This window comes from Aegilops tauschii, chromosome 1 (genome assembly GCF_002575655.3).
Source record: "Aegilops tauschii subsp. strangulata cultivar AL8/78 chromosome 1, Aet v6.0, whole genome shotgun sequence".
Lineage (NCBI taxonomy): Eukaryota > Viridiplantae > Streptophyta > Magnoliopsida > Poales > Poaceae > Aegilops > Aegilops tauschii.
Genome location: NC_053035.3, coordinates 137,552,275 through 137,624,363, shown reverse-complemented (window position 1 = coordinate 137,624,363; position 72,089 = coordinate 137,552,275). Strand labels below are relative to the sequence as shown.

Below are 72,089 nucleotides of genomic sequence, written 5' to 3'. Positions count from 1 at the left end.
GATCAAGTTACTACTGGACTTCGTAGGTCGAACAGAGCACATTCCGCACCAGAGTGGTATGGTAATCATGTCCTGGAAGTCGTGTTATTAGACCATGGCGAACCTACGAACTATGAAGAAGCTATGATGAGCCCAGATTCCGACAGATGGCTTGAGGCCATGAAATCTGAGATAGGATTGATGTATGAGAACAAAATGTGGACTTTGGTGGACTTGCCAGATGATTGGCAAGCCAAAGAGAATAAATAGATCTTCAAGAGGAAGACAGACGTTGATGGTAATATTACTGTCTACAAAGCTCGACTTGTCGCAAAAGGTTTTCAACAAGTTCAAGGGGTTGAGTGCGATGAGACTTTGTCGGGGGAAACGACACCTACGGGATCCCGGGGAATCCCTTTTTGCAACGGTTGGCGGGCGCGAAGCTGTGGAAAGAGCGGGTTTGAATGATCAACGCAGGGGGATTATCCAGGTTCGGGCCGCAAGTGATGCGTAATACCCTACTCCTGCTGGTTTATGTTTATCTGGTGTTCTTGGACTAGATACAAAGCGTGCAGGGTCCAAAAAGTCTGAATCCTATCTCAGTACGCCACGGGCCTCCTTTTATAGTCCAAAGGGGCTGCCACAGTGGCACACGGGAGGTGGAAAGTTGTACAGTAATCGAATCTATCTCCTGGCACCGTAGGACAAATGCATTTAATGCACTGCTGACGTGCCCTTCTTGCTTTATCGGGGACGGCAAGGAAGCTTGTCCCAGCTGTCGCCGCCTCGCCTGGCTTCGACGCGCGTCCAAGCTAATGAGGCGTGTAGTGCCATGCTGGCTAGCTGGCTGCTGAGTTGGTGCGGTGGCAGAGTTTTCACGAAGATCTGCATGCCACCACGCAGGTGCTTGCTGAGTTGGCCTAGAGGCCGCACGTCGCCACGCAGGTGCTCGCCTAGTTGGTGGGCTGGCGGCTGTGTGGGAAAGGCGGTGGAGTCGAGGCAGGTGTGGGCCTGGTTGTGGCCCCACGGATGTCTCCGCCAAGGGTCTTGCCGCGGCGTCGTGGGCGTCCCCGGCAAGGGTCTTGCGGGGGGTCCCGTGGGTATCCTCGGCAAGGATCTCGCCGAGGATCTACGCCTTCTTATTCTCATCTAGTCTTGTATGTCCTTGGTCTTCACAAAGATCTGCATGCCACCATGGAGGCACTTCCCAAGCCTTGGTTCCAATGTCGTTGAGGGCGTCGGAACTCTTAGGCTCAAGGTGTTGGGGAACGTAGTAATTTCAAAAAAATTCCTACGCACACGCAAGATCATCGTGATGCATAGCAACAAGAGGGGAGAGTGTTGTCCACGTACCCTCGTAGACCGAAATCGGAAGCGTTAGCACAACGCGGTTGATGTAGTCATACGTCTTCACGATCCGACCGATCCAAGTACCGAACGTTCGGCTCCTCCGAGTTCGGCACACGTTCAGCTCGATGACGTCCCGCGAACTCCGATCCAGCAGAGCTTCACGGGAGAGTTCCGTCAGCACGACGGCGTGATGACGGTGATGATGTTGCTACCGACGCAGGGCTTCGCCTAAGCACTGCTACGATATGAACGAAGTGGAATATGGTGGAGGGGGGCACCGCACACGGCTAGGAGAGATCAACAGATCAACTTGTGTCTAGAGGTGCCCCCCTACCCTCGTATATAAAGGAGCAAGGGGGAGAGGCGGCCGGCCAAGGAGGGCGCGCCAAGGGGGGAGTCCTACTCCCACCGGGAGTAGGACTCCTCCTTTCCTGGTAGGAGTAGGAGAAGGGAAGGAAGGGAGAGGGGAGGAGAAGGAAAAAGGGGGGCGCCGCCGCCCCTCCTTGTCCAATTCGGACTAGAGGGGGAGGGGGCGCGCGGCTGCCCTGGCCGCCCCTCCTCTTCTCCCACTAAGGCCCATTAGGCCCAATATACTCCCCGGGGGGTTCCGGTAACCCCCCGGTACTTCGGTAAATGTCTGAAACCTCCCGAAACACTTCCGGTGTCCGAACATAGTCGTCCAATATATCGATCTTTACGTCTCGACCATTTCGAGACTCCTCGTCATGTCCGTGATCATATCTGGGACTCGGAACTACCTTCGGTACATCAAAACACAAAAACTCATAATACCGATCGTCACCGAACTTTAAGCGTGCGGACCCTACGGGTTCGATAACTATGTAGACATGACCGAGACACGTCTCCGGTCAATAACCAATAGCGGAACCTGGATGCTCATATTGGTTCCCACATATTCTACGAAGATCTTTATCGGTCAAACCGCATAACAACATACGTTGTTCCCTTTGTCATCGGTATGTTACTTGCCCGAGATTCGATCATTGGTATGGCAATACCTAGTTCAATCTCGTTACCGGCAAGTCTCTTTACTCGTTACGTAATGTATCGTCTCGCAACTAACTCATTAGTCACATTGCTTGCAAGGATTATAGTGATGTGCATTACCGAGAGGGCCCAGAGATACCTCTCCAACAATCGGAGTGACAAATCCTAATCTCGAAATACGCCAACTCAACAAGTACCTTCGGAGACACCTGTAGAGCACCTTTATAATCACCCAGTTACATTGTGACGTTTGGTAGCACACAAAGTGTTCCTCCGGTAAATGGGAGTTGCATAATCTCATAGTCGTAGGAACATGTATAAGTCATGAAGAAACCAATAGCAACATACTAAACGATCAAGTGCTAAGCTAACGGAATGGGTCAAGTCAATCACATCATTCTCCTAATGATGTGACCCCGTTAATCAAATGACAACTCATGTCTATAGTTAGGAAACTTAACCATCTTTGATTAATGAGCTAGTCAAGTAGAGGCATACTAGTGACACTATGTTTGTCTATGTATTCACACATGTATTATGTTTCCGGTTAATACAATTCTAGCATGAATAATAAACATTTATCATGATATGAGGAAATAAATAATAACTTTATTATTGCCTCTAGGGCATATTTCCTTCAGTCTCCCACTTGCACTAGAGTCAATAATCTAGATTACACAGTAATGATTTTAACACCCATGGAGTTTTGGTGTTGATCATGTTTTGCTCGTGGAAGAGGCTTAGTTAACGGGTCTGCAATATTCAGATCAGTATGTATCTTGCAAATCTCTATGTCTCCCACCTGGACTTGATCCCGGATGGAATTCAAGCGTCTCTTGATGTGCTTGGTTCTCTTGTGAAATCTGGATTCCTTTGCCAAGGCAATTGCACCAGTATTGTCACAAAAGATTTTCATTGGTCCCGATGCACTAGGTATGACACCTAGATCGGATATGAACTCCTTCATCTAGACTCCTTCATTTGCTGCTTCCGAAGCAGCTATGTACTCCGCTTCACACGTAGATCCCGCCACGACGCTTTGTTTAGAACTGGACCAACTGACAGCTCCACCATTCAATGTAAACACGTATCCGGTTTGCGATTTAGAATCATCCAGATCAGTGTCAAAGCTTGCATCGACGTAACCATTTACGTCTAGCTCTTTGTCACCTCCATAAACGAGAAACATATCCTTAGTCCTTTTCAGGTATTTCAGGATGTTCTTGACCGCTGTCCAATGATCCACTCCTGGATTACTTTGGTACCTCCCTGCTAGGCTAATATCAAGACACACATCAGGTCTGGTACACAGCATTGCATACATGATAGAGCCTATGGCTGAAGCATAGGGAACATCTTTCATTTTCTCTCTATCTTCTGCAGTGGTCGGGCATTGAGTCTGACTCAACTTCACACCTTGTAACACAGGCAAGAACCCTTTCTTTGCTTGATCCATTTTGAACTTCTTCAAAACTTTGTCAAGGTATGTGCTTTGTGAAAGTCCTATCAAGCGTCTTGATCTATCTCTATAGATCTTGATGCCCAATATGTAAGCAGCTTCACCGAGGTCTTTCATTGAAAAACTCATATTCAAGTATCCTTTTATGCTATCCAGAAATTCTATATCATTTCCAATCAGCAATATGTCATCCACATATAATATCAGAAATGCTACAGAGCTCCCACTCACTTTCTTGTAAATACAGGCTTCTCCAAAAGTCTGTATAAAACCATATGCTTTGATCACACTATCAAAACGCTTATTCCAACTCTGAGAGGCTTGCACCAGCCATAAATGGATCGCTGGAGCTTGCACACTTTGTTAGCTCCCTTTGGATCGACAAAACCTTCTGGTTGCATCATATACAACTCTTCTTCCAGAAATCCATTCAGGAATGCAGTTTTGACATCCCTTTGCCAAATTTCATAATCATAAAATGCGGCTATTGCTAACATGATTCGGACAGACTTAAGCATTGCTACAGGTGAGAAAGTCTCATCGTAGTCAACTCCTTGAACTTGTCGAAAACCTTTTGCAACAAGTCGAGCTTTGTAGACAGTAACATTACCATCAGCGTCAGTCTTCTTCTTGAAGATCCATTTATTCTCTATGGCTTGCCGATCATCGGGAAAGTCAACCAAAGTCCACACTTTGTTCTCATACATGGATCCCATCTCAGATTTCATGGCCTCAAGCCATTTTGCGGAATCTGGGCTCACCATCGCTTCTTCATAGTTCGTAGGTTCGCCTTGGTCAAGTAAGATGACCTCCAGAATAGGATTACCTTACCACTCTGGTGCGGATCTTACTCTGGTTGACCTACGAGGTTCGGTAGTAACTTGATCTGAAGTTTCATGATCAATATCATTAGCTTCCTCACTAATTGGTGTAGGTGTCACAGGAACCGGTTTCTGTGATGAACTACTTTCCAATAAGGGAGCAGGTACAGTTACCTCGTCAAGTTCTACTTTCCTCCCACTCACTTCTTTCGAGAGAAACTCCTTCTGTAGAAAGGATCATTCTTAGCAACGAATGTCTTACCTTCGGATCTGTGATAGAAGGTGTACCCAACAGTTTCCTTTGGGTATCATATGAAGACACATTTCTCCGATTTGGGTTCGAGCTTATCAGGTTGAAGCTTTTTCACATAAGCATCGCAGCCCCAAACTTTAAGAAATGACAACTTTGGTTTCTTACCAAACCACAGTTCATAAGGCGTCGTCTCAACGGATTTCGATGGTGCCCTATTTAACATGAATGCAGCCGTCTCTAAAGCATAACCCCAAAACGATAGCGGTAAATCAGTAAGAGACATCATAGATCGTACCATATCTAGTAAAAGTACGATTGCGACGTTCGGACACACCATTATGTTGTGGTGTAACAGGTGGCGTGTGTTGCGAAACTATTCCGCATTGTTTCAAATGTAGACCAAACTCGTAACTCAAATATTCTCCTCCACGATCAGATCGTAGAAACTTTATTTTCTTTTTACGATGATTTTCCACTTCACTCTGAAATTCTTTGAACTTTTCAAATGTTTCAGACTTATGTTTCAATAAGTAGATATACCCATATCTGCTCAAATCATCTGTGAAGGTGAGAAAATAACGATACCCGTCGCGAGCCTCAATATTCATCGGACCACATACATCAGTATGTATGATTCCAGCAGATCTGTTGCTCGCTCCATTGTTCCGGAGAACGGCGTTTTAGTCATCTTGCCCATGAGGCATGGTTCGCAAGTACCAAGTGATTCATAATCAAGTGATTCAAAAAGTCCATCAGTATGGAGTTTCTTCATGCGCTTTACACCAATATGACCCAAACGGCAGTGCCACAAATAAGTTGCACTATCATTATCAACTCTGCATCTTTTGGCTTCAACATTATGAATATGTGTGTCACTAGTATCGAGATTTAACACAAATAGACCACTCTTCAAGGGTGCATGACCATAAAAGATATTTCTCATATAAATAGAACAACCATTATTCTCAGATTTAAATGAATAACCGTCTCGCATCAAACAAGATCCAGATATAATGTTCATGCTCAACGCTGGCACCAAATAACAATTATTTAGGTCTAAAACTAATCCCGAAGGTAGATGTAGAGGTAGCGTGCCGACGGCGATCACATCGACTTTGGAACCATTTCCCACGCGCATCGTAACCTCGTCCTTAGCCAGTCTTCGCTTAATCCGTAGTCCCTGTTTCGAGTTGCAAATATTAGCAATAGAACCAGTATCAAATACCCAGGTGCTACTGCGAGCTCTATTAAGGTACACATCAATAACATGTATATCATATATACCTTTGTTCACCTTGCCATCCTTCTTATCCTCCAAATACTTGGGGCAGTTGCGCTTCCAGTGACCAGTCTGCTTGCAGTAGAAGCACTCAGTCTCAGGCTTAGGTCCAGACTTGGGTTTCTTCTCTTGAGCAGCAACTTGTTTGCTGTTCTTCTTGAAGTTCCCCTTCTTCTTCCCTTTGCCCTTTTTCCTGAAACTGGTGGTCTTGTTGACCATCAACACTTGATGCTCCTTCTTGATTTCTACCTCCGCAACCTTTAGCATTGCGAAGAGCTCGGGAATTGTCTTATCCATCCCTTGCATATTATAGTTCATCATGAAGCTCTTGTAGCTTGGTGGCAGTGATTGAAGAAATCTGTCAATGACACTATCATCCGGAAGATTGACTCCCAGTTGAATCAAGTGATTGTTATACCCAGACATTTTGAGTATATGTTCACTGACAGAACTATTCTCCTCCATCTTACAGCTGTAGAATTTATTGGAGACTTCATATCTCTCAATCCGGGCATTTGCTTGAAATATTCAACTCCTGAAACATCTCATATGCTCCATGACGTTCAAAACGTCGTTGAAGTCCCGGCTCTAAGACGTAAAGCATGGCACACTGAACTATTGAGTAGTCATCAGCTTTGCTCTGCCAAACGTTCTTAACGTCGTCAGTTGCATCTGCAGCAGGCCTGGCACCCAGCGGTGCTTCCAGGACGTAATTCTTCTGTGCAGCAATGAGGATAATCCTCAATTTACAGACCCAGTCCGTGTAATTGCTACCATCATCTTTCAACTTTGCTTTCTCAAGGAACGCATTAAAATTCAACGGAACAACAGCACGGGCCATCTATCTACAACAACATAGACAAGCAAAATACTATCAGGTACTAAGTTCATGATAAATTTAAGTTCAATTAATCATATTACTTAAGAACTCCCACTTAGATAGACATCTCTCTAATCATCTAAGTGATCACGTGATCCAAACCAACTAAACCATAACCAATCATCACGTGAAATGGAGTAGTTTTCAATGGTGAAGATCACTATGTTGATCATATCTAGTATATGATTCATGCTCGACCTTTCGGTCTCAGTGTTCCGAGGCCATATCTGCAAATGCTAGGCTCGTCAAGTTTAACCCGAATATTCTGCGTGTGCAAAACTGGCTTGCACCCGTTGTAGATGAACATTGAGCTTATCACACCCGATCATCACGTGGTGTCTCGGCACGACGAACTTTGGCAACGGTGCATACTCAGGGAGAACACTTTTACCTTGAAATTTAGTGAGAGATCATCTTATAATGCTACCGTCAATCAAAGCAAAATAAGATGCATAAAGGATAAACATCACATGCAATCAATACAAGTGATATGATATGGCCATCATCATCTTGTGCTTGTGATCTCCATCTCCGAAGCACCGTCATGATCACCATCGTCACCGGCGCGACACCTTGATCTCCATCGTAGCATCGTTGTCGTCTCGCCAACTATTGCTTCTACGACTATCGCTACCGCTTAGTGATAAAGTAAAGCAATTACAGGGCGATTGCATTGCATACAATAAAGCGACAACCATATGGCTCCTGCCAGTTGCCGATAACTCGGTTATAAAACATGATCATCTCATACAATAAAATATAGCATCATGCCTTGACCATATCACATCACAACATGCCCTGCAAAAACAAGTTAGACGTACTCTACTTTGTTGTTGCAAGTTTTACGTGGCTGCTACGGGCTGAGCAAGAACCGTTCTTACCTACGCATCAAAACCACAACGATAGTTCATCAAGTTAGTGTTGTTTTAACCTTCTCAAGGACCGGGCGTAGTCACACTCGGCTCAACTAAAGTTGGAGAAACTGACACCCGCCAGCCACCTATGTGCAAAGCACGTCGGTAGAACCAGTCTCGCGTAAGCGTACGCGTAATGTCGGTCCGGGCCGCTTCATCCAACAATACCGCCGAACCAAAGTATGACATGCTGGTGAGCAGTATGACTTGTATCGCCCACAACTCACTTGTGTTCAACTCGTGCATATAACATCTACGCATAAACCTGGCTCTGATACCACTGTTGGGGAACATAGTAATTTCAAAAAAAATCCTACGCACACGCAAGATCATGGTGATGCATAGCAACGAGAGGGGAGAGTGTTGTCCACGTACCCTCGTAGACCAAAAGCGGAAGCGTTGGCACAACGCGGTTGATGTAGTCGTATGTCTTCACGATCCGACCGATCCAAGTACCGAACGTACGGCACCTCCGACTTCAGCACACGTTCAGCTCGATGACGTCCCGCGAACTCCGATCCAGCAGAGCTTCATGGGAGAGTTCCGTCAGCACGACGGCGTGATGATGTTGCTACCGACGCAGGGCTTCTCCTAAGCACTGCTACGATATGACCAAAGTGGAATATGGTGGACGGGGGCACCGCACACGGCTGGGAGAGATCAACAGATCAACTTGTGTCTAGAGGTGTCCCCTGCCCCTGTATATAAAGGAGCAAGGGAGAAGAGGCAGCCGGCCAAGGAGGGCGCGCCAAGGGGGGAGTTGTGACGCCCGGATAATCAAGCTACAGTAAAACTCTGCTAATGATGCCACGTCACCTCCGTTACTGTTTCCAATCCTTCGTTAGTTCAAAACCGATTCAAAAATCAATTCTAAATATGGCAAACAACAAAAGTTTTCAAACATTGAAACAAAAATGTTCGGAGTGAACCAAATATTGCACAGATAATTATGGTGGAGAAACCACACCTTTATAAAATGTTTAAATACTATGAGATGAATAAAACAGTAGCAAAAACAATTATATAAGTGTTATTAAATATAAACAAATATTAAACTAGTTTATTTAGTCACTAAAAACTTTTTACAACTCCGATTTAGGTGTGGGCTTTAAGTTATTATAAAACTATAACTATTAAAGAAATAAAATAAAACAGTAAAGGAAAATAAATAAAAGAAAACACAAACAAAAAAAACAAAACAAAATAAAGAAAAGAAGCCTGCCCCCCCACTAGGCCTCCCAGCCCAGCTAACCGGCCGGCCCAAACCGGCCCACCAGCCATCCCCTTATCCACTCCAGCCCCCCCCCACTCCCCACCGACAACCTCCACCTCCCCACTCGCCCTCCCCCTCGTCTCACTCCTCCTCTGCTCCCCCCCCCACCGGATCCAGATCGGATCGGAGCGTGGGGGGCCCGACCCCGCCGCCTCGTCCCTACGCCTCGTCGCCGGCCGGCGCCTCCTCGTCGCCTGCCCACAGCGCCTCCTCAAACCTCCTCCCCAACCGACGCCCCCCCAACCCGTCGCGCGCCATCGCCTCACCGGCCTCGCCGTCGGCGCCCGGACGCCGCCCCGATCCCGTCGCCCTCGACCCGAGCCGCCAGGACGCCGCCGGACTTCGCAGGCTCGCTTCCCCGACCTCCCCCTCACCGGACCACCTCACCCCCAGCCACGTCGGATCGACCTCGTCTCCCCTCTCTGCCCCGCCGGACTACATCGATCCGCTGCCCCTGTCGACCTCCGGTCACACGAGCTCGTCCTCCGCCCCTGTGAGCTCCTCCTCCCCCCTCGCTTATTCCCGAGCTCGGTTTCGAGCTCGAGCACTCCCGATGTCGCGCCCGTAGCTCCTCCGCCCAAGTAGTCGCTGTGCTCTGCCCCGCCGAGACCACGTCCTACCCGCGTCCCAGCCGCGCTCGTCGCGCGCTACGGCCGTCGCCCAACTCCACCCCGCCTTGGTGCCGCTCGCTCCGCCTCGGCTGCTATTGTCGCGCCCGCCTCGACTCCCCGCCGGCGCTCCCGCTCGGGTGAGGCCGCGCCTGGCGCTCGCGCCCATCGGGCGCCCATGGCCGCCCGCTAGCACGCCCGACCCGCAAAGCCCCTGTGCCACTGACCTAGGGGCCCCACGGCCCTGAACGTTTAAAAAAAAGAAATAAAGAAAATTATATAAAATAATAATAATAATAAATAATAAATAATAATAATAATAATAACTTAATTAATAAAAATTAATAAATAAATAAAAATAAAATAAAAATAAAAATAAAAGTAAAAGTAATTAATTAATTAGTTAATTAATTAGTTAATTAATTAGTTAATTAACCCTGTTTAGATTAATCTAATTTAATTAATTAGTTTAATTAATAGTTAATTAATTAGTTAACCCAAATTACCCTAATCAGTCTATGACATGTGGGACCCACGTGTCAGATGACTGCTGACGTCAGCATGATGTCATGCTGATGTCATCGCAACACTGTTTTGGATAAGGTTGAATTAAATAATTAATTAAAATTCAGAAAATGATTAAATCTTTAGAAAATCATATAAAATAATCCATAACCCGGATGGAAATACTTTGTACATGAAAGTTGCTCAGAACGACGAGACGAATCCGGATACGCAGCCTGTTCGTCCACCACACACCCCTAACCTATTGAACCTGCAACATTTCACCTTCGGTTCATCTGTCCGAAAACGTGAAACACCGGGGATATTTTCCCGGATGTTTCCCCCCTTCACCGGTATCACCTCATACCGTGTTAGAACACGTCTAGCTCTGCCTGTTGTCCTGTTATGCACTTGCTTGCTATGTATTTACTGTTTCTCCCCCCTCTTCTCTTCGGTAGACCCCGTGACGATGCTGATGCCCCTGTGGTCGACTACGTCACCGATGACCCCTCCTTCTTGTCTGAGCAACCAGGCAAGCCCCCCCCCCCTTGATCACCAGATATCGCCTACTCTACTCTCTACTACTTGCATTAGAGTAGTGTAGCATGTTACTGCTTTCGATTAATCCTATTCTGTTGCATAGCCTGTCATTGTTGCTACAGTTGTTTCCCTTACCTGCTACCCTACTGCTTAGTATAGGATGCTAGTTTTCCATCAGTGGCCCTACATCCTTGTCCGTCTGCTGTGCTATACTACCGGGCCGTGATCACCTGGGCGGTGATCACGGGTATATACTTATATACCATATACATGACACATGTGATGACTAAAGTCGGGTCGGCTCGAGGAGTACCCGCAAGTGGTTCTGATGAGGGGGCTGAAAGGACAGGTGGTTCCACCCCGGTAGAGGTGGGCCTGGGTTCCTGACGGCCCCCGACTGTTACCTTGTGGCGGAGCGACAGGGCAGGTTGAGACCGCCTAGGTGAGAGGTGGGCCTGGCCCTGGTCGGCGTTCGCGGATACTTAACACGCTTAACGAGATCTTGGTATTTGATCTGAGTCTGGCCATTTGGTCTATACGCACTAGCCATCTACGCGGGAGTAGTTATGGGTATCCCGGCGTCGTGGTATCAGCCGAAGCCTTCTTGACGTCAGCGACTGAGTGGCGCGCGCCGGATTGGACTGGAACGCCACTAGGCTAGGTCCGCTTCCGGCCGCGTACGCAACGTGCAGGTGTGCATAGGGCGATGGGCCCAGACCCCTGCGCGCATAGGGTTAGACCGGCGTGCCGACCTCTCTGTTGTGCTTAGGTGGGGCTGCGACGCGTTGATCTTACGAGGCCGGGCATGACCCAGAAAAGTGTGTCCGGCCAAATGGGATCGAGCGTGTTGGGTTATGTGGTGCACCCCTGCAGGGAAGTTTATCTATTCGAATAGCCGTGTCCCTCGGTAAAAGGACGACCCGGAGTTGTACCTTGACCTTATGACAACTAGAACTGGATACTTAATAAAACACCCCCTTCCAAGTGCCAGATATAACCCGGTGATCGCTCTCTAACAGGGCGACGAGGAGGGGATCGCCGGGTAGGATTATGCTATGCGATGCTACTTGGAGGACTTCAATCTACTCTCTTCTACATGCTGCAAGATGGAGATGACCAGAAGCGTAGTCTTCGACAGGACTAGCTATCCCCCTTTTAATTCTGGCATTCTGCAGTTCAGTCCACTGATATGCCCCTTTACACATATACCCATGCATATGTAGTGTAGCTCCTTGCTTGCGAGTACTTTGGATGAGTACTCACGGTTGCTTTTCTCCCTCTTTTCCCCTTTCTATACCTGATTGTCGCAACCAGATGCTGGAGTCCAGGAGCTAGAGATCCCGAGGATGATGCTACATGGAGTTCGGTTTCGAGGAGTAGTTAGGAGGTCCCAGGCAGGAGGCCTTGCCTTTTTGATCGTTGCTACTTTTGTGCTAGCCTTCTTAAGGCAAACTTGTTTAACTTATGTCTGTACTCAGATATTGTTGCTTCTGCTGACTCGTCTGTGATCGAGCACTTGTATTCGAGCCCTCGAGGCCCCTGGCTTGTATTATGATGCTTGTATGACTTATTTATGTTTTAGAGTTGTGTTGTGATATCTCCCCGTGAGTCCCTGATCTTGGTCGTACACATTTGCGTGCATGATTAGTGTACGGTCAAATCGGGGGTGTCACAAGTTGGTATCAGAGCCAACTGCCTGTAGGAATCCCCGTTTCCAACTCCTTGGCCGAAGTCGAGTCTAGTCATTGGAAAAACTTTTACTAACATGGCTGTGTGGCTTACGGGCCCACGTCGCCATTGGGTGGTACTAGGATCTTTTACTCCTCGACCTTTACTCTGGGACTCTGATCTCTCTTCTATTCGGGTTAAATGATTTTACTTAATCTAATATTAGGATCTCGTTATCACTTTCACCCGGAGAGCCCCTTATTACTGATGATCGTCTGTTGCACGTGAAGACCCTGAAGATACTCTCCGCTGATAACCCGAGAACTTGTGTTCATCGCTTTTGCAATTCCCTTTCATCGATAAACTCTTATGGATAACCATGTATACTCGCCATTCATACAATGTTTCCCAAATGATCTTGTTACTACAAGATACCCCGAAATTCTCTCTGTTGTTCCGAGAATCCTTTGAGCTTACTACCTTGCTGTTCTTTGCCACAGGAATACCACTATGGATAATTTCTAGCACTCACCGGATATTTGCTCATCCCCAGTTGATTCAAGTATTTCACAATAGTCTTCAAAATACTATTCGATCTTCCGAAAATCCTAAGGAGCCTATTGCTCTTGAAATTCTTGTTTGCTTGCATTATGGTTAATCCCATAAGTCTCGTAATCTTATTGGCATCTCTTGTCATTATCATTTTGAGTCCGTTGATTCAATTTGTTGCGAATGCTCGCAATCCGCAATCATATCCTATAATTCATTCTTCCGGCTCAGACGTCATTTAAAACGTGAGCTGGATCTCGACCTATCAAATTGCCATCGATTGTACCCCTAAGCCTACTCAACTTATCCATCCTTGATCAGAGCGTTGCTTCTGACCCCCTGATTTGGAAATCATAATTCTTGTGCTTTTGAACTTTGAGTTAGTCAGTTGTTTCTATAATCAGATCTCCTTGCATTCTTCTTCCTCTGGTTGAGTACCGATGCTCACATCAGATCCCTTGGGGACCATCGGTTCTTTTGTCGTATTTTATCTGACAGTGTCCTTCATATTGAATAGCCCTGTGAGCCTTTCCATGGGTATATAATGCATTTGGTAAATTGTATCATCTGTTTTTGAACAATGCTCTTCTTTTGAGCTTGTAATATTTACTCCGAAGTTTGTGGTATATGTTCCTAAGATGCCTTGATGGGTTGAACCTATGCCTTTCATAATATGTGTGAACTCGAAAATTTTCATGAGTCATACTCTTCTGGTATTTTGCCAGATAAAATTTCAACACTACAACTTCTTTGAAAAATGAGAAGTGAATGAAAGGTTATGCATTGGAGAAGTGGGAGTCGACCTTGAACTTTGCGTTCATGCCCATGGACACGGTGTAGATCTTATCATTAAAGCTTTTCTTAAATTAATTATTCCCTTGGTATAAGTTCGTCTTATATATGGGATCTGACATTTTGCAATCGTGGTTCCAACCATGTTCTCTTTTAAATACCATTTCTCGTGCAACCATCGATCTTTACGTTTCGACCATTTCAAGACTCCTCGTCATGTCCGTGATCATGTCCGGGACTCCGAACTACCTTCGGTACATCAAAACACAAAACTCATAATACCGATCGTCACCGAACTTTAAGCGTGCGGACCCTACGGGTTCGAGAATTATGTAGACATGACCGAGACACGTCTCCGGTCAATAACCAATAGCGGAACCTGGATGCTCATATTGGTTCCCACATATTCTACGAAGATCTTTATCGGTCAAACCGCATAACAACATACGTTGTTCCCTTTGTCATCGGTATGTTACTTGCCCGAGATTCGATCGTCGGTATCTCAATACCTAGTTCAATCTCGTTATTGGCAAGTCTCTTTACTCGTTATGTAATGTATCATCCCGCAACTAACTCATTAGTCACATTGCTTGCAAGGCTTATATTGATGTGCATTACCGAGAGGGCCCAGAGATACCTCTCCGACAATCAGAGTACAAATCCTAATCTCGAAATACGCCAACTCAACAAGTACCTTCGGAGACACCTGTAGAGCACCTTTATAATCACTCAGTTACGTTGTGACGTTTTCTAGCATTAAAAGTGTTCCTCCGGTAAACATGAGTTGCATAATCTCATAGTCATAGGAACATGTATAAGTCATGAAGAAAGCAATAGCAACATACTAAACGATCAAGTGCTAAGCTAACGGAATGGGTCAAGTCAATCACATCATTCTCCTAATGATGTGATCCCGTTAATAAAATGACAACTCATGTCTATGGTTAGGAAACTTAACCATCTTTGATTAACAAGCTAGTCAAGTAGAGGCATACTAGGGACACTATGTTTGTCTATGTATTCACACATGTATTATGTTTCCGGTTAATACAATTCTAGCATGAATAATAAACATTTATCATGATATGAGGAAATAAATAATAACTTTATTATTGCCTCCAGGGCATATTTCCTTCACAAGGGTGGTGAGCCCTTCTGGCGTTGGGCAAGTTGCCCCGGCAAGGTTCTTCCCGGGGCCGCAAAGGCCGCACCGGCAAGGACCTTGTCGGGGGAGTTTCACCTCGCCCCTAAGCTCTTCATGCTTCTGGTCTTGAGCATGGCTCTGGTAATCTTTGCTTCTTCTGCCCCGCCAAGCGTGGCCACGGGCGTGGGGCTGCGACTGCCCGCGCACAAGTAAAGGGGTACAAAAAGGGACCCCTACTTTTGTACACCGACAGGAGCCCCCGGGCCTGGGCCACATATAAGAGCGGGGCGTTATTGGGCCAGGCACAGAATGGTGCGCGGGCACGCGGCAGAGTTTTTACTGCAGTAACTCCCTCGCTCGTTGCGCTTCCCCACGACCCACGTTGAATGCGTGACGTGGGGGTCGTGCGTGGGGCGGTTGCGGCACGCATGTGTCCCATCGTGGTAAAGAGGCGGCTCACGCCTTCCCCATAAAAAGAGGAAAACGCAGGGGCGCGGCTCATTTACTAAGTGGACTCGAGTCGTGGCCTTCAAGGCGCCCGTGCCCCACGATCACGGGGTGGAAAACAGTCACTTCACTTGTCATCTCGATTTTGGCTTGCTCGCCACGTGTCCCCCATGCCTCAAAGATGGTAGGCGGTGGATGCGGGGGGGCACGGGCCTTAAATGGCAAGACAGGAAACCGGGTCGTCGCTGATTGGGGCAGCGGGTCGGTCTCGATTCCCTGCGCCCCTGGCGGCCGGATTGGTTAAGTGGGGCAACCGAGCCCCGGCCCCGCCCCTTTATAAGAAGGGGAGGGGGATGGCACCCCTCAATCCTTCATTATTCATCTCCTTCCACCTTGCCTCCTTCCTTCCTTTTGTTATGGCGAGAGGGCGCGCCGGCACTCCGATGGCGGCGACGAGGGTCTCTGCTCGACAGCGTGCTCCTCTTTCCCAAGAGATCGCAGTGGCGGAGCCGGCCGTGAGAGGAAGGGGGAGGGGCGAGGCCGAGGCCGCCGTGGCGTTCGGGGAAGGGGAGGACGGGGCGGCGCACCGGCCTCGCCTCCGCCAGCGGCCCCTCCCCCAATGGAGGGCCACGTCGGAGACCAGCTCCGCGAATTCGTCATTAGGCTGCACAGGCCAGTGCGCCGTCATCTTCGTCTTCCTACTCCGTTCGCTCGGGAGATGGAGGTCGACCCGCCACAGGCTTTGAGGCTGCATATGAGGGGCTGCGAGAATGGCAGCATGCGGGTCGACGTCGACTTCCCCGCCCCTCATGCTACCTCTTGAGCACTGCGTTGGTTTTCCCTTGAAGAGGAAAGGGTGATGCAGTAAAGTAGCGTAAGTATTTCCCTCAGTTTTTGAGAACCAAGGTATCAATCCAGTAGGAGATCACGCTCGAGTCCCATGCACCTACACAAAAAAATAAGAACCTCGCAACCAACGCGATAAAGGGGTTGTCAATCCCTTCACGGTCACTTACGAGAGTGAGATATGATAAGATAATATTTTTGGTATTTTTACGATAAAGATAAATAAAGATGCAAAGTAAAATAAACGGCAATAAAAATAGCTAAGTGTTGGAAGATTAATATGATGGAAAATAGACCCGGGGGCCATAGGTTTTCACTAGTGGCTTCTCTCAAGAGCATAAGTATTACGGTGGGTAAACGAATTACTGTCGAGCAATTGATAGAATTAAGCATAGTTATGATAATATCTAGGTATGATCATGTATATAGGCATCACTTCCGTGACAAGTAGACCGAAACGATTCTGCATCTACTACTATTACTCCACACATCGACCGCTATCCAGCATGCATCTAGAGTGTTAAGTTCATAAGAACAGAATAATGCTTTAAGTAAGATGACATGATGTAGAGGGATAAACTCATGCAATATGATATAAACCCCATCTTTTTATCCTCGATGGCAACAATACAATACGTGCCTTGATGCCCCTGCTGTCACTGGGAAAGGACACCGCAAGATTGAACCCAAAGCTAAGCACTTCTCCCATTGCAAGAAAGATCAATCTAGTAGGCCAAACCAAACTGATAATTCGAAGAGACTTGCAAAGATAACCAATCATACATAAAAGAATTCAGAGGAGATTCAAATATTGTTCATAGATAATCTTGATCATAAACCCACAATTCATCGGATCTCGACAAACACACCGCAAAAGAAGATTACATGGAATAGATCTCCAAGAAGATCGAGGAGAACTTTGTATTGAGATCCAAAGAGAGGGAAGAAGCCATCAAGCTAATAACTATGGACCCGAAGGTCTGAGGTAAACTACTCACACATCATCGGAGAGGCTATGATGTCGATGTAGAAGCCCTCCGTGATCAATGCCCCCTTTGGCGGAGCGCCGGAAAAGGCCCCAAGATGGCATTTCACGGGTACAGAAGGTTGCGGCGGTGGAAATAGGGTTTTGGCTCCGTATCTGATGTTTCCAGGGTATATGGGTATATATAGGAGGAAGAAGTACGTTGGTGGAGCAATGAGGGGCCCACGAGGGTGGAGGGCGCGCCTGGGGGAGGTGGGCGCGCCCCCCTACCTTGTGCCCTCCTTGTTGATTGCTTTACGTAGACTCCAAGTCCTCTAGATCACGTTTGTTCCGAAAATCACGTTCCCGAAGGTTTCATTCCATTTGGACTCCATTTGATATCCTTTTCCTTCGAAACACTAAAATGGGCAAAAAAACAGCAATTTGGGCTGGGCCTCCGGTTAATAGGTTAGTCCCAAAAATAATATAAAAGTGTATAATAAAGCCCATTAAACATCCAAAACAGAATATAATATAGCATGGAATAATAAAAAATTATAGATACGTTGGAGACGTATCACCTCACGTCATGTATCTTCGTCGTGGATGGAAGACCTTGCCCACAGCCTGTCGGAGGGGCTCGTTCTCCACTTCAAATTAATGGAGAACGGCCTGCTCTCCGTCAAGGTCTTTGGGCACTTGGGAACTCGCCTAAGGTGTTGCGTGGACATCTCCTCCGATGATGAAGACTCCTCCTCAAGCGGGAGTGACGAGGAGGACAGCGACAGCGACGACGAGGGTGCCAAGCCGGAGGATGCCGACTCCGACTCTGACTGACCACACCGCCCTCCTCCCTCGGCCATGCGCCTTGCCGAGGGTCTTCCTCGTCAAGCTCTCCATCGGCGCGTTCCCCGTCGCCTCCTTTTTGCCTTCACCTGCCGCACCTGGGAGGAAAGGGGCAAGAACTGGGATCACGGGGCACTTATCTTTTTTAGTTTTTTAAGCCTGCGGGCATTCGTGAGATTTAAACCTTGTAATCCCCTTGCCCATGTTTACATTCCGTACGAACTGTACTTGTTTGGAACGTATTAATGAAAAAGGGTGCTTGCCGGGTTCTTTGTGCGTGAGCGAGGCCCATGCCAAGGAATGAATCCTTGTTATTCCTAAGATAAACATTGTCGCCCGGCAACAGGCCTTGCCGTCCCCTCCCTTCATAGCACGACTGTACTCACGCTCTCGGCGGAGGCAGGGCGAAGTAGGATTAGGCCCTTCGTTTGCTCCCTTGTCACCGCAACTACAACCAAGTTCCGGCCCAGAGAATAGTTCTTGGGCATAGGAAAGGGGGAGCACGGTGGCCCAGGAATAAACGAGGCTTCATACATCCCAGTTCCATACGGAAATGCATAACAGGGGATAAAAGACTTATCTGAATCTGCAGCCCCCGGCAACCTTGGCTTGCCATGGTTGGATGCTTGAATCCGCAGCCCCCGGCAATGGCTTGCCGGGGTCGAGGATGTCGATCTGTCTCCCTGCCTTTAAATGGCTTGGCAGAAATGCCTGTGCAGCCTGCGAACCAAAGAAAGGACTGGAAAGGACGGAAAGACACACACCCGACCTCTATGCTAGGGGTTAGTTGCCGCTGAGCACTATCAACCCTACCAAAGAGAGAGACTCACCCTAGCATGCATGCTAAAACTTAGGGCGCCAGCGCTTCATTTATTTATGCTTAGGGTCTACGCTTGGCTCTGTACAAAGGGTTACATGCCTCATCGGCAAGGCTTGTACAAAAGGTAGTTTGCCGGGAGGCCCGGCAACCGCGCCTCATGGGTAAAACTTACGAAGATGTTCGATGTTCCAGGAGTTTCTCACTGGGATACCATCTTCCTCTTTCTTGTCGCAGCCCCGAGCGGGCCTCTCTTGTTGGTTATCTTTGCCGCGGCGACCCCCTTGGCCGCCACGCTTCTTGTCGGACCCATCGGCACCATCCTGACCCTTCTCCTTGTCCCGCCTTTCATATTCAGCCTTCTGCTTTTCTGCAAGCAGCTCAACAAGTCAGCAGTTCTGGAGGTCATGGCCCTTGCTGCGATGGATCTTGTAGTACTGCTTGTCGGAGCCTCCTGGCTTGCCGGCAGCCGCCAAGGCCAGGCAGGCGGCACACCCGGCAACCTCCTTGCCGGGGTCGTCAGCCTTGGCCTTTTTGGCGGCGCCGGGCTCGCTGGATCCCTCGACGGCAAGCACAGTCTTACCCTTACGCTTCCTATTGCGGCGCCGGCCCTTCTTCGTCGGGGCGGTGGTATCTTCGTCTGTGGAGTCGGTTTCCACACCGGCGTCTTTGCCGGGGTACTTCCTCCCCTCTTCAGCTCGGGCACATCTATTAGCCAGAACATAGAGTTCGGCCACATCCTTGACCTTGTTCATCGCCAACTCTTCATGCATCTTGCAGTTGCGCACATTCTGATGGAACACGCTGGTGACAGTGGCGGGATGGACATCTGGGATGTTGTACTACATCCGGCTGAACCTCTGTATGTACTTGCGCAGGTTTTCGCCTTCTTTCTGGGGGATGATAAGCAAATCGCTTGCATGGCCATGAGCTTGGTGGCCTCCAGTGAAGGCGCAGACAAACTCATGAATCCGACCAAGAAGAAATGGAATCTACTGGCAAGTGCATCAACCATGACATGACGTTGGGTTTGAGTGCCAACGAGAAGTAATTGGCATTGTCGTCGCGAGCTCCAGCAGCTTGCATCGCGATGGTGTAGATGCTGAGGAACTCCGACGGGTGGGTCTTGTCGTTGTACTTCTCGCCAACATCGGGCTTGAACGTGCGGTGGGAGGGCCACTGGAACTGCCGCAGCTCTCGGGTAAAGGCTGGACAACCCACCTCGTAAGGCAGGTCGCAGGGGCCTCCCGGCGCCAGGTGGTCCATAGTGGGCCCCGCATGCCGATCTGACTGATGGTGCGTCTCCCGTTGTCGTTCGATGGTAGTTCGAGCGTCTTCATGGGCCCGTTCCTGAAGGACTTGACATTGGTCGCAGCGGGTTCGCGGGTCGGACGACGCGGTGGAAACGTTGTCACTGACGTCGGCCCGATGGGCCGGTGGCTGCTGTCGCGGCCACGGGGGCAGAGTGCACCGTGGTCGCAGCGTCTCTGGTCCCCCCACCGCCGGCATGCACCGGCTCGACAGGACGCCGGTGTGAGGGTCCCGTTGGGAGCGGCTCATCTTTGTTGGCGAAGCTGACAAGGCTTCGGATGGTGGCCCTCCACTCGTCGAGCTTCTCCGCAGCAGGGGGAAGTCGAGGAGCAGTTGCACGTGTGCTAGCGCTTCGGTCGGCGTAGGCGGCGGTGAGAGCTGCGTAGACCGTGACGCGCTCTGACTTCTAACCGGGTTAGAAGGGGCTCTGTCACGGTCTCGCGGTCGAACGCCGCCTGCACTGGCTTCTGAGCGCGCGCGCCGTCCTGGTTCGTCCTACGAGTGGCGCACAGGGCTCTTTCTGCGGTGGTGCCCGAGGGCTCCGGCATCGCGGTGTTGCTCATCGCGCGCGGCCTGGGAAGGGCGCGGCGCGGGTGCCAGCTGGGGTGCCGTAGAAGCTGCCGCGCCGCCCGTGGGTAGCGCGGCCCCGCCCCCGGACCCAGCGGCGTGTGGCTCGTTGTCTCGGATTCGGACGACGTCGCTCGCCTGGCTCCGATCGCCAGAATGTCGTGGATGCTCGCGGGCCACGTCTCCGCCCCCATCCGTGGCCACCCGACCGCCTGCCCGGGCTAGCGCTGACGGGCCGGCCCCGGACGAGCCGATCGCTGTGATCCCCTTCCTCTTGGGGGCCATGGTGATGATGAAGTCGGTGTGCTAACCTTCAAACCGTATTTTCACAGCTTGCGCCCACTACCTGGCGCGCCAAGGATGTCGGGGGAAACGACACCTACGGGATCCCGGGGAATCCCTTTTTGCTACGGTTGGCGGGCGCGGGGCTGTGGAAAGAGCGGGTTTGAAAGATCAACGCAGGGGGATTATCCAGGTTCGGGCTGCAAGTGAGGCGTAATCCCCTACTCCTGTTGGTTTATGTTTATATGGTGTCCTTGGACTAGCTACAAAGCGTGCAGGGTCCAAAAAGTCCGAATCCTCTCTTAGTAGGCTGCGGGCCTCCTTTTATAGTCCAAAGGGGCTGCCACAGTGGCACACTGGAGGTGGAAAGTTGTACAGTAGTCGAGTCTATCTCCTGGTACCGTAGGACAAACGCATTTAATGCGCTGCCGATGTGCCCTTCTTGCTTTATCGGGGACAGCAAGGAAGCTCGTCCCAGCTGTCGCCGCCTCGCCTGGCTTCGACGCGCGTCCGAGCTGACGAGGCATGTAGTGCCAAGCTGGCTGGTTGGCTGCTGAGTTGGTGCGGTGGCAGAGTCTTCACGAAGATCTGCATGCCACCACACAGGTGCTTGCTGAGTTGGCCTAGAGGCCGCACGTCGCCATGCAGGTGCTCGCCTAGTTGGTGGGCTGGCGGCTGTGTGGGAAAGGTGGTGGAGTCTTGGCAGGTGTGGGCCTGGTTGTGGCCCCGCGGATGTCTCCGGCAAGGGTCTTGCCGCGGCGTCGTGGGCGTCCCCGGCAAGGGTCTTGCGGGGGGTCTCGTGGGTATCCTCGGCAAGGATCTTGCCGAGGATCTCCGTATTCTGATTCTCATATAGTCTTGTATGTTCTTGGTCTTCACAAAGATTTGCATGCCACCATGGAGGCGCTTCCCGAGCCTTGGTTCCAATGTGGTTGAGGGCGTCGGAACTCTTAGGCTCAAGGGTGGCAGCCCCGCTGGCATTGGGCAAGTTGCCCCGGCAAGGTTCTTGCTGGGGCCGCGAAGGCCGCCCCGGCAAGGACCTTGTCGGGGGAGTTTCACCTCGCCCCTCAGCTCTTCATGCTTCTGGTCTTGAGCACGGCTCTGGTAATCTTTGCTTCTTCTACCCCGCCAAGCGTGGCCACGGGCGTGGGGCTGCGACTGCCCGCGCACAAGTAAAGGGGTACAAAAAGGGACCCCTACTTTTGTACACCGACAGACTTTTTCTCCCGTAGCGATGCTTAAGTCCGTCCGAATCATGTAAGCAATTGCCGCATTTTATAATTATGAAATCTGGCAAATGGATGTCAAAACTGCATTCCTAATTAATGGATATCTTAAAGAGTTGTATATGAAGCAACTAAAATGTTTTGTCGATCCTAAAGGTGCTAACAAAGTGTGCAAGCTCCAGCGATCCATCTATGGACTGGTGCAAGCATCTCGGAGTTGGAATATACGCTTTGATGGGGTGATCAAAGCATATGGTTTTATACAGACTTACGATGAAGCATGTATTTACATGAAAGTGTGTGGGAGCTCTGTATCATTTCCGATATTATATGTGGATGACAAATTGCTGATTGGAAATGATATAGAATTTCTTGATAGCATAAAAGGATACTTGAATAAGAATTTTTCAGTGAGAAACCTCGGTGAAGCTTCTTACATATTAGGCATCAAGATCTATAGAGATAGATCAAGACGCTTGATAAGATTTTCAATGAGTACATGCCTTGACAAAATTTTGAAGGAGTTCAAAATGGACCAGTCAAAGAAGGAGTTCTAGCCTGTATTGTAAGGTGTGAAGTTGAGTAAGACTCAAAGCACGACCACGTCACAAGATAGAAAGAGAATGAAAGTCATTCCCTATGCCTTAGCCATAGGTTCTGTAAAGTATGCCATGCTGTGTACTAGACCTATTGTGTACCTTGCCATGAGTTTGGCAAGGGGTACAATAGTGATCCAGGAGTAGATCACTGGACAGCGGTCAAAGTTATCCTTAGTTACCTAAGAGGACTAAGGAAATGTTTCTCGGTTATGGAGGTGATAAAGAGTTCGTCGTAAAAGGATTAAGTTGATGCAAGCTTTGACACTAATCCAGATGACTCTCAGTCTCAAACTGGATACATATTGAAAGTGGGAGCAATTAGCTAGAGTAGATCCATGCATGGCATGTAGACATAGAAATCTGTAAAATACATACAAAACTGAATGTGGCAGACCCGTTGACTAAATCTCTCTCGCAAGCAAAACATGATCACACCTTATTACTCTTTGGTTGTTAATCACATGGCGATGTGAACTAGATTATTGACTCTGGTAAACCCTTTAGGTGTTGGGCACATGGCGATGTGAACTATACTGTTAATCACATGGCAACATGAACTATGGGTGTTATTCACATGGCGATGTGAACTAGATTATTGACTCTAGTTCAAGTGGAGACTGAAGGAAATATGCCCTAGAGGCAATAATAAAGTTGTTATTTTATATTTCTTTATTTATGATAAAGGTTTATTATTCATGCTATAATTGTATTGATCGGAAACCTAAATACATGTGTGAATACATAAACAAATACCGTGTCCCTAGTAAGCCTCTACTAGACTAGCTCGTTGATCAAAGATGGTTAAGGTTTCCTAACCATAGACATGTGTTGTCATTTGATAACAGGATCACATAATTAGGAGAATGATGTGATGGATAAAACCCATCCGTTAGCTTAGCATAATGATCGTTCAGTTCATTGCTATTGCTTTCTTCATGTCAAATACATATTCCTTTGACTATGAGATTATACAACTCCCGGATACCGGAGGAATACCTTGTGTGCTATCAAACGTCACAACGTAACTGGGTGATCATAAAGATGCTCTATAAGTATCTCCGAAGGTGTTTGTTGAGTTGGCATAGATCGAGATTAGGATTTTTCACTCCGAGTATCGGAGAGGTATCTCTGGGCCCTCTCGGTAATACACATCATAAGCTTGCAACCAAATGACTAAGGAGTTAGTTACGAGGTGATGTATTACGGAACGAGTAAAGAGACTTGTTGGTAACGAGATTGAACTAGGTATAGAGATACCGACGATCGAATCTCGGGCAAATAACGTACAGATGGACAAAGGGAATTACGTATGTTGGCATAACAGTTCGACCGATAAAGATCTTCGTATAATATGTAGGAACCAATATGGGCATCCAGGTTCCGCTATTGGTTATTGACCGGAGAGGTGTCTCGTTCATGTGTACATAGTTCTCAAACCTGTAGGGTCCGCACGCTTAATGTTCGTTGACGATATAGTGTTATATGAGTTATATGATTTGGTGACCAAATGTTGTTCGGAGTCCCGGATGAGATCACACACATGACGAGGAGTCTCGAAATGGTCGAGAGGTAAAGATTGATATATACGAAGATGGTATTCGGACACCGGAAGAGTTTCGGAGTGCACCGGGTAGTCATCGGGGCACCGGAAGGGGTTCCGGACACCCCCGGCAAGTGTATGGGCCTTATGGACCAAAGGGGGAGAAGCACACCAGCCCACAAGGGGCTGGTGCGCCCCTTCCACCCCTTGCCCTCATACCAAAGAGGGAGGGAAGGAAGGGGAAGGCGCCCCAAAGGCAGCCAACCCCCCTTTCCTCCCTCCCCCCCAATATACAAATATGGAAAGGGGGATTCGACCAGGGCAGGCACCCTAGGGCAGCCACCGGCCACTTGTGGAGCCCTAGGGGATGCCTCCCCTCCCCCCTCCACCTATATATATGAGAGGAAGGAGAGGGGCAACACGCACCACGATTCCCTAGCCGTGTGCGGCGCCCCTCTCCCTCTAGTTCGTCCCTCGGTCATATTTCCGTAGTGCTTAGGCGAAGCCCTGCGGAGATCAATTCACCATCACCGTCACCACGCCGTCGTGCTACGGAACTCATCTACTACTTCACCCGTCTTGCTGGATCAAGAAGGAGAGGACGTCATCGAGCTGAACGTGTGCAGAACTCGGAGGTGTCGTACGTTCGGTACCTTATCGGTTGGAGCGCGAAGAAGTTCGATTACATCAACCGCATTACTAAACGCTTACGGTCTATGAGGGTACGTAGACACACTCTCCCCTCTCGTAGCTATGCATCTCCATGGATAGATCATTGCGTGTGCGTAGAACTTTTTTTGTTTTCCATGCAACGTTTCCCAACAGGATTGTCACAAATTCACTTGCTATTTGGGCAAACAAGTTTTCTTGCCACCATGAGGTGTCTGACATATGTCCTTTATGTGGTGTGGAATGCGAGGGTGGTTTCCATGCACTCTGTAGGTGCCCATTGGCGAAGGAGCTGTGGCATGCCATGGCCAAATATTGGCGCATTCCAAGGGTTGAGGACGTTATTAACCCTGGACCAGAGTGGCTCTTCACCATGGTGGAGCCACTCGATGTGGAAACGCGAATGATCATGCTCATGACCATGTGGAGGATTTGGCATGTTCGCAATGAAATCACGTACGAGAAGAAGCCACCTCTCACTGAAGCTTCACTGTGTTTCCTGCAGGGGTACATCAATTCGCTGCTTATGCCTCCAGCGGCACCCCTGCGGTGGTATGATGAAAGGAAAGATGGTAGTGACTGCTCCGCGGTCACGTCCTTATGTTCAGGCCACGCCCAAGGAGGAGAGGAGGTGGATCGCACCGGCGCCGGTGCGAATGAAGCTCAACACAGATGGTAGCTTTGTCCCGGCATTGGACTCAGCAGGAGGAGGCATGATCCTTTGGGATGAGAGGGGGAGATAATATATAGTGCATGCAGGGAAATTCGTGCATGTGATAATGCACTTGGAGTAGAGCTAGCGGCATGCAAGGAGGGGCTGGAGTTAGCCCTGCACCGGACAGAGTTGCCAATCACGATGGAGATGGACTGCGTGGAGGCGGTGGCTATGATCACATCACATTCAAAGGACCGCTCGGTGCACCGTAGCACCATTAAGGAGATTAGAAGGCTGCGGCATCTGCAGGACGGGAGATCTCTTTTACTCTTTGTTGTCGTTCGCAAAATAAGTCTAGTCATGAGCTTGCCACGTATGGCCATATAACTCCCCGAACCGTTGTTTTGGTTCCATTCGGGGATAGCCTCTGTTGTAAGCTTGGCCACGGCTGAGAAGCCACCTTGAGGAATGAGAATCTTCCTTTTTCCCACAAAAAAAAAAAGAAACAATCGGTGCTTTTTTTTGCATCACTCTGTCATGTCATGTTTTTGTTTAGCAGTGGCTCTGCTCGGGCTTTACAATTTTAAAAAATATATAAATGCTAGGTTAATCATATACTAAAAGTGCATATTTGAGTTCTAATTTTTTTGAGGGAAATCTGAGTTCTCATTCTATCATACATGATTGTGTTGGAGGTTATATGGAGCCTAGAATTACTCGGACCAGCTAGTGTGGTGTGTTGACCACTGCCACATCTGCAAGATCTTTTTTGTTTTGCAATGACGTCCGCAAGATAACTAATGTGAATAATGATATCTATATCTATTACCTACATATAAAGCAAGCGCTTAGATAATTTTATTAGTTTCGAACGCCTCATCTGGCCTGGTCCACCACGTATGTTTTGCAGAAAAGTCCCTAGCCTTTCTTAGAACCCCGCGGTACACTTTTGTCCTATCGAGCGTTTCTTGATTTTTCTTCCGCATGTTTCCTTCCTTCGCTTGTATCTGCAACAGCCAGGAGATCTATCCGAACACCAGAACGGGAACTACAACTATAATAAGCACCGCTCCCGACCCAATCAGTAGAATTAGTCGCTAATGTCGCGGCCCTACAGTTGGCTCCCATCCCCAAGCTCAGGACAGATCGAGGGACGATGAGGACGCCGTATCCCTGCGACGGCCACTTCACTCCGGGCTAGCAACAGACCGAGGGACAACAAGGACATCGTGGCCCTGCGTCGGCCGCCTCACCCTGAGCTCACAACATACACATACTAAGCTACGATGTGGACGTCATGGCCCTGCAACGACAACCTCGCTCAAAGCTCCCAACAGACCAAGCTCCAACGAGGATGTTGTGGCCCGAAGGCAGCCGCCTCGCCCCGAACTCGCAATAGAACGAGGGACAACGATGGCGCCATGGCCCTGTGGTGGTCGTCTGGCCCCGAGCTCGTAATAGACCGATGGCGCGACGAGTACAAACACTTCTGCAGGAATGACTAATAGTGGTGGGCAGGAAAAAGGCCATCAATGGCGGGTGAGGCTCTCAGGGTCGCCCGCCGCAGACCTCCCGCCATTGCTAACATGCCCCACCGCTGCCAGCACCGCACGGGCTTTGCCCGGAGGCGGTAAGGAGGGAGAGGTACATTCCCACCACTTCAGGCTTCAGGGCTAGCCATAGAAAGATCCAGAGCCAAAGGGGGTACTTGTTAAATTAAATACAGTATACTACCTAACATTTCTAACTGTTGATCTTCTCTTGCTGCGTTCATGAAGCTTGAGAGCGGTACATTCTTTTTTTCTAAAAAAACAGATCTTTATTCATTTTCAATAACAATTACACCGTTTATGAGGAGGAGTAGAATTTCACTCAAAGGCTCCTCAAACCAGTCAAAAGTTGAAGAAATTTTAGCTAACTTAGCAAGTTCATGGGCAACTTTATTTGCTTCCCTATTACAGTGCTCGAATCTAGTAATGGGAAAATCACAAGCCAAAAAGCAACAATCGTCAAACACTGCCGCCGCTGTACTCGCCATCCGTCCTCCGTTGTTTATGGTTTCAATGACCTCCAAGTTATCTGAGTTAATAACAATACGGTTGCAGCCCACCCTTTCAGCAATGGATAGACCATATATGAGCGTCAAAGCTTCAACTGTCAGAACATCCGTGCACCAATCAATTCTTCAATTCCCCCTGCAATGAATTTTCCTTTATCGTCCCTCAAAATAGTGCCGGCCGTGCCTTTAAGTAGGTCATGATCAAAAGAGGCATCAACATTAAGTTTTACAAACCCTCTTGGAGGTAGTATCCATCCACCTCTTTTCATAGTAGTTTTCGGTGATCTGGCCATAACATAGTTTAACGTAATAGCACAAATCCCCTTAGAAATCTGGTTGAATCTTGAGTTTTCTCTTTATGGACTAATTTTCGTCTCTCCCACCGTAAATACCAGGTTGTATTTGCAATCATTTCAGGAACATTCCGACTACCCAAGATATTAGCTCATTTTCAGGTACAGAGACCAAATCGTACCGTCGATGGCCATCACTGAGAACAATCTGGCCCGCGCCCGAGGTTGTCATGCATGTGCAGTGGTCAGGGACGAGATCTGGATTTAGCCAATATCCAAAAATAAATTAACTAAGACACGTATACAAAATTGTTTTTTTAGGGGTACATATACAAAAATGTTAAAAGATGCAACTGAGAGTACGGGCCAGACCCCATGTTCCCTCGTAGCTGGCCCACTTCAGCTTGGTGTGTGCTTGCTTTTGCTTCCTACACGGCTACCAGAGAATGAAGGAATATTCAGATACCTTTTGAGCTTATATCTTTCTAAGGTTTGAGCTCTCTCTGGGAGGGAACGATTGGCCAAATAGTAATTTGATAGTATGAGATTGATTTATTATGTGCACTTTTTTGGGCAATATGGAATACTAGAAATGATTTGATTTTTAATGACAAACTTCACAAACTTTTTGCAGGTTATCCACGGAGCCACAACTTGGATCCATATGTGGTCATTACTCACTTATGCGGACTTCAGGAAGTTTTTGGTTATTGGGTGCAACCGGCGGGAGACGGTAGCACGGGCTATTTTCAGCCGATTTAGATGGCGAGCTAATAATAGGCTAGGTGTATAGGCACCGTAGCCTGTTCTGTCTCACCGGATGTGGCATCTTTTTTGTGTTTTCTTTCGTTTTGCACTAAGATTGTGGGTCTTTTGTGGTTCTAAGACTTTGTTACATTACTTTTAATAAAATGGCTGTATGCATCGATTGATGCAGAGGCCGAGGGTTTTTCCTCCTTTTCCAAAAAAATGAGATTGATTTATCATCAAACGTCCACTGTTATTTTATTTTTTTGAAATGGAACACTAGGATTCCATACTTCACACCGGCTCAACAAAATCGCTGGCCATCATAACACTTATATCGTCTTGGGGTGCTTTGGTTATTAGCTAACAGGCACCTGACCAACTGCAAGTAAAGATGTAACTAAAGGGATAACGGCTGGCTCTCTTTGATTGGTCGGGAAGGAAAAAATAACGCTTCGGGATAACGGTTGGCCTAGCCTCCTAGCACTGCTACCCTCCGGCACGATGGGTGGAGCAGTGGAGGGGCCAGACGAAGGCCTTGCGTCTCGAAGCTGGCGGTGGTGATGCATGCGGGTGTCACTTTCCTCTTGGGGCACCGTCTTGGTCCTTTTCCCTCACCGTTGGCACTCTGGATGAAAACCTTCGTCCACTTTGGCAAATGCGGCATCGAGACATATGGAGTCATTATCTTGTTGAGGGTGTCGTCAATGACTGTGAGTGGTTATCGGTTGTGGCGATGAATCACATGCGCTTCTCCTCGACGGCACTCTAACGGCATTTGGTAACGCACTCTTGCGTCTTAGAAATGTTGTGTCGTCTTTTTTTTGTCAGCTTTTGAGGATTTCCTCGACACCATGTACACTTTTGGACCGAGTGGCTTTATAATATAAAGCAGGGCGAGAGGCTGTTTTGAGAACAAGAAGGATAAACGCCTGACATTGTAAACGTTAGGCGGAAATGAAAACATGATAACATTACAAACTATGATCCACAACAATAGCCTCTGTTTTTTTGTTTCCTGGACTAAAGTATGTTAAGGTGTGATCAGTACTCTGTTTCATTAACCCGCTATATGGAGGATAAAATTGAGGTGGTTGTTTTTAACACGTGTTTTCTCTGAAGAATATAAAAAGGGTTCCTAACAATCTTGAAAATGGGCAAAGGATTCCGCATTCAACTCTATCCGGCCGGCTAAGCTCTGGCATCAACCTCTGTTTGTGACACTGTTGCACGCAACTGATGTACGAGCCGTGTTGGCAACTTAAGTCTACGTCGGCGCTGCATACTCCTCCGGAATAATTATTCAGGTTTCACCGGTCAGAACACTGACCAGCCGTTCGTTGCTGTTCTTCACCGGTCAGAACACCGACCAACCGTTCGTTGTTGTTCCTGATATACTAGTTGTAGGCTGAACTGCAAATATCTGTTCGTCAACCAGTTAGATGATTAATCATGTGAACCTCCCGTCAAAAAGGCGAAAGGCCGCATAAATAAGTCCCCAACTTACAGGTCGTTGCAGCAACACAAGGAAATAGATTGGTGTCGGGAACTTGGAATACACCTGAACAGAAACATCATGGTGCCTTTTAGAAGCACTTTTTCCCTTATCACATAGTACATGGCAGAAATTAAAGTTCCTCTGAACCAGATTGACATGGAAGCTTAAAGAGCACTGAGTAGTCAGTCAGACATGATAATGACAACTACTCTCTCCGTTTCATAATATAGTGCATATAGATATATATTTTTTTAAGTCAAACCTGACAAACTTTGATCAAGTTTGTGAAAAAAAACATTTACATCTAGAATGCCAAAAATATATCAGTAAATTCATCATAAGATGTAGTTTCATATTTTTATGTATTTGATATTTTCTATAAACTAGATTAGAGTTTAGTTTGTCAAAAAATTCAATACGCACTACATTACGGAACGGAGGAATATTGCAGTATATATGAAACAACTGAACTCAGCCAACCGGCCCCAGGCCATGCGCCCGTCACACGTGCTGGCAACATGCGTCCCACGTCGGCCCCATGTTTGAAGCGGTAGCATTCCAGCCTTATTCAACTGCGAAGTGACCTCCTTCACAGGTTTCTCTTCAGAGCCTCTCCTCCTTCTCCATCTCTCTCTGACGACGAAGCTCGCTTCCCCTCCATCCCGCTCGTTTGAGTAGCGCAGCGAGTTTTTTGGGTGCGTGACAGGGTTGCGAGCAGCTGCGTCGCCGCAATCTGCCCGGCCATGCACGACTGCAATCTGCCCCGGCCACGCACGAGTAGGGCAGCACCGAGCATGCAAGGCCATGGCTACTAGCTCCGCCCCGACGATGCTACACGTGCGCCTGATCGCTGTCGACTTCACGACCACGCCGCAGCCCCACCCTTTCCTCACCACCGTTGTGACTAGCTGACGGCGAAGCTGGGACCGGCACCCAACAACATTACGACCGGCAGATGTGGATGCTAGGACAATGTCTCTGCGATGCTGGAACTTGCAGCAGGGAGTACTGCGACCAGCAGTACGGGATGCTGGAACCAGCAGCGGGGCGTGTTGCGACCGCGACAAACATGTTACGACCGGCAGATGTGGATGCTAGGACCGTGCCTCTACGATGCTGGAACTTGCAACAGGGAGTACTGCGATTGGCAGCACGGGATGCCGGTACCAGCAGTGGGGCGTGTTGCCACCGCGACAAACATGTGCTGGAACCGGCTGACTATACCACGTACTAGAAGCTAGAACCCTAGGTCCCCCGCAAAAAAAAAACACTAGGTTAGCAACGCCCCGAAAACCCTAGGTCATCGATGTTGGAACATAGCCCAGCGATGCTGGAAACCGGGGCCACTGATGTTGGAAGCGATATCGACGAATCTGAAACACACAAACCGACGATGGCGCAAACTCGACGCCGGTGCTGCAAACCGGCCACCACGATGCTGCAAACCGGCCGCCACAAAGCGATGCTGGAGTCCCATGGGCTCACCTCCAAGGACGAGCCACACAAGGCCACGACCATAGTGCTTCACAGAGAGGGGCGAGCAGCACCGTCAACAAGCATCTACTACACGGCAGGAGGCATGTGAGTATTTTTCTTTCCTCGCTCGTGGGCCATGTGTTGTAGAGAGGTGGATGAGGAGGAACGAGCGATCCTAGGCGTTGATGTGCTTTTGATCTGACAGCTCGCCCACCGATCTAGCACTTGACCGGCGCAGAGGGATGTCCCAGTATATAACAGCTCAACGGTATGAGTTCCAGAAACCTACTATACATTACACATACAGAACACAGCGGAAGCACTACTACGCGTCATCACCGAGATCAGTGTTCTTAGCCTAGGAGTTTAGACATTGAGTAACATGCTTCCGAGACACCTAACACACTTGTCAAGCCAAAATAAAATAAAAATAAACATCACATGGAAATTTCGCCAGCCCATAACAACACTGTGATGAACTTCCCGCCACCTAACATCATCATTACCGGCACATGACTTGAGAACTTCCCTTCAAACTCAAAACTAGTTTTCGGGACCATCAGACTGAATCCATGCTTAAATTATAAACCTACCTGCTTACCAGGCACCTTCCAGAACGAGAACGCCACCAGAAGTGGAAGATATCATGTACAGTAATAAAGAAGCATACAGATCGCATCATCTCAGCAACCACTGCCCACTGTTAGTTTCTGGATAGAAATCCCAGAAAAATAGCCGTCACACTCGGTTTCCTAGTCGAGTGGCCTTGATGCTTGGGCATTTGGGTTGCACGGTTTGGAACTGGAACGATTCTTGACAAGTGGAACCAACGATTGGACGACGTCGGCCATCAGTGGCCTATAGTCAGCCTCCGGTTGAACGCACATGGCAGCGATAGCAGCCACTTGAACAGCATCTTTCAATGAATATTGACCTTCCAGTGATGGATCCAGGATCTGGACAACCTTTTCTCGATCAGTGAGCATAGGTAATGCCTGCATCAATGCAACAAGTGAAGGGTTAGGTGTATGCAAAGTTCAGACATGGAGAAAAAATTCATGAAACCATGACCTTTTACTACCAAGAACAATAAGAGGAAGATGGATCCAAATTAAGAAAAGTGATGTCGTGACTAACAAGCACATCAACATCATAGCGCAGCTGAAATTACATAATCAGAGTGCATGTACATATTTTCAGAGAAATACACTTTTATTTATGTAGACTATAGTATCTATAGTTCTATACATTATTCAATTAACATTATGCTTCAAAATTGCAGAAACAAAATTGAAATTAAGGCCACAACAATTAGAAACTCAATTTTTCAGCTAATGTTATGCTTGGTTGCTTACCCAGTTAACTAGAACACCTTCCCCAGGAGGCCTCTTCATATCAACTGGTACCCTGCCAGTAAGCAATTCCAGAAGCACAACCCCATAACTGTACACATCTGATTTGGTTGTCAAATGCCCAGTTAATGCATATCTACAGATTTCCAGCAGGTGCACAATATTAGACATAATAGTCGGTCGAGTAAAACACGAAAAAGGTATTGCACATGTCAGTATCAAATTTAAGTTCTTGCACGATGGACTTTGCATGCTCGAGAGAGAAAAAAGTTAACATAAGGACTGCAAATCAAAGTAATTTCTTTTCCGAAGCAAATCAAAGGTATCTAGTCTTACTCTGGTGCCACATAGCCCTGCGTGCCTAAAACTCGAGTTGACACATGACCACCAGCTCTATCAGACCCAAGCTTGGCCAAACCGAAGTCTGAGACTCTTGCATGGAAGTCCTTGTCCAAGAGAATGTTGCTGCTCTTGAAGTCCCTGTGTATAACAGGTGGAGTAACACGCTCGTGGAGATACTCCAGACCTTTTGCTGCTTCAAGAGCTATTCTCATTCGTGTCGGCCAGTCCAATTTTGAGATGCCGCCACAGGAACCTACATTGATAGCTTTAACATTGTCAGTCGATGATAAGAACAGGCTTGTCGATTAATACTTTATCCACTACATTAACATTTCCATGTCAATCTTAAAAAATGTCATTTCAGAAACTGCCAACTAGACGCATGCATAAAAGAGTGCCAACGCATACTAACAAAGCAAGAGCGTACGATATAGAGAAAATTCCTCCTATGCCACGAATAACTCTCAAGCTCCTGATTACCAATGGACAAGTCCTTTGTTCCTTCCAAGCCACCAGTTTTCATTTCATTCCTCCCTTCTATTCTATGACATCTATCTGACCATTATGACCTTGAGTTATAGGGTGTATAAATAAGTACCATCGCACGGGGGCAACATGGTGACCATTGCTGGCATGGAGGGAAGAAAATATAAATCTGGTGGCAAGGAAGGAACAGGAAAGTATTCAGTGGCAAATCAGGGACTGGTGCATCTGTGTGTGTGCCTGGTAGTACATTTTGCCTTGCATATTTCTAAATTATAATATCAAGAATTATCCTAAGTTGATAACACGCCATATGTAGAAACTTACAAATGTCTTCTGAAAATGCTAATTTACCTTCAAAAGGCACCTCAATAAAGTCCATATACAAAATGCTAAATGATTTGACTAAACTGGAAAGCTCATTTGACAGAATGGCATCAGTCCCAAACCAAACACAAGATAAACAACTTCACAATTTTCTAAGAAATGGTTTTTTATTCAGGACACGGTCCATTCTTTCCTGATTAAAGATGCAAGCTACACGATAGGACAAGCAAGTTCTTATCTTGAAGAAAGAAGTTGGCCGTGAAACCTATTTGTTTCACTAGTAGTTCCTACTCTCTTCTACTAATAAATAAACTGACACCAGCAGACGGTAAGCATGTTTTCTTTCACAACAATACCAAGCCAATAGCATTGATATTAGATAGTACACTTAATCTCATCTTGTAACATGTAAATGGCTCCAATTTAGTTAAGAAGCTGCATGAATAATTTCTGGGGGGTATAGGACCTCATGAATAAATGCTATGTGTGCACTACAGAAGGCGTGACACTACCAACATTGTACCTATACTCAAATTCGTGAGGTACCTACTAACCTTGCTGAGATCCATTACATTTACCAATTAATCAACAACCTAGAGACAGAAACAACGATTAATTGGTTGGGGCATCAAATGACAGCATGTATGTTGGGAACTAGATATATCTTTGTTCTTAATCTTCATAATTTGAAAATATGATTGATTTTATTTCAGACTGAAACTTTGAAGTAGATGATTATCTAGGTTTAACAGTTAGGTATTATGAACTGTTTGGTTTGAGGAACCGGATGGTGAATTGTCATGCAATCCTAGGTGTCTTTTGAGTAAATGGATATTCAAGTTGTTAACCGAGGACGGTGTTTGGCAATCGCTATTGCGAAACAAATATTTGGGACACAAACCACTTACTTCGGTTGAAGCCAAGCCAACGGACTCACACTTATGGAAGAGACTAATGATGGTGAAGAAAGTTTTTTCACAATTTGCATCGTTTAAGGTAGAGAATGGGGAGCCAGTGTGTTTATGGGAACATAAATGGATCGGGGACATGCCCTTATCAGCTATGTACCCAAGATTATTTAATATTGTCCGTCATAAGGATGCCACCGTAGACGCTGTGTTCGGGTTTAGAATACTTTGGTTGATTTTCGACATTCACTCATTGGACAGCATTTAATTGATTGGAATGAGATCGTCCTCAAAGTAGTGGAGCTTCAATAACTCAGGGACAAGACTTGTTTAGGTGGGATCTTCAGACCACACAAGTGTTTTCTGTGCACTCCATGTACTCGGCTTTAATGGATAAGCGAGTCAGATGTAGATCAAAATGGTTATGGCGTCTCAAACTGCCTCTTAAAATTAAACTGTTCCTGTGGTATTTATGCACGAGCGTAGTCCTTACTAAGAGCAAGTATAATAGAGCTGAGTCAGCGGGCTATAAGGAATAAACTAGTATATTTCTGCTTAGTTGGAGGAAAGAGAAGAGGAGAGAGAAGGTAAGCGGGCTCTTCGTGAAGAGCCAGCTCTAGCATGTGCTCCTAGGCACTTTGTGAGAATGAAAGATGGGCCACATAATAAAAAAATAGTACACTCTTTTGATCTACTATTGTACATGTTGGCTATAAGATGAGCTGTAGATGACATGGCACTGGCTTATAGCCATCAGCTGGCTATACTATTAACCATGCTCTAAGGATAATTTAATAAAGCATTAGTGGCAGGCGGACACACGTTGTAGCTTTTGCAGGAAATTATCCAACACCTTTTCTTTGATTGTGCAGTGGCTAAGTGTGTTGTGCTGTGTAGTTCGGCTTTTTAACATCACACCACCTTGTGGTTTTCTCGTAATTTTGGGTCATGGTTGCCGCGCGCGCGCGCGCGGGGGGGGGTGATAAGTCATGAAAACACTCTTTTTTGTGGGGGGCGCAGTGTTATTTTGGTCTGTTTGGCTATGCAGGAATGATGTTCTTTTTGACAAAAAAAAAGTTCTCTTCTATGCAGGTGCTACTCATGCACCAATTGGTTGAGATCATGGGCATTATTACAAAAGGAGCAGTGCAAGGATTCGATAGAGGTTGGCGCCAAGTGGCTCGAATGGATTACCACAGAACTTATGTCCCGATTTGGATGACGTGTCAGTGACAGATTTCTTAGTTTATAGAGTAGTCTTGCTTGCTGAGTTATTATCTGGATCTTTTGGTCTCAAACTTTTTGGTTGAGATCATTTTTCTTGATGTAATAAACATTTTAATAAGTTTGGCTGCATGCATCTATGATGCAGAAGTCGGGGGTAATAGACGCTTCCATTGTCTTCTAAAAAAAATTCCTAGCCCCTTGTTTGGTTTGAGAATGGTTGGTCCATCCATTACCACATCTAACTACATAGCTTTAGTTATAAATGTGTGATTAGGTCATGCCACCAATTTCAAGGGATCAACCATGATAGACCAACCAAACCATGATGGATTGGTGTTCCTGAAAACCAAATAGCCCCGATAATGTACCAACTCTATTCCTCACAAAGGCTCGGTGGAGTATTGCCACACATTCAAGCATCAAACGATTACAATGATACTAAAGGAGTATTGCCATAACCTCTGGTCATAATATAAATAGAAAAAAAAATCTACTTTACAACCTTCAACTCTTACTGAAGTTCACTTTACAACCTTAAACTCCTAAATCGTTTTTTTAACCCCTAACGATGAAATCTGCGAACTCCACAACCTCGGTCCCGACTCAGATGGTTTCGTGCTGACTCAGATGCCATGTGGAGGACAGCCTGGACTGCTTATCCACACCAGTGGACTGCGGCATGAGAAAATTGCATTAAATACCTATTTTTCTCTAAATAGCAGCCTGAATAGCAAGGCGAATAAGTTCTTTATGCAGTTAGCTGACATGGCAGTCTGATGACGTGGATGAGTTGTCCAGGTTGTCTGTTACATGGCATCATATTAAGGCGAAACCACCTGAGACTGGACCAAGGTTGTAAAGGAATAGCTTTGGTAGTTGGAGGTTAAAAATAATCCATTTAAGAGTTGAAGGTAATAATGTGAATTTCAGCAAGAGTTGAAGGTTGTAAAGTGGACTATTTACATAAAAATATTCAACTTCCCATAACATTTGTCAAATGCTGAAAAGTCATATAAATCAAACTTAGACAATTCACCTTTTGTTGTTTAATGCTACTTCCCCTCCTTGTAGTCACATATAATCTTTGCTTCTACAGGAAGGCGAAATTGTTATGTCTAATTGTCTATTTCTTTCCTCCTCCAACTAGTACACGGGGTTCTGGACATGCATCACAACAAAACATTCCCAACCTAATACTGCCAGTATTAATCCTTGAACCAATGAACTCAGTTAGGTCCCTACATGTACTAGCTCTGGAATTCGAAGATTATGCCAACCAAAGCCAATGCAAACTAACACTAGGGATATAGATCCCGCCCAAATAAGACCCATACTCTGGTGTTTCAGCGTCGTGGGACTTGAGTAACAATGTCAAACACCTTTCATGATCTGTGCACATCAAAGCACATACATATTTGATGTAATAAAGATGGTCATACCTCCATTTGGGTAAAGATGCTCCTGGAGACAGCCATTGGCCATGAACTCATACACCAGTAGCCGGTGTCCACCCTCTGAGCAATGGCCAATCAAGCCCAACAAATAAGATGATCGAAGCCGACTCAACAGCTCAACCTACATAAAGATCACATCAGAATAAACATCACCAAATTTCCAAATTTACCAGCCACACAACTAATTAATTGATAAGGATTTAGTAAGTCAAATAGCACCAACCTCTAGCTAAAATTCAAAATATTACAACCTGACATATAGTCAAGACTACAAGCAGTCAAGCCTTCTGACTAAGCTCTTCATATATCTGGTTTGATTCCGTAAACAAAATCTGATTTGAAGCCAATACAACTAAGGAACCAACAAATAGCTGAAAGCCTGAAAACTTCCAGAAAAATGACACCCAAAATCTCCAACAATCTAGCTGAACTCAAAAACATCTGTCCTTCACCACCATATGATTCATAAATGTCTTTCACAAAGGGCAAGCCAAAATAAACCCCACAGCGACCCCATTTCCCCTCAGCAAACACCGTGATTTCTCCATTCAGACCGCACAAACTTGGCCGTGGTGGAATGGCCACTGAAGAACCAGCATTTACCATTGGCACTAGGTACTCGAAATGCACAATTCGTACTACTACAACGTTACGGCCCAGACCAGCTCACCTCCATCTCAAACTCCTCCTCGCCCTGCTTCCCGGGGCGGTCCATGAGCTTGACCGCGACCTTCCTCCCGTCGGGGAGCAGCCCGCGGTAGACGGCCCCGAAGCTCCCCTGCCCCACCATATGCGCCCGCCCGAAGCCGCCCGTCGCCGCGTGCAGTTGCCTGTAGCCGAACACCTGCACGCCCCTCTCGGCGCCGACCACCAGCGCCCCAACCGCGGCCCCGTCGCTGGCGGAGTTGCTGGACGGGCTCTCCTTCCCCTGCGTCGGGACCACGGGAGCCGGCAGGGGCAGCGGGGGAGGGGAGGAGGAGCGCTTGGGGAGTGGGTGCGAGTTGAGGCGGCGGGAGACCTTGCGGGTGATGTAGCAGTAGTAGGCAAAGGCGGCGATGAGAGAGAGGAGCGAGAGCGCAGCGAGGGAGACGATGACAATGAGCGCCACCGACTCCTCGCGCTTGTAATCGTCGCCGCCGCTCGACATTGGCGCGGGGGCTCGCCGGAAGGAACCCTAGGTCTGAGGGGTTGGGGAGAAGGGGAGTGGTGATTTGGGGAGGTCGACGAGGGTTTTGGGGGGTTTGGGAGTGGCGGAGCGGAATGGAGGCTGGAGTGGAGCTGCGTGGCGGCGGAAAGCTCTCCTTTTCTTTATGCGCGGAAACCGAGGTTTGAGACAGTGGGAAATGGTGGGGCCATATAGCCAGTGAGAGAGAGCTCTCCTTACCTTTGCGCTATATTTATTCTTTGAGGGAAAACAGGGACTTTTTTGAAAAAAATTGAAACAAAGGGAAAACATGGGATTATATGCGTCAATCTATAATTTTTTATTGTTTCATTCTTGCATCATACCACTTTTACATATTTCTTGACAACAATTTATTTTATTTCTATTTGGACTAACCTATTTAACCCAATACTAAAGGCCAGTTTCCGTTTTCTATTGTTTTGGGGGTTTTTAGGTAAAACTTCACGGAGCCGTAATGACCTGAAAATTTACATGGATTTTTACTGAATATATCTAAATGTATGGCGCAAGAATCAAAGCAATATGGGCCTCACAAGACACTAGGGCGTGCCTACCCCCCAGGGCGTGGGGAGCTGGCTTGTGGCTCAACCGTAAGTCGGTTGGAGCTCTCATTCGGTCGCAAGGAAGCTAATTATGATTAAAAAAAAGTAGTGTGAAAATTTCAGCCTGATCGGAGTTACGAAACTCCGGCTATTTAAGAAACAATGTTCGACCAGAAAAACGGAACTGAACACAGAAGAAACCCTAGAGAAAAGAGGAGAGATCCAATCTCGGAGCAGCTCCCGCCCTCCGGGGGGCATGGACGCCAAGGACCAGAGCGGGAACCCTTCTCTCATCTAGGGGGGAGTCCAAGCAAGAAGAAGGAGGAGTGGGCGTCTCCCCCCTCTGTCCCGGTGGCGTTGGAGGGCCGCCGGGGGAACCATCGTGGCGGCAATCTACTCCAACAACTTCGCGGCCGTTATCAACAACTTTCTGCCTCTCCGTGCGGCGGTGTATCCTCTCTCACCCCATTGTAATCTCTACTTGAACAGGGTTTGAGTATTATCTAATGATGTGTTGCACCTCTATTATGTTTGAGTAGTTTCTTTTTGTCCTATGGGTTAATTGCGGCATGGTATGGTTGATATGAGTTTTATGTTATTATGGTGCTGTCCTATGGTGCCCGCCGTGTCATGCAAGCGTGTGGGATTCCTGCTATAGGGGGCTGCAATATGTTAATGATTTGCTTATCATGGGATGCGGGAGTGACTGAAGGCTAAACCCAAGTTCGTGAGTTGTTGCATATGAGGTTAAAGTGGACTTTTGACTTAATGCCATGGTTAGGTTTTACCTTAATGAATCTTAGGTAGTTTTTTTACGGAAGGAAAGGTAGTTGTGGATGCTTGCTAGAGTTCTAATCATAAGAACATATGATCCAAGTATGGAAACTATGTTAGCTTAGGTCTCTCCCTCATATCTAATTGCCTAGGGACAATCCTTTTTTCATTGTTCTCCAAAACTTTCTTCTTTATTGTACATTTATTTAAATTTAAACAACAGCTAACTCTTTATTATCTCGCAAAGCTATCTTTTTATTCCCGCAAACTAGTTTTACTTCATGTTCTAGGTAAAGAAACCATTAAGTGTGCGTACAGTTGTATTAGTGGTGATAGAACTTGAGAGAATATTAATTCTACCTTTAACTCCTTATTAGGTTTGACACTCTTATTTACCGAAAAGGCTACAACTGATCCCCTATACTTGTGGGTTATCAGCAGTCCGACCTGAAAGTGCAACTAATCACCGGGTGGTTTTGGTAATTCATAACAACATATATCTCATTAAACTAATGACCATTCAAGATAAATATTTCAGGATGTTCAATGATTGGCATGGCATGGACTACAGATGTGGACCCCTCAAAATGATAAGGATAAGGATTGGCAAAAGCCCAAGACTCTACTTTTTTGTTTAAGTGATCCAAGATCACATTGAGTTCATAGGAAAGCCTATACTATTAAAAGAGGATGAGGTGGTGTTGCTTAATGATCTTGTTGCTCAAGTGCTTAGTGACATTGCTCCAAAATCCCCAACCACTTTCTCCATTCAAATATGTCCAAACCCTAATTCCCAACTCGGCCTCACCGATACTTCTCATCCGGAGCCACTGAGTTCATCTGGACTTAGCCACAACCAAAAACCCTAACAATTTGGTCGCACCGATATGGATCTCGGTCCCACCGAGATGGCCTTGCTAGCGCTCTGTGACTTGTTGCAATCATTTTGGTCTCACCGAGAAGTTGCAATTAGTCTCGCCAAGTTGGCTTGACTCATTCTCTGTTGCCTTGTTGCTTCACTTCGGTCTCACCGAGTTGATGCAATCGGTGCCACCGAGATGAGGTTTGCCCTAAGCCCTAGCACATTGGTCCAATCGAGTTGTTCCCGTCGGTCCCACCGAGATTCCTAACGTTCATATTTTTGCACAGATCGGTGCCACCGAGATGGGTCAAAAGTGTGTAACGGTTGGATTTTGTGTGGAGGCTATATATACCCCTCCACCCCCTCTTCCTCATTGAGGAGAGCCATCAGAATGTGCCTGATGACCCACAGGTATAGGGGATCAATCGTAGTCCTTTCGATAAGTAAGTGTCGAACCCAACGAGGAGCAGAAGGAAATGACAAGCGGTTTTCAGCAAAGTATTTTCTGCAAGCACTGAAATTATCGGTAACAAATAGTTTGGTAACAAGATATTTCGTAACGGGTAAAAAGTAACAAGTGTAACAAAAGTGCAGGAAGGTGGCCAAATCCTTTTTATAGCAAAGGATAAGCCTGGATGAACTCTTATATAAAGCAAAGCTGTAACGCCCACGATGCGGCTATATCTCCCACGTGTCGAGGCACGACTTAGAGGCATAACCGCATTGTGGTTTTGTCGCAAGAAGGGTCATCTTCACACAATCCCATGTAATGAACAAGAATGGGATAACGAGAGTTGGCTTACAATCGCCACTTCACACAATACATAAATATAATTCATACATCATCCAAAATCCACACATAGACCGACTACGGTCAAATCCAAATGAAAATAAGATAACCCCAAATGCTAGATCTCCGATCGTCCCAACTGGGCTCCACTACTGATCATCAGGAAAAGAAACATAATAACGGCCACGTTCCTCGTCGAACTCCCACTTGAGCTCGGCTGCATCATCTGCACTGGCATCGTCGGCACCTGCAACTGTTTTGGTAGAATCTGTGAGTCACGAGGACTCAGCAATCTCACACCCGCGAGATCAAGACTATTTAAGCTTAATAGGAAAGGATGGTGTAAAGGTGGAGCTGCAGTAGGCGCTAAGCATATATGGTGGCTAACATACGTAAATGAGAGCGAGAAGAGAGGCAATGCAACGGTCGCGAAGCTAGAAATGATCAAGAAGTGATCCTGAAACTACTTACGTTCATGCATAACTCAAACCGTGTTCACTTCCCGGACTCCGCCGAGAAGAGACCATCACGGCTACACACACGATTTATGTATTTTAATTGGGTCAAGTGACAAGTTCTCTACAACCGGACATTAACAAATTCCCATCTGCCTCATAACCACGGGCACGGCTTTCGAAAGATAATACCCTGCAGGGTTGTCCCAAACTTACCCCATTATAAGCTCTCACGGTCAACGAAGGATAAACCTTCTCCCGGAAAAACCCGATCAGCCTCGGAATCCCGGTTTACAAGACATTTCGACAATGGTAAAACAAGATCAGCAAAGCCGCCCGATGTGCCGACAAATCCCGATAGGAGCTGCACATATCTCGTTCTCAGGGCAACACCGGATGAGACTAGCTACGAGTAAAACCAGTCCTCAAGTTTCCCCAAGGTGGCCCCGCTGGCAGCTCGGTTCGAACCAACACTCGAAGGAGCACTGGCCCGTGGGGGTCTAAAATAAAGATGACCCTCGGGCTCGCGAAAACCCAAGGCAAGTGTAGGTGGTAGGTGGTCAAATGGTAAAACCAAGGTTGGGCTTTGCTGGAGAAGTTTTATTCAAAGCGAACTGTCAAGGGGGTCCCATAAATCACCCAACCGCGTAAGGAACGCAAACTCAAGGAACATAACACCGGTATGACGGAAACTAGGGCGGCAAGAGTGGAACAAAACACCAGGCATAAGGCCGAGCCTTCCACCCTTTACCAAATATATAGATGCATTAATTAAACAATATATATTGTGATATTCCAAAACATCCATGTTCCAACATGGAACCAACTTCAAAGCAACGCTATAAGAAGGGCTGAGCAAAAGCAGTAACTTAGCCAAACAACGGTTTGCTAGGAAAGGATGGTTAGAGGCTTGACATGGCAATATGGGAGGCATGATATAGCAAGTGGTAGGTAGCGAAGCATGGCAATAGAACGAACAACTAGCAAAGCAAAGATAGAAGTGATTTCGGGTATGGTCATCTTGCCTGCAAGGTTCTCAGAGTTGTCGAAAGCTTGATCCTCGTAAGCGTACTCAACAGGTTCCTCGTAAGCGTACTCGTCTCCCGGCTCTACCCACAATAAGAACACAAGCAACGGAACCACAATCAATCACGGGAAATGCACAAGCAACATGATGCAAAACATGAATGATATGCAAGATATGATATGCGTGCTCCGGAAGAAAAAAAAATGATGAACAAGGCAGTAACTTGGCAAACCAAGCATGCCATGGATAGATGAGATGATTTCGGTCGAAATCGATATAAAGATCACCGGAAACGGATGCACGGTTTGCAAATGGTAAGCAAAACAAGAATGACACGATTCTGCGATTACATCATGATAGCACTTAAAATGCATCAAGTAACTATGCTACAGCACTCCAACATAGCAACAAAGCATATGGCAGTAATCTACAGGAGATGCTTGACAAAAGATGAACACTGAGATACGGCTAGATCACAACATAACAGGTTCAAACAAGCATGGCAAAAGTGCAAAAGATATCAGGTTCACAGACTTGGTGAAATTACTGGACATGGCTGGAACAGCATCAGGTAGCAATGTTCAGAGCAAGCAATCAACATGCTAAAGGAACTTAACATAGAAAAACAAGCCATGACATGAATCTACTAAATGCATAGAACAAAAATCCCTTACTGACCACAAGCCAAAAAGGACCAGAAGATATGATGGCAACCATGTAAACCTAGCAAGTTTCGTTAACAGGTTTCAGACTTGGCAGAAAACAGAGCATGACAGAAACAGTATTATGAAGGCATCTTGGTGAGCTTGATGCACTCACCACAAATCAATGGATGACAAAACAAGCATACCTACAGCAAGATGGCATGTTTATGAAGCTATCCATGGCAAGAGCAAATACATAGCATGAAAGGATCAACTACAACAAGCTTGGCAAAATTGAATAACATGTAAACAATCTGCCAGGAATATTTTATAGCAAAAGTAGAGCAAGATTAATACATGCTACGGTACTCCATAATTGCAAACAGATGCATGGATGGATAGAGCACAACTATATCTACAAAACATCCTTACTGAACATCACCAAAAGGAGCATGGATCTCTCTGTAGACACATGGATACATGGTAACAAAATAACAGCAGACAAAGACTTAGCAAAATCCTAAGTCCCTGAAATAAGAAACATCACGAAGCCTAGTTTGCATGCTTGTGCTAGTTACCACATAGATCACAAAAATACATAGCATACACCTATGTAAAGATGGCATGGCATACATCAAAACACATGTAGAGCTCATGCCCATAAGATGCACACATCAAATGCAACAAAAATAACAAATCCTCATTATCTGATAAGTAACAGCAGTTGACAGCATATAGCACTCTTGCACCAGAGATTTGGGCATCAAGATGGACTCAAATGAACATTGCCCAATGGAACAAAATGAAGAGCATCTCGAGGCGAACATTTCGGCATATTACACGCACGAAACGGAGCTATATGCAGAGAGTTATGATGCAATGAACAGAGGCATATAATGTAAAAAATATGGGACTTGGAAGAATTCGGGGGAGAGGAGAAGTCAACCCACTGTCCAGATCTGGATCGGGCGCTCGGCTAGGGCTCGCCGGGGCGGCTGCCGGAGATGGAGGACAGGGCGGCCGGAGGAGGCGTCGCCGGGGAGGAGGAAGAAGGGGCGCGGCGCCAGCGACGTGGGGACGCGGCGGCGCGGGCGACGGCGGGTTGCCACGTGGCAGGCGGCGATTGGGCGAGGGGCGGCGGCGGACGTGTCCGGCGGCTGCGGAAGAAGCGTCCGGCGGCGCGGAGGGGAAATGAACTAGGGTTTGACCCGGATTTCGGAGGGGGAGGTGTTTTTATAGGTAGAGGGAGCTAGGAGACTCCAAATGGAGCACGGTTTTCGCCCACACGATCGTGATCGAACGACCTAGAGCATGGAGGTGACTTAGATGGGTTTGTGGGCTGTTTGGAGGGGGGTTTTGCTGCAACACACAAAAAGACTTTGCGGTTACCCGGTTAACCGTTGGAGTACCAAACGACCTCCAAATAGAACGAAACTTGACAGGCAGTCTACCGGTGGTATACCAAGGCCACTTGACAAGACTCGGTCCATTCCGAGAACATTCAACACCCGCTCACGAAACGAAACAAGAGGGGTGTGCCGGTGCATGTGGGAGTGTCGGATTGCAAAACGGACAACGGGGAAAATGCTCGGATGCATGAGACGACCACGTATGCAAATGAGATGCACATGATGACATGATATGAGATGCATGACATGAACAAAAAGCAAAACGAAAAACAAAACCCGAACACGAAGGGAATATCATAACACATAGCCGAAAATGGCAAGAGTTGGAGTTACAAATATGGAAAGTTACATCCGGGGTGTTACAACACTCCACCACTACGAGAGGATCTCGTCCCGAGATCTAGGACTGAAAGAACTCTGGATATTCGGAACGGAGATGGTCCTCGCATTCCCAGGTGGCTTCTCGGTCGGAATGGTGCGACCACTTCACTTTCAGGAATTTGATTGACTTGTTGCGAGTCTTGCGCTCAGTTTCTTCAAGAATAGCAACGGGGTGCTCATGATAAGACAAATCTTCTTGGAGATCAATCTCTTTGAAGTTGATGGTGCGCTCAGGAGTCTTGAAGCACTTGCGGAGCTGTGACATGTGGAACAGCGTGCACGTTCGCAAAGTTGGAGGGAAGCTCAAGTTGATAGGCGAGGTCGCCTCTTTTGCCAATGATCTTGAAAGGACCCACGTATCTAGGGGCAAGCTTCCCTTTTATACCGAAGCGACGAGTGCCTTTCATTGGAGAGACGCGGAGGTAGACATGGTCTCCGATCTCGAAAGCCAAATCACGGTGCTTACTATCATAGTAACTCTTCTGGCGCGATTTCGCGGCTTTGAGATTTTCACGGATGACTTTACACATTTCTTCAGCCTCTGTGATTAAGTCGTTGCCAAGAAGTTGGCGTTCACCCGTCTCTGACCAATTTAGAGGAGTACGACACTTTCTGCCATAGAGAATCTCGAATGGGGCCTTGCCCGAACTCGCTTGGAAGCTGTTGTTGTAGGAGAATTCGGCATATGGAAGACAATCTTCCCATTTCATGCCAAAGGAAATGACACAAGCCCTGAGCATATCTTCAAGAATTTGATTGACTCGCTCGACTTGGCCACTAGTTTGAGGATGGAAAGCTGTGCTGAAGCGAATGTTGGTGCCCATGGCCTTCTGGAAGGAGTCCTAGAACTTAGAAGTGAAGATGCTCCCACGATATGAAGAAATCAATTGTGGAATGTCGTGCAAGGAGACAATTCTGGAGGTGTATAGCTCTGCCAACTGAGCTGCCGTGATAGATTCTTTTATTGGAAGGAAATGGGCCACTTTAGTAAGCTTGTCGATGACAACGAAGATAGCATCATTTCCACGCTTGGACTTGGGAAATCCCGTCACGAAGTACATTTCGATATGATCAAACTTCCATTTTGGGATAGCAAGAGGTTGGAGGAGACCAGCTGGTCATTGGTGTTCTGCTTTCACTCTTCGACAGACATCACATTCATTCACGAATTGAGCGATTTCTCGCTTCATTCGAGTCCACCAATACGACTGCTTGAGGTCATGGTACATCTTCGTACTTCCAGGATGAATGGAAAGAAGAGAATTGTGCGCCTCGTTCATAATGACTTTCCTTAGATCGCCTTTAGGAACCACAATCCGGTCCTCGAAGAATAAAGTGTCTCTGTCATCAATGCGATAGCACTTGTATTTGGAAAGACCCTTGTCGATACCACGTTTCACCTTCTTCACCATGGTATCCAGGAGTTGTGCCTCACGAATTTGATCTTCCAAAGTAGGAGAGACTATGAGGTTGGCAAGAAAACCTTGAGGAACAACTTGGAGATTCAGCTTGCGGAAAGCTTCACAAAGATCCGGTTGGAATGGCTTGAGAATTAAGCTGTTGCAATAAGCCTTCCTGCTCAAAGCATCTGCAATGACATTGGCTTTGCCTGGAGTATATTCAATACTCGGATTGTACTCTTGAATCATTTCGACCCATCGAGTTTGCCTGAGGTTGAGGTTGGGCTGAGTGAAGATGTACTTGAGACTCTTGTGATCGGTGAATATGTCCACTTTTCTTCCCAACAAGAGATGTCTCCATGTTATTAATGCATGGACAACTGCCGCCAACTCAAGATCGTGAGTGGGGTAGTTCTTTTCATTGGGCTTCAACTGACGAGAGGTATAGGCCACAACTTTCTTCTCTTGCATTAACATAGCACCGAGACCTTGAAGAGAAGCATCACAGAAAACTTCAAATGGCTTGGATTCGTCAGGAGGAGTCAAGACAGGAGCTGTGACGAGTTTCTCTTTGAGAGTGTTGAAAGCAACATCACACTCAGGAGACCAGACATACTTCACATGCTTCTGGAGGAGGTTGGAAAGAGGCTTTGCAATCTTTGAGAAATTCTCAACGAATCTTCGGCAATAGCTTGCAAGACCAAGAAAACTGCGAAGCTGCTTGACATTCTGAGGAGGTTCCCAATTCACAATTGCGGACACCTTCTCAGGATTAACGGCGATGCCCTTGGCAGAGATGATATGACCAAGGTAAAGAACTTCATCGAGCCAAAACTCACATTTGGAAAACTTCGCATAAAATTGATACTCTCTGAGCTTGTCGAGCACCAATCGCAAATGTTTGGCATGATCCTTCTTATTCTTGGAGAAGACCAAGATATCATCGAGATACACCAGGACGAATTCATTGGTATAGGGGTTGAAGATGAAATTCATCATCCGAGAGAATGTTGGAGGAGCATTGACAAGGCCGAAAGACATGACAGTATATTCATAAGAACCAAAGCTTGTTCTGAATGCTGTCTTGGGAATATCTTCTTCACGAATGTGAATCTGATGATAACCCATTCGAAGGTCAAGCTTGGAGAAAACGTTAGCACCTTTAAGTTGCTCGAATAGCTCATTGATGTTGGGAAGTGGATACTTGTTCTTGATTGTCTTCTTGTTCAATGGACGGTAGTTGACACAAAGTCGTTCCGTGCCATCCTTCTTCTGGACAAAAAGAACACCACAACCCCATGGAGATGAACTCGGTCTGATCAAACCCAGACGCTCTTGTTCATCGAGTTGTTTCTTCAGTTCCTTCAGCTCCTTGGGTCCAAGCTTGTATGGACGCTTGCAAACGGATTCAGTGCCAGGCTCAAGATCGATAACGAACTCAACTGGCCGGTGAGGAGGCATACCCGGAAGCTCTTCTGGAAAGACATCTTGATACCCACAAACGACTGGAATTTGAGAGATGGCATTCAATTCGCCCTTCTCATTGAGAGAAAACAACCGAATGGTTTCATCACGAGCGGCATAGATAATCACATCCTCAGAAGAGTGTGTCAATTGAATTTCCCTGGCAGCACAATCAAGTTGAGCCTTGTGCTTAGAAAGACAGTCACCAAGAACAATTGGAGAAGACAGAAATTTATAGTTTCCCATCTTGATGGAAACATCCGGAACCATGGAGCTTGCGTTCATGAATTTACCCGGAGAGACAACTGATAACGGTCTAGGCAAATCTTGAAGAACCAACTCATGCTTGGATGCAAAAGGTCTTGAAATGAAAGAAAGCGATGCACCAGTATCAAAAAGAACTTTTGCAGGAATATCATTAACTGAGAGATTACCCATTATCACATCAGTAGATTCCTCCGCCTGAGCTGCATTCATCATGTTCACCTTAGCAGACTTTGGATTATGCTTGACCACTGCATTGCTGGAAGATCTCATAGGAGGAGGAGGCGGAAGGCGCCTTTGGTTGAAGCATTTGTTAGCATAGTGACCTTTCTGCTGACACTTGTTGCAAGTCACCTCCGAGAGTGGACGATGATAAGGAGCATTCGACTTTGGAGCTTGATTCTGAGACTTGTTCTGATAGCCAGAGTTGGAAGAGTGGGAAGATCCATGGCCACCTTTGTTCTTCTGCTGGTAAGGCTGACGAAATGGAGGAGGAGGAGGCAACCAGAACTTCTGTTGCTTAGCAGCCACTAGTGAGGAAGAAGAAGACTGAACTGCGTCCCTGACTCTCTTCTTAGAAGCCTCACACTTGAGCTGAGCAGCCTCTTGCTTCAGTGCCATATTGTAGAAATCATCATACTTGGTCGGCTCAAAAAGCACGAGAGGTAATTGCAGATCTTCTCTGAGGCCACCTCTGAATTGATAGATCATGCTCTTTTCATCAGGAACGTCTTGTTTAGCGAAGCGAGCAAGTTTCTGAAACTGGATGTTGAATTGATACACAGACATGTTGCCTTGCTTGAGATTGCGGAACTCCTCACGCTTGCTCTCAAAAACACTTTGTGGAATGTGGTGCGCTTTGAAGTCCCGACAGAAGTCAGTCCAAGTGATCACACGACCTCCTCTGGAATCTTTGTATTGTTGAAACCAATCAGCAGCTTGATCCTTGAGTTGAAAAGAAGCGAACTTGACAAAGTCCTCAGGCCTGACATTGCTACATTCAAAATGCTTGTTGATGTCCACGAGCCAATCATCGGCATCTGTGGCCTCGGCACAGTAGCTGAAAGACTTGGGCTGATTTTTGAGAAACTGGTTGAGGGTAGCGAAGTAAGGCTGATTGTTGCCTTGACCTTGATTTCCCTGATTGCCTTGCCCTTGGGTGCGTTCTTGCAAGAGTTGCAAAATCATCTGAGCATTGGCGTTGGTGGCTGCCATGATAGCTTGCCATGCCTCCGGAGCGGAGGTGGTGGCGGAGGGTTCGCCTGACTCCCTTCATTGTGATCCGGATTCTGACGCGTTGGCGGAGCCATCCTGAAGAGGGTGACATCCATTAGCATCTTGATAGACAAATAAACAAGTAGAATCAACGGATAGAAATTGCAACATATAGTCTTCACAATAAACATTCGAACGAGGATGAACGAATGAATTCCATAGTAAATCATCACACTTCCATTAAGTTGAGAAGCCACTTCGAAAAAGGTATGAAATCAACATTTGACTTCGAAGCAATTCGAATACCACAATTCAAAACAAAACAAAGTATTGGCTTGCAGAATAAGCCGGAACAAACATATGATAGAGATTTCGTCCGAAGTTTTCGTGGTGGGGCCCACACGGGCTCGATCGTACAACACCATCATGTACAAGGCAGTGCACATGACATACGAAGCGTCCCCGAGTCGGCATAGCCAAGGACTCTTTAAGACACTACGAGACCACTGTAAAACCAACCGTGGAAAGGCGGACCACTAGACGTCGAACCCCAATCTCATATCATGCGTCTGTCGGAAAGATATCCTAGGAGGTACTTGAATTCCCACTTATAAACTCCCGAAACTTTCTGGTTATGCAATCTGGTGTTGGGGATACAGGGGACACAAAAAATATATCACCCAAACTAGCAATCCCTAGATCCAGCTGTATCCATCCGTCAACACATAACCAAGAAACCTTCGGAAATCGTATACCTCAACCTTCGAAAAGCATCCGTTATACGAGTTATGGCAATACTCCCGAACTCCCGCCCCAGTACTGGGTGGCGTCAAGGTGATCTCACCAACAACTGCATAAAAGAGATTTTGATGTCGGCGAAACTCAGGTATTCCAGAACTGCAACGATAAAATTGTGACGACAACACCTCGGAGCTCAACTCCCCGGGACACTGCCACAACCCCTAAATGTCAGGAGGCACCAAGAACAATGTTCTCGTCACAAAACCATCGAAACGATTCCAAGATACCCGCGTGATCCTAAATTTTTTTTAGTGAAATTTGAGGAGAGAAGAGTCAAAACTTCTACGTCAGGAGGCCTCACCAGAGCGATGAAGGGACAGAGGAGTAAAAAGAATCCTACTCTCCGATAGATATAATCCTAAGACTCAAAACATTTTTGTTCTAGACTCAACAACGCCAGCGATTCGATCAAGCAGGGGGCTCCTAAGTCGGGGATGGCTCTGATTACCAACTTGTAACGCCCACGATGCGGCTATATCTCCCACGTGTCGAGGCATGACTTAGAGGCATAACCACATTGTGGTTTTGTCGCAAGAAGGGTCATCTTCACACAATCCCATGTAATGAACAAGAATGGGATAACGAGAGTTGGCTTACAATCGCCACTTCACACAATACATAAATATAATTCATACATCATCCAAAATCCACACATAGACCGACTACGGTAAAATCCAAATGAAAATAAGATAACCCCAAATGCTAGATCCCCGATCGTCCCAACTAGGCTCCACTACTGATCATCAGGAAAAGAAACATAATAACGACCACGTTCCTCGTCGAACTCCCACTTGAGCTCGGTTGCATCATCTGCACTGGCATTGTCGGCACCTGCAACTGTTTTGGTAGAATCTGTGAGTCACGAGGACTCAACAATCTCACACCCGCGAGTAGGAAAGGATGGTGTAAAGGTGGAGCTGCAGTAGGCACTAAGCATATATGGTGGCTAACATACGTAAATGAGAGCGAGAAGAGAGGCAACGCAACGGTCGCGAAGCTAGAAATGATCAAGAAGTGATCCTGAAACTACTTACGTTCATGCATAACTCAAACCCTGTTCACTTCCCAGACTCCGCCGAGAAGAGACCATCACGGCTACACACACGATTGATGTATTTTAATTGGGTCAAGTGACAAGTTCTCTACAACCGGACATTAACAAATTCCCATCTGCCTCATAACCGCGGGCACGGCTTTCGAAAGATAATACCCTGCAGGGTTGTCCCAACTTAGCCCATTATAAGCTCTCACGGTCAACGAAGGATAAACCTTCTCCCGGAAAAACCTGATCAGTCTCGGAATCCCGGTTTACATGACATTTCGACAATGGTAAAACAAGACCAGCAAAGCCGCCCGATGTGCCGACAAATCCCGATAGGAGCTGCACATATCTCGTTCTCAGGGCAACACCGGATGAGACTAGCTACGAGTAAAACCAGTCCTCAAGTTTCCCCAAGGTGGCCCCGCAGGCAGCTTGGTTCGAACCAACACTCGAAGGAGCACTGGCCCGTGGGGGTCTAAAATAAAGATGACCCTCGGGCTCGCGAAAACCCAAAGGAAGTGTAGGTGGTAGGTGGTCAAATGGTAAAACCAAGGTTGGGCCTTGCTGGAGGAGTTTTATTCAAAGCGAACTGTCAAGGGGGTCCCATAAATCACCCAACCGCGTAAGGAACGCAAACTCAAGGAACATAACACCGGTATGACGGAAACTAGGGCGGCAAGAGTGGAACAAAACACCAGGCATAAGGCCGAGCCTTCCACCCTTTACCAAATATATAGATGCATTAATTAAACAAGAGATATTGTGATATTCCAAAATATCCATGTTCCAACATGGAACCAACTTCAAAGCAACGCTATAAGAAGGGCTGAGCAAAAGCGGTAACTTAGTCAAACAACGGTTTGCTAGGAAATGATGGTTAGAGGCTTGACATGGCAATATGGGAGGCATGATATAGAAACTGGTAGGTACGAAGCATGGCAATAGAACGAACAACTAGCAAAGCAAAGATAGAAGTGATTTCGGGTATGGTCATCTTGCCTGCAAGGTTCTCAGAGTTGTCGAAAGCTTGATCCTCGTAAGCGTACTCAACAGGTTCCTCGTAAGCGTACTCGTCTCCCGGCTCTACCCACAATAAGAACACAAGCAACGGAACCACAATCAATCACGGGAAATGCACAAGCAACATGATGCAAAACATGAATGATATGCAAGATATGATATGCGATGCATATGCGTGCTCCGGAAGAAAAAAATGATGAACAAGGCAGTAACTTGGCAACCAAGCATGCCATGGATAGATGAGATGATTTCGGTCGAAATCGATATAAAGATCACCGGAAACGGATGCACGGTTTGCAAATGGTAAGCAAAACAAGAATGACACGATTCTGCGATTACATCATGATAGCACTTAAAATGCATCAAGTAACTATGCTACAGCACTCCAACATAGCAACAAAGCATATGGCAGTAATCTACAGGAGATGCTTGACAAAAGATGAACACTGAGATACGGCTAGATCACAACATAACAGGTTCAAACAAGCATGGCAAAAGTGCAAAAGATATCAGGTTCACAGACTTGGTGAAATTACTGGACATGGCTGGAACAGCATCAGGTAGCAATGTTCAGAGCAAGCAATCAACATGCTAAAGGAACTTAACATAGAAAAACAAGCCATGACATGAATCTACTAAATGCATAGAACAAAAATCCCTTACTGACCACAAGCCAAAAAGGACCAGAAGATATGATGGCAACCATGTAAACCTAGCAAGTTTCGTTAACAGGTTTCAGACTTGGCAGAAAACAGAGCATGACAGAAACAGTATTATGAAGGCATCTTGGTGAGCTTGATGCACTCACCACAAATCAATGGATGACAAAACAAGCATACCTACAGCAAGATGGCATGTTTATGAAGCTATCCATGGCAAGAGCAAATACATAGCATGAAAGGATCAACTACAACAAGCTTGGCAAAATTGAATAACATGTAAACAATCTGCCAGGAATATTTTATAGCAAAAGTAGAGCAAGATTAATACATGCTATGGTACTCCATAATTGCAAACAGATGCATGGATGGATAGAGCACAACTATATCTACAAAACATCCTTACTGAACATCACCAAAAGGAGCATGGATCTCTCTGTAGACACATGGATACATGGTAACAAAATAACAGCAGACAAAGACTTAGCAAAATCCTAAGTCCCTGAAATAAGAAACATCACGAAGCCTAGTTTGCATGCTTGTGCTAGTTACCACATAGATCACAAAAATACATAGCATACACCTATGTAAAGATGGCATGGCATACATCAAAACACATGTAGAGCTCATGCCCATAAGATGCACACATCAAATGCAACAAAAATAACAAATCCTCATGTTCTGACAAGTAACAGCAGTTAACAGCATATAGCACTCTTGCACCAGAGATTTGGGCATCAAGATGGACTCAAATGAACATTGCCCAATGGAACAAAATGAAGAGCATCTCGAGGCGAACATTTCGGCATATTACACGCATGAAACGGAGCTATATGCAGAGAGTTATGATACAATGAACAGAGGCATATAATGTAAAAAATATGGGACTTGGAAGAATTCAGGGGAGAGGAGAAGTCAACCCACTGTCCAGATCTGGATCGGGCGCTCGGCTAGGGCTCGCCGGGGCGGCTGCCGGAGATGGAGGACAGGGCGGCCGGAGGAGGCGTCGCCGGGGAGGAGGAAGAAGGGGCGCGACGCGAGCGACGTGGGGACGCGGCGGCGCGGGCGACGGCGGGTTGCCACGTGGCAGGCGGCGATTGGGCGAGGGGCGGCGGCGGACGTGTCCGGCGGCTGCGGAAGAAGCGTCCGGCAGCGCGGAGGGGAAATGAACTAGGGTTTGACCCGGATTTCGGAGGGGGAGGTGTTTTTATAGGTAGAGGGAGCTAGGAGACTCCAAATGGAGCACAATTTTCGCCCACACGATCGTGATCGAACGACCTAGAGCATGGAGGTGACTTAGATGGGTTTGTGGGCTGTTTGGAGGGAGGTTTTGCTGCAACACACAAAAAGACTTTGCGGTTACCCGGTTAACCGTTGGAGTACCAAACGACCTCCAAATAGAACGAAACTTGACAGGCAGTCTACCGGTGGTATACCAAGGCCACTTGACAAGACTCTGTCCATTCCGAGAACATTCAACACCCGCTCACGAAACGAAACAAGAGGGGTGTGCCGGTGCATGTGGGAGTGTCGGATTGCAAAACGGACAACGGGGAAAATGCTCGGATGCATGAGACGACCACGTATGCAAATGAGATGCACATGATGACATGATATGAGATGCATGACATGAACAAAAAGCAAAACGAAAAACAAAACCCGAACACGAAGGGAATATCATAACACATAGCCGAAAATGGCAAGAGTTGAAGTTACAAATATGGAAAGTTACATCCGGGGTGTTACGAAAGCGCTCCCGAGGACACATGGGAATTATCATCAAGTTAGTTTTCATCATGCTCATATGATTCACGTTCGTTACTTTGATAATGTGATATGTGGGTGGACCGGTGCTTGGGTGTTATCCTTACTTGGACAAGCCTCTCACTTATGATTAGCTCCTCTTGCAAGCATCCACAACTACGAAAGAAGAATTAAGATAAATCTAATCATATCATGAAACATGTGGATCCAAATCATCCCCTTACGAAGCAACACATAAATTAGGGTTTAAGCTTCTGTCACTCTAGCAACCCATCATCTACTTGCTACTTCCCAATGCCTTCCCCTAGGCCCAAATCATGGTGAAGTGTCATGTAGTCAACATTCACATAACACCACTAGAGGAAAGACAACATACATCTCATCAAAATATCGAACGAATACCAAATTCACATGATTACTTATAACAAGACTTCTCCCATGTCCTCAGGAACAAAAGTAACTACTCACAAAGCATGTTCATGTTCAAGATCAGAGGGGTATTGAATATCATTAAGGATCTGAACATATGATCTTCCACCAAATAAACCAACTAGCATCAACTACAAGGAGTAATCAACACAACTAGCAACCCACAGGTACCAATCTGAGGTTTTTGGACAAAGATTGGATACAAGAGATGAACTAGGGTTTGAGAGGAGATGGTGCTGGTGAAGATGTTGATGAAGATTGACCCTCCCTGGCTCCCTCAATGAGAGGATCGTTGGTGATGACGATGGCTTCGGTTTCCCTCTACGGGAGGGAAGTTTCCCCGGCGGAATCGCTCCGCCGGAGCCCTGGATTGCTTTTGCCTAGGTTTCGCCTCGAGACGGCGGCGCTTTGTCCCGAAAGCCTTCTAGGTCAAAACCCTTCATATAGCAGAAGATGGACGTCGGGGGCTGGCCAGGGGGCTCACAAGTTCGGGAGGCGCACCCTGGGGGTAGGGCGCGGCCCCAGGATTGTGGCCACCTGGTGGGTCCCCTTCTGTTCTTTTTTATATATTCCAAAACAATTCTCCATAAAATTTTAGGACATTTGGAGTTGTGCAGAATAGGTATCTCAGATTTGTTCCTTTCCGGTCTGGAATTCCAGCTGCCAGAATTCACCCTCTTCATATAATTATTGCAAAATAGATAGAAACGACATAATAATTGTATCATAAAGTAAAATAACAATCCATAATGCAATAAATATCAACCCGGGTTCCGCCTCGAGACGGCGGCGCTTTGTCCCGAAAACCTTCTAGGTCAAAACCCTTCATATAGCAGAAGATGGACGTCGGGGGCTGGCCAGGGGGGCCACAAGCTCGGGAGGCGCGCCCTGGGGGTAGGGCGCGCCCCCCAGGATTGTGGCCACCTGGTGGGTCCCCTTCTGTTCTTTTTTATATATTCCAAAACAATTCTCCGTAAAATTTCAGGACATTTGGAGTTGTGCAGAATAGGTATCTCAGATTTGTTCCTTTCCGGTCCAGAATTCCAGTTGCCGGCATTCTCCCTCTTCATATAATTCTTGCAAAATAGATAGAAAAGGCATAAGAATTGTATCATAAAATGAAATAACAATCCATAATGCAATAAATATCAACATAAAAACATGACGCAAAATGGACGTATCATTGCCTACACTTCCACCATTCATTTTCTGAGAGGGAACCACCTACTCATGTGTTGAGATCAAGAGATTCCATTCCTACCATTTGAACCTTGATTTCTAGCCTCGCCCAAGTTGCTTTCCACTCAAATCCTTCTTCCACCATAGCCAAATGTGTGAGAAAGAGTTGAGTGTTGGGGAGACTATCATTTGAAGCACAAGAGCAAGGAGTTCATCATCAACACGCTGTCTATTACCTTTTAGGGAGTGGTGTCTCCTAGATTGGTTAGGTCTCACTTGGGAGCCTCTGACAAGATGTGGAGTTGAACCAGGAAGTTTGTAAGGGCAAGGAGATCGCCTACTTCGTGAAGATCTACCCGAGTGAGGCAAGTCCTTTGTGGGCGATGGCCATGGTGGGATAGACAAGGTTGCTTCTTCGTGGACCCTTTGTGGGTGGAGCCCTCCGTGGACTCGCGCAGCCGTTACCCTTCATGGGCTGAAGTCTCCATCAATGTGGACGTACGATAGCACCACCTATCGGAACCATGCCAAAAATCTCCGTGTCCTCATTGCGTTTGCCATCTCCACACCCTTCCCTTTACCTTCATATGCAATGTTTTACATTCCGCTGCTATACTCTTAGAATTGCATGTGTAGGTTGATTGCTTGACTTGTCATAATTGCTAAAATCTGCCCAGAACTAAAATTGGGAAAATAATAGATTTTATTTGGTCAAGTAGTCTAATCACCCCCCTCTAGACATACTTTCGATCCTACACGACCGCAATGTGTGCGACGCGGGCCTCCTTCTCCGCCTGATGCTCTGGCGTCATGAGCTTGTAGTAGGTCACCTTGTGGCGGACCATCGCGCGATCGACGTGGGACCTTGAACTATGGAGGAAAGGATGGGGAAGCAGCTGTTGGGAAACGTTGCATGGAAAACAAAAAAACACTACGCACACACAATGATCTATCTATGAAGATGCATAGCAACGAGGGGAAGAGTGTGTCTACATTCGCTCGTAGACCGTAAGCAGAAGCGTTTCAGAACGCGGTTGATGTCGTCGAACTTCTTCGTGCTTCAATCGATCAAGTACCGAACGCACGACACCTCCGTGTTGTGCACACGTTCAGCTCGGTGACGTTCCTCGCCTTCTTGATCCAGCAAGACGTCGAGGTAGTAGATGAGTTCCGTCAGCGCGATGGCGTGGTGACGGTGATGGTGAAGTGATCTCCGCAGGGCTTTGCCTAAGCACTACGAAAATATGTCCGGGGGTGTAAACGGTGGAGGGGGGCGCTGCACACTGCTAACAATTGATTTCATGTGTGCTAGGCGCCCCCTCCCACACAAGGCCCATAAGGCCCATATATTTTGTCGGGGGTGCCCGGAACCCCTTCCGGTGACCCGATAAGTACCCGGTACCCCCGAAACACTTCCGGTGTCCGAATACTATCGTCCTATATATCAGTCTTTACCTATCGACCATTTCGAGACTCCTCGTCATGTCTGTGATCTCATCCGGGACTCCGAACAACATTCAGTCACTAAATCACATAACTCATATAATACTATATCATCATCGAACGTTAAGCATGCGGACCATACGGGTTCGAGAACTATGTAGACATGACCGACGCACCTCACTGGACAATAACCAATAGCGGAACCTAGATGCCCATATTGGCTCCTACATATTCTACAAAGATCTTTATCGGTCGAACCGTTATGACAACATACGTAATTCCCTTTGTCCATCGGTATGTTACTTGCCTGAGATTCTATCGCTGGTATCTTTATACCTAGTTCAATCTTGTTACTGGCAAGTCTCTTTAATCGTTCCATAATACATCACCCAGTGACTAACTCCTTAGTCGTTTGCTTGCAAGCTTATGATGTGTATTACCGAGAGGGCCCAGAGACACCTCTCTGATACTCGGAGTGACAAATCCTATTCTCGATCTATGCCAACTCAACAAACACCTTCGGAGATACCTGTAGAGCATCTTTATAATCACCCAGTTACGTTGTGACGTTTGATAGCACACAAGGCATTCCTCCGATATCCAGGAGTTGCATAATCTCATAGTCGAAGGAATATGTGTTTGATATGAAGAAAGCAAGAGCAATAAAACTAAACGATCATTATGCTAAGCTAACGGATGGGTCTTGTCCATCGCATCATTCTCCTAATGATGTGATCCAGTTATCAAATGACAACTCATGTCAATGGTTTTGATATGTTGTGGGGGTGTTGCCCCACAGTTGCCAGTCGAAAAAAACTCATGTCAATGGTTAGGAAACCTTAACCATCTTTGATCAACGAGCTAGTCAAGTAGAGGCTCACTAGGGACACGGTGTTTGTTTATGTACTCGCACATGTATTTAAGTTTTCGATCAATACAATTCTAGCATGAATAATAAACCTTTATCATGAATATAGAATAACAACTTTATTATTGCCTCTAGGGCATATTTTCTTTACTCTCCCACTTTCACTAGAGTCAACAATCTAGATTACATTGTAATGAATCTAACACCCATGGAGTCTTAGTGTTGATCATGTTTTGCTCACGGAAGAGGCTTAGTCAACGGGTCTGCCACATTCAGATCCGTATGTATCTTGCAAATTTCTATGTCTCCATCCTTGAATTGTTTACGAATGGAGTTGAAGCATCTCTTGATGTGTTTGGCTATCTTATGAAACGTGGATTCCTTCACCAAGGCAATTGCTCCAGTGTTGTCACAAAAGATTTTCATTGGATCCGATGCACTAGGTATTACACCCAGATTGGATATGAACTCCTTCATCCAGACTCTTCCATTTGCTGCTTCTGAAGCAGCTGTGTACTTGGCTTCACACGTAGATCCCGCCATGACGCCTGCTTGGAACTGCACCAACTGACAGCTCCACCATTCAATATAAATATGTATCCGGTTTGTGACTTAGAGTCATCCGGATCAATGTCAAAGCTAGCATCGACGTAAGCATTTATGACGAGCTCTTTGTCACCTCCATAAACAAGAAACATATCCTTGGTCCTTTTCAAGTACTTCAGGATGTTCTTGACCGCTGTCTAGTGATCCACTCCTGGATTACTTTGGTACCTCCCTGCCAGACTTATGGCAAGGCACACATCAGGTCTGGTACACAACATAGCATACTGCATACATGATAGAACCTATGGCTGAGGCATAGGGAATGACTTTCATTTTCTCTCTATATTCTACAGTGGTCGGGCTTTGAGTCTGACTCAACTTCACACCTTGTAACACAGGCAAGAACCCTTTCTTTGACTGATCCATTTTGAACTTCTTCAAAACTGTGTCAAGGTATGTGCTTTGTGAAAGTCCTATTAAGCGTCTTTATCTATCTCTATAGATCTTGATGCCCAATATATAAGCTGCTTGTCACGCCCATTATGCGATACTATCCTAAAGAGACTCGAAGGTCCCACCAAGGATAGAACCGCATATTGACACGCTTTTGCAAGGTGGATATCATTACATCAACATTACATAATAGATGGGGATACATACAAGACATACACATGCCGCAAGAATACATCAATACATCAAACATAAGATCAACATCCGACTACGGATGAAACACACCTATCCCCTGATCGAAGAAGAAGCAGAAGAAGAACTCCAAAACAAGTAAACATCGCTCTCGCGTCATGATCATCGCAGAACCTGTACCTGCAACTGGTGTTGTAGTAAACTGTGAGCCACGAGGACTCAGCAATCCCATTACCATGGGTATCAAGACTAGCAAAGCTTAAATGGGTAAGGAAGGGGTAAAGTGGTGAGGTTGCAGCAGCGACTAAGCATGTATGGTGGCTAACATACGCAAATAAGAGCGAGAAGAGAAGCAACGGAACGGTCGTGAACTAGTAATGATCAAGAAGTGATCCTGAACTCCTACTTACGTCAAACATAACCCATAAACCATGTTCACTTCCCGGACTCCGCCGAGAAGAGACCATCACGGCTACACACGCGGTTGATGCGTTTTAATTAAGTCAAGTGTCAAGTTCTCTACAACCGGATATTAACAAATTCCCATCTGCCACATAACCGCGGGCACGGCTCTCGAAAGTTTATACCCTGCAGGGGTGTCCCAACTTAGCCCATTATAAGCTCTCACGTCAACGAAGGATATTTCTTCTCCCAGGAAGACCCGATCAGTCTCGGAATCCCGGTTACAAGACATTTTGACAATGGTAAAACAAGACCAGCAAAGCCGCCCGGATGTGCTGACAAATCCCGATAGGAGCTGCACATATCTCATTCTCAGGGCACACCGGATGAGCCAGACGTCGGGTTGGCATAGACCCTGGTTGCCCAGGGGCGCCGGACATCGCTCGGTTTGGACCAGCACTCGAAGGAGCACTGGCCCCGGGGGGGGGGGGGGTAAATAAAGATGACCCTCGGGCTCCGGAAACCCAAGGGAAAAAGGCTAGGTGAGGCAAATGTAAAACCAAGGTTGGGCCTTGCTGTAGGAGTTTTATTCAAAGCGAACTGTCAAGGGGGTCCCATAAATCACCCAACCGCGTAAGGGACGCAAAATCAAGGAACATAACACCGGTATGACGGAAACTAGGGCGACAAGAGTGGAACAAAACACCAGGCATAAGGCCGAGCCTTCCACCCTTTACCAAGTATATAGATTGCATTAATTAAATAAGAGATATTGTGATATCCGAACATAAACATAATCCAACATGGAGCAATCTTCATCTGCAACTGGCAACGCTATAAGAGGGGCTGAGCAAAGCGGTGACATAGCCAAACAACGGTTTGCTAGGAAGGGTGACAAAGGTTAGAGGTTCATGGCAATTTGGGAGGCGCAAGTGATAGGTAGCGCAACATAGCGACACAACGAAGCAAGTAGCATAGCAATGATAGTAATGAGATCCAAGGTGACGGTCATCTTGCCTGGAATCCCGCTAGGAATAAGAACGAGTCCATGAAGAAGATGAAGCCACGAAGACGAACCAAGCGTAGACGAACGAATCCTCACGATCGCAACGAAACGGGAACTATCGAGAAGAAGCACACAACATGGTAAACACACACCATACATGAACAAGGCATGATGCTGAACCAAGTAAGATGCATGACAATTCTATATGAAGCTACTCATGGCAAGAGATGATGCATACAAGAGCAACACATCAAAGCAAGTTTAAATGAGGCCGGAAACAACATATAACAAATCCGGTAAGTCCTCATATGCAAATTTCAAAATTGGTCCAGATCTGAATAAACCTTATGTTCAAGTTGTTAAACAGCAAGTTAAGATGCACCAAAACAATCTGCACAAAATTCTAGTCAAGTTACATATAAAGTTCATTAGATTCGGAGCTACGGCCTAGAAGTTATGAGCAAAACAAGTTAAACATGGCATTGATGCAAAATGCATTCAAACATCAAACAAACACACTCAAGGCATGGATGCAGGATGATAATATGAAACTACATGCAATTCTAAGCAAGTTTCATATAGAGCATGCTCCAAACGGAGCAACGGTGCAACACATACACTCCAAACAAGACATAGCAACAATATGTCCAAAACAGCAATTAGTCATATTGCAAGCATCATAAAAAATATGCTACAGCACCTCAACATGAAAACAAAAGGCATAGACATGATGTACAGGTAAAGCACAACAAAACATGAACGCTGAGCTATCTCCAGAAACCACTAGAACATGCTCAAAAGGACATGGCAAGATTGCAAATAATAACAGTTTCACAGACTTAGCAGAAATCACTGGGCATGGCAGAAATAACATCAGGTTGCAAAGTTTGGAGCTATCAAACAACATGCTACAGGAGCTTATCATGGCAAATGAAAGCATGGTATGATTCTAATCAAAGCATATAACAAATGTCCCTTACTGAACATGAGCCAAAAAGGCACAGAAGATATGATAGCACCCATGTAAACATAGAAAGATTCATAAACAGATTCAGACTTGGAAGAAAAAAAAAGAGCATGGTAGGAATAACGATAAGTAGGCATGTTGGTGAGCTTGAACCACTCCCCACAGAGTAATACATGGCATGACAAGGTAACCAACAGTAAGATGGCATAAATATGAAGCTAAGAATGGCAATAGCATAGTCATAGGGTATATGGATCACTAGTAACAACCATGGCAAAATTGATTAACATGTAAACAATCTGCCAGGAACATTTTATAGCAAAGTAGAGCAGGATAAAAACAAGCTACAGCATGCCATAAATGCAAACAAGGGCATGGATGGATAGAGCATAACATGTATAACAAAACATCCTTAGTGAACATCTCCAGATCATGCATAGAATGACTTGTAGCAGCAGGTTTACATGGCAACAAAATATAACAGACTCGGACTTAGCAGAAAACACCTAGTCATAGAAATCAGCAACATCACGGAGGCTACTTTGCATGCTTGTGCTAGTCACCACACATATCACAAAAATACAAGACAAGCACTACTGTAAAGATGGCATGATCTAGTTCAAAACTCATGTAGAGCTCATGCTCATAGGATGCACACACAAAATGCAATGAAAAAGACAAAACACCAAGTTTTGATAACAGACAGCAGTTAACATCATATAGCACTCTTGCAAGATGATTAGGGCATCAATATGAACTAAAACAAGCATGGCAGGATGGAACAAAATGAAGGGAATCTCATGATAAACATTTCGATATATTATATGCATGAATCGAAGCACCGAGCACGAAGTTATGGCATGATGAACAGGGCACCAGAATGTAACTATCTCGGGACTTGGCAGAAATTTACCACTCCGAAATCTGGACGGGACGAAGCGGGACGAGGAGATCCGGGCGTGGGGCGCCTGTTTGGTTCGGGACCGGGTGGATCTCATCCCACCCGGCCGGATCTGGGACGGGGCGAACATCGCCGGCGGCGAGGTCGCCGGAGGAGGTCGGCGGCAAGGCGGACGGCGGCTCCGGTGCGGGGCCGGCGAAGGCGGCGGGGCGGCACCGGTGACGAGGCGGCGGAGGGCGATGCGGGGCATCGGGCGCGGGAGGAGGCGCGCTCCGGTGACGGGGTGCGGCGGCGGCGAAGATCCGGCGGGATCGGGTGACTCCGGGCGGCGGGGATGAGGCGGCGGGAGCCGGGTGCGGTCGCGGCGGAGTGAGGCGGAGCGAAGTGGGGCGCGGCCCGGGCGACGTGGCGGCCGCGGGTTGGTCAGGAGCGGCGGCGGGGAGATGGGCGGACATGTCCGGACGGTGGGGAGAGGTGTCCGGCGGCGCGGAGGGAAGAAGGTTAGGGTTTCATCCACGAAAATGGAAGGGGAGGGCCTATTTATAGATAGAGGGAGTTAGGAGAGTCCAAATGAGGTGCGGTTTTTGCACACACGATCGTGATCGAACGACCGAGAGCATGGAGGGGAGTTTGCTGGGTTTGTGGGCTGATTTGGAGGGGTGTTGGGCTGCAAGACAAAAGGGGCTTTCGGTCTACGCGGTCAACCGTTGGGGCATCAAACGACCTCCAAATGGAACGAAATTTGACGGGTGGTCTGTCGGTGCTATACCAAGGCCACTCGGAAAATCTCGGCCCATTCCGAGAACGTTTTTCTCCCACTCACGAAACAAGGTCTGAGAGGGGCGACGGACGTGTGTGGGAGTGTCGCATCGCGAAACGGACAACGGGGAAAAGGACCGGATGCAAGTTTCGAAAAACATGATGATGCAATGCAGATGATGACATGGCAAAATACAACACGCAAGCAAATGACATGGCAATGACGGCGAATAACTGGAAGACACCTGGCGTATCGGATTCCGGGCGTTACAACACTCCTCCACTAACAAGAGATCTCGTCCCGAGATCTTAGGAGCGAGACGTAAGGAAAAAGGGATGAGGTGAAATAAAACCGCAATAGAGAAGAAGAACAAGCTCACGAGCACTCGGGTAGAAAGGAGGAACGACGAATATGACTTGAAACAAAATCTCACGGAAAAAGATAGACTCTAAAACCAATCCGGTTGGAAGAAGATAGAAAAAAGGAATAAGAACGAAAGAATTTTGATAGCACTCCGGCTGAAAATGGAAGGAATAGAAGAACAACTTCGCAAGATGGAATGACACTTGATGAAGACATGACACAAAACCTCCGGAAAGAATTGAAAGAGTTGAATGAAGAGAACGGAGAAGAAAATGACAACTTGTGCCACGAATGAAATAGAAAGCAACCTAAGAAGAAAGGATTGAACGGAGTTGTTGAGAAAATCAACAACGAAAAGAATAAGCTTGTCGTGGACTTATGGATAACATCTCAAAAATTATGGGGTGATAACCAACCACAAGCGGAAAAAGATTGAATAGCTGAGAGAGAACGAAGAAATGCAAAACTCCACTTCAAAAGAATATGGAGGATTACTTGCAACTCGAGAAACAAGAAGAAGATACTTGAGCTATGCCTACAAGAATCTTGATGAACACTTGAAGAATGAATTAAATCACGACGAGCCACCGTGATGAACTCCGGTAACAAAAGAATGACGAGATAAAACTGAAGGATGAAAGGGATAAGATTAAATCCTTGCGATGATTTGGATGGAGGTTCGCGACGAAATCGGCGAGAAGCTTGGAGCTCCGGGAAAGAAAAGATTAAAACACTTTGAACCGAGAATGTGATAAGATGAACAATCTCCGAAAAGAAGAGATAAAACCACTTGAAGAAAGAAGAACAAGGATTACATTATGCTTATCCTCCACCGATTAAATTGATGAGAAAAACCATGGATTAGCATACCACTTATTCGCGTTGGAAAAGATTAAGGGGGGATATAGCGCCAAAACTTGAGAAAGTCTTCATGAACCACCGGTAGGATTTGGAAAGAACGAATTAATTGATATGATTACAAATGACAAGGGGTCTTGAATGAACCACCGTTAGAATTCAAAATTGACTGACGAAGGAGAATGTCTCACCGGGAAAAAATAGCAAAAGCACGAATAAACTTGAGGGAAAACAAGATGCAATTGAAAGAAGAGATCGCTAGCTGATTAAGAGCAAACACCGGAAGAATATGGGGACGAACGAAAAGGCATGAATATAGAATAATCGGAGAACGGATTTGAGAACTTAGAACGACGAAATATTCTAAAATGGAAGCCTCCGGATAATTGAGAGAGAAAACAACTCCTGAAATACTCCGGATGGATGAAAAGAATCGCACGACTAGAAACAATATGAGCGGATAGCATCAAGCTAGCGACATGAATCTTCGGGAGAACGGACAAGATTTAGGGAAAACTCTACTTTAGTCTTCAAATGTTGAGAGACGACGAGAAATAACACCAAAATTGTTGATATACTCCGGGAGAATGAAAAGCGAAGAGGTAGAGTCAACAATGAAATTAATTTGAAATTGATCTTGGAAAAACGTCTGACTGATGAAATTCATACTTACGTTCACTTCGAAAAGGATTGAGAACAACTCCGGGAAATTAGGGTTGTTACCGGATGATGTTTCCCGGGGCCCGAAGCTGTCTAAATCCTCGTCTTGTGTTGCGTCTCTCGATTCCGCTCAACCCCTCTCAAGCTACCACATAGATGCGTTGGCCTCGCGACTAAGTCCTGACACCAAGGACATCTGCCGTGACAAATCTACGACAGTTAGCGCCCACCGTGGGGCCTGCGCACGGTGGTGTTGAGTTCTTGGAGGGATTTTTCCTAGGGTTCGAGAAGCTCGTGATGATCCCGATGATGCAGAGCCGGCATTGTTCGCTGCGAAGTTTTTTGCCGTTGGCGTGGAAGGATTTACATCGTTGACCAACAGTTGGAACGGCATATACGAGATTGGATTAAGAGTTAGGGTTGTATCTGTGTATGCTGCAACACGCAACCAGGCGATTCATCGGACCGGATCAAATTTTGCTGCAAGGCCGTCAAATTTCCAAGTCGCCGAGATGGTTTCTACTATAATCTATTTGGCGAATCGGACACGCTACAAGTCCCAAGGCATCAACTGTGGCTGCTTGTGATATTCTCTATGCGTGAAAACCAACATGTTCATCTACTAGAAGTACTACTTACGTAGAGGCAGTGCTATTGGAGTGCGATAGTTCATATATTTTCGAATCTTCCAATGGTTGTCGAGCGCTGCATCTACTGACCCATCAAGCCGGCACATCAAATCGGCCCGTATCCGAGTCAAACCGGCGCAACTCGCCGTCGGGTGAAAGGCCAAAAATCATCTTCCGCTTCTACTATTGGGTCACGCCATGTGTTAGGACAGATACATACTGAATACGGCCTCTTATGTCTAATTACTCAATACAGCGCATTCTAGTGAAAATTGGACGTGGCGTTTCTCTTGCATATCGGATCAATCTCTAGTTTCCAAAACTACAAGGTCAAAATTGCGGAGTGCTCAGCGCCGGCAAGCTGGGGACTCAGGCTCTGTTTCCATCCCCAAGTCATACCCGCGTCTGCTCTGGTTGGCTTCCACTTCGAGCGCCCGCCGACCGTCTCAGCTCACTCCGAGTGCCTCCGCAACTGAGACCCGCAGCCATGCCGCCGGGTTGTCCTCGCCAGCGCGTTTTGTTTCAGCTGCCGTGATCGAGCTGTTGTGACTCGCCGCCCTGCTGCTCTAACCGCTGTCGTGACCATGGTTCACATCAATCATAACCTGACTTGAGCGGCTCCCGGAGAGCCGCCCCGCGACTTCCAGATTGCCGGGATCCAAAATCACCGGTTTACCAATGAGTCGCACGCTACTGTCCGGGTCTTGTTTTTATCGTAACCCGCCAAGTCGCCGCCCGTCGCCGGTTTGCCTTCGCCATCGCGTCTGCGGCCTTGCACGAGCCGGACGTTCCAATGCTTGGCCTCCCGCGCGCTGTTCCGAGCCGGCCTAGGCTTCACTTCCACCTTGAGCATGGCCCGGCAGCCTTTGCTGTTGAGCCACCTGCCGGTTTGCCACGAACGCCCCCATCATCGCCGGTTCACCACGAGTTCTGACGTAGCCACCTACAGGGGGCGTCAGCGAGCCATAGATTCAAACTACCGCTCCATGAGCCGCCGGTGCCGCGTCGACCCGGATTTGCTGCATCGAACCGCCCCCGCTGCTTCTGTGGCCTCACCTGCCGTTCAGCAATATATCAAGGTTCAGCAATATATGAAGGAGAAGAGCTACGACAGCATCTCGTGAGGTCCTCGAGGGGGTTAGCAAAAAAATCCTTTGGATGCATACAAGGACCAAAGTGATAGTACTAAAGGTTATCTACAGATGCCACATACGGATCATCTGCCATACGAACAAATCAGGTGCTATTTTTCTAAACTTTTACTGGTATAATTAAGTATCATCCAAAGCTTTTTTCACGGTATGCTATGCTGTACACATGTCAATTGACTCATGGCCAAGGTATGATCCGGTCCTCGTGCACCGGCGTCGGAGGCGACGTATACATCTGCACCGCCCGTGCCGGGTGCTTAAAGACTTGGAGAATAACCCGGAGGGTTTCTACTTGAACCGCCGGGACCATATTGAGTCGCCGACCAGCTTAAACCGCCTCTGTCGCGATGGATGGATCATCCGTTGTCCGAACAAAAAGCATCGAGTGATATCCGTTCGGTTTGTTTTCATAGCACATATTAATTTTTGTGTGAACAATTACTCTGGCCTGTAATATTTTTATGCAGGACGGCTATTAAAAGAAAAAAGGGGTGGTATTACACCGCGGAGGCATGCTCGGTTGTGCCGTGCAGCTTCACGGACACGCGTATCACGGTCCGGTTTACATCAACGCGCCGGCCGACTCGCCTGTCCGCACCACCTTACGATGCCACGGACGACTCGCCCGTCTGCCCTCACCGCCGGTTCAAGAATCCGCGCTGGTTTACAACGCAGAGGACAACTTGCTCGTCCGCACCGGCTTACATCGCCGCGGCCGGCTCATCTGTTTGCTCCCGCGGCCGACTCGACCGTGATTGATTTCAGCTTCACCGTGATGATCATCGACTCCGCGATGGATAATTTCTGGCCTGACATATCAGGTGAAATCAATCCAGTAAATTTTTATATATTATATATTGTTTTCTTTAAAAAGGAGCAATTACTCTGGCTTGCGATGTTTTTGATGTAGGACAATTGTTCACTACATCAACACGACGTGGTTGACTCGCCCATCCGCGCGGCTTACCGCGCCGGCGATTGACTCGCCCGACCACACCGGTTTACAACGTCGTGACCAACTCATCCGTCTGTACCACCTCTGATGCTACAGTTGTTTTTACCATCTGTCTCTCGCGGCCTGGTCTATATCAACATACCGGGCCACACCCGTCTGCGTGAGCTGATTATTGAGTATGAGCAAGTCACTGCTTGGGAAGCCCGGTTTTTCTTCCAACAAAATTGGAGGCAAATTATCATGTATTATCAGCCGCCGTCTGCACTGGATGGCTCAATGGGCAGGCGCACAAGTCGCCGCCACTATAGTTTGGTTGAACTTTAAACAGCCAGCTGGAAGGAACCATTGGCCGAGTTGCTGACACGGCTCATACGGGATCATTTATAAACCCGCCGCAGTCACCTCAACCTTCTGTGGATTCACATCGTGCTATCAATGCCAATGATATACACCTTCTGCTATGGTCAAATATGGAGAATCTCAAGCCAACACCTCGAGTCGTCTTGAGACTCGGGGGCTACGATGGCATGACTCGGGAATTCCGAGTCATTGGAGGGAATGATAACCCGGTTCCGGAGGCTACTACCATATTGATGAAAGTTTAAAGGCCGTCAGAAAATTTCTGGCTTAAAAAGAAGGATTCCGGTTTAGATCCGGCTCAAGAGACTTGACATCTCCCACAAAGCACTGAAGCTTTTAAATATCCGGTTTAAAATCTGGTTCAAGGGAAATTTATCTGCCAGAAAGTTTTGAAGCTCTCAAATCCGGTCCAAAATCCGGTTCAAGGTAAATTTGTTCATCACAAAGCTTTGAAACTCTCAATATCCGGTTTTTCCGGTTCAAAAAGAATTTATCTCTCACAAAAGTTCGAGTTTTTAGGAAAAAATTAAAGGGACCAAAAAGAGTCTGTTACAAAGCACAACTCAAATATAGATACCCTACTTTCATGACCATTGGGAGCTGATCGTATTCGAATTTAGCTTAACCCTTTGGGTGTGACCCTGATCGTATTCGAATCAGAGTCGTTAAATATTCTCATGATCACTAGGGGGCTTCCTGTTCAAACATAGGTCGTATTCGAACCAAAGAGAACATAGCTGTCGGTACCCTCTTGATCGGCACACTGCCGAGCTCACTAGGGGGCTTCTTGATCGTATTCGAATCATAGCTCAACCCCTCTTGGGAACTGACGTGGATCGTATTCGAATCAGCGTCGTTAAACAACTCTCAAGGTCATTTGGGGGCTTCCTGTTCAAACATAGGTCGTATTCGAACCAAAGAGAACATAGCTATCGGTACCCTCTTGATCGGCAACGCCAAAGCCACTGGGGGCTATATGATCGTATTCGAATCTTAGCTTAACCCCTTTGGGACGGTTTTCTGATCGTATTCGAATCAGAAGGCTCAAAATTTTTGATGTCTCTTTTTGCAAATAATTTTTGGGATTTTATTTGAAGCTCTTTTGAACACATCTAAAGTGTATGTGAGTAGTTTCTATTTAAACCCGGCTTGATTTTTGATGATAAGTCAACGGCTTATGACAATCATCATCTATGTGGAAGCATTGGCTTCTAAGGATTGGGTTATCACACTTACTGCACAGGTGTCATAAGCCGGCAGTACAATTCAATATCACAGGTATGATATTGTTTATACATGATTATGTTTGAACCGGCCCTGGCTATGGACTTTAAGCCGCCGATATGTTTTGAATTGGGCCATTGGAATCATGCGCATATCAAAGATTGGGTTATCACCCTTATTGTGCAGGTCATATAAACCGACAATGCAAATTCAATATCACAAGTATGATATTATAGTTATGTTTCAGTTATGATTCATAACAGGCTTATCTGTGACTCCTTTTTTACACATCAGTGGTCATAGGTAAGATATTATGACCCGCCCTGCGGTAAACCGGCAAGGGTTCTTGTGATCTACTTGTGTGCAGGATAAGACTACATTTGGGTAGTTACCCGCCCTGGCTTTTGACATTAAGTCGCCAGGGCGTATGTTGTTTAAACTCTGTGCAGGATTTGCAGAACTATGACTTATATAAATGTTTAAGTCCAAGCTCATCATTAACATCGATGCTTCACAATGATTATCTGTTCTGGATTTTCTCAAAGGCTATAAGCCGCCGGGTTATAAAAATTCCGGCTTACAATAGAGGCGTATTAAATCGCCATCGGCCAAGGGGCCCCGGTATTTAAAACTCCGGATTTACTTATCAACAGATAAGGTATTTGAATCTTCAAATAGCCAAACTTGGCTGGATTTTCACTATGATATTGAATTTGAAGATTTTCACAAACCGGGTTATTCAAATTTTTAATAGCCAACATGGCTGGATTTTTATTATGGTTATCAGTAACTAATATTATGATTGAGGTTTTCAAAGTCACTTTGGCGCAATGGCTATTATTTTATCAATGGATATGATTTATTCTACAATGAAAGGAATAGTCCCGCGTCGCTGTAGGCTTACAACCCGGCACTTGGGGGCTACATTATTCAAATTGAGATTACATCGAATATGCAAAGTCCCATGTCACTGCCAGCATGCACCATGGCACTTGGGGGCTAATGCAAAGTCATTTTTTGCTCAAACTTATTGAAGACCCGACTCATCACATTCTAAATGAGCCGGCCCTTGGGGGTTACCAATTGATCCT

The 72,089-nt window shown here is 46.6% G+C and overlaps 1 protein-coding gene across 2 annotated transcripts; it reads right to left on the bottom strand.

The window, feature by feature from the left end:
* Nucleotides 1–32,118: 32,118 nt before the first annotated feature.
* Nucleotides 32,119–39,238, bottom strand: LOC109752792 (probable serine/threonine-protein kinase PBL7). Of its 2 annotated transcripts, none has more exons than XM_040400500.3 (5): nucleotides 38,627–39,238; nucleotides 37,942–38,077; nucleotides 33,552–33,822; nucleotides 33,219–33,351; nucleotides 32,119–32,858 (listed from the first exon to the last, which is right to left on the bottom strand). In XM_040400500.3, the coding sequence occupies exons 1-5, from the start codon at nucleotides 39,101–39,103 to the stop codon at nucleotides 32,616–32,618; spliced, it is 1,260 nt and encodes a 419-aa protein (XP_040256434.1). In that variant the 5' UTR covers nucleotides 39,104–39,238; the 3' UTR covers nucleotides 32,119–32,615. The 2 variants fall into 2 exon arrangements, with proteins under 2 accessions (XP_040256434.1, XP_020167285.1); XM_020311696.4 differs by having other exon boundaries at nucleotides 33,552–33,810; nucleotides 38,627–39,236.
* Between the last annotated feature and the right edge of the window lie 32,851 nt (nucleotides 39,239–72,089).

Coding starts and splice junctions, on each gene's coding strand:
- LOC109752792 (XM_040400500.3), bottom strand. CDS start 39,103: ATGTCGAGCGGCGGCGACGATTACAAGCGCGAGGAGTCGGTGGCGCTC. Junction 33,823..37,941: donor GCATCTTTACCCAAATGGAG/GTATGACCATCT, acceptor ACAATGTTAAAG/CTATCAATGTAGGTTCCTGT. Junction 33,352..33,551: donor CAGGGCTATGTGGCACCAGA/GTAAGACTAGAT, acceptor GGAAATCTGTAG/ATATGCATTAACTGGGCATT.